Raw genomic sequence first — 71,621 nt, forward strand, 5'->3', positions numbered from 1 at the left:
CTCAGACATGGAACAGTCTCCACCTGCCTGCTTAGCTCCCCAGGAAGCTTCCTGATTGTCCAGGAGGGAGGCAGTCATGCAGGTTTTCTTCCAATCTCTTCTATGTGCTAAAAACCATACTTGCAGTTGAACTGTTTGTACAGTTTTATATCTCATGCCATGAAATGCTTTCTGTAAACACCATTTTGAATCATTACAAAAGCTACTGTCATATGGGCAGACCATAATTTCTTAAACCAACCCCCTCTTATTGGACATGTAAGTTATTTTCAGTTTTTCGTAAATCTTTATCCCTCTAACAGATGCTTTCCTTGGGCTGAGTTCCCAGGAGTCACACTGTCAAAGGGTAAAACTCCCCTCTTTCCCTGCCCCCATTTGAGATATAATTAACATGTAAAAGGTTGAGATATAATTAATATGTAAAAAGGTAAGTCTTTTTTAAAGGCCTTTGATTCATATTGCCAAATTTACTGAAATGATCGATTTACACGCCCACTAGCAGTTCCTTTGCCAAGCCTAGATACTCTTATTTTAAAAACTATTGATGAAGTCAATGTGCAAAACTGTTTTTATCATTCTTTTGATTTGCATTTGTGGATAAATAATGATTACAAACATCTTTACATGTTTGTTAGCTATTTATATTTTTGCTTTTTTTTCTATTTAAGTCCTTTTTACCTTTTATCTATTTTGCTCCTAGCTTTCTTTTTTTTTATATTGATTTCTAAGAACTCTTTATATAGTAAAGACATTAACTCTCTCTGTACCCGCCAAATTTGTTTCAAATATTGTTTCTACATTTCCTACCTGACTTTATATTCTGTTTAATTTTTTTGACATACAGAAAACTTACATTCTAAGCCATTGAATTTAAATTTTTTTCCTTCAGAACTGCTCCATTCACTCTTAAGAATGCGCTTGCGGGCCCTAGATGTTGAATATCGTGTGTGTGTGTATGCCTTCATTTTACAATTCTGCCCTGTAATCATGAAGGAAACAAGGAAGAGAAGACAATATCCCTGCCCTCAAGGAGCGTGCAGGGAACAGAACAGAAGGAGTACAGTGCCTACGTTATCACTGCTCTCATTGTGTGCCAGAGATAAGATATGCAGATAGGGATTCAGTGAAAGGAGATGTGCGTGAAAGAGATGGAGCTGAATGGAGTGCTCAAGCTTGCACTGAGCTGGGAGAGGCTTTATTTATTTATCAAACATGTACCTAGGCTCGTTATGTGCCAGGCATTGTTTTAGAGCTTCATAAATATTAACTGATTCAATCCTCATAATAACTCACTGAATTATTATCGTACTGCTATTATCCCTATTTTATAGATGTGGAAACCGAGGCCCGAGGAGTATAAATAACCTAGCCAAGATGGTACACAGAAGGGCCAGGATTTGAACTCAAGAAGTCTGGTTGGGTTGGCAGGAAGCAGGGGTGCTCACGGTTAAGGGACTTGAATGTTCAAAGAAAGGATTTAGACCAGCAGTAGACAAACTTTCCCTGTGAGGGTCCGATAGTAAATATTTTAGACTTTGCAGGCCAAGAGGACAAATGGAGGAAATCATAGGAGCTTAAAATAAAAAAAGAAAAAACAAATTGGCACCAATTGTTTTATTGATGAAATTTATTTTATTTTTTTAAAGATTTTATTTTTATTTATTTGACAGAGAGAGAGACAGCCAGCCAGAGAGGGAACACAAGCAGGGGGAGTGGGAGAGGGAGAAGCAGGCTTCCAGCCGGGGAGCCCGATGGGGGGCTCAATCCCAGAACGCTGGGATCACGCCCTGAGCTGAGGGCAGACGCTTAACGACTGAGCCACCCAGGCGCCCCTATTGATGAAATTTAAAATGTAATAATGAGTACAATTTTAAAAAATAGTATGGGTCTATAATGTAAAAAATGGACTTTTTTTTTAATTCTTTAGGAATCACCTCTTCTTTTTTTTTTTTTTTAAGATTTTATTTATTTACTCGACAGAGATAGAGACAGCCAGCAAGAGAGGGAACACAAGCAGGGGGAGTGGGAGAGGGAGAAGCAGGCTCATAGCGGAGGAGCCTGATGTGGGGCTCGATCTCATAACACCGGGATCACGCCCTGAGCCGAAGGCAGACGCTTAACTGCTGTGCCACCCAGGCGCCCCGGAAAATTTTTGAGGGATATGACATTTTGCTGAATTGGGGCTTAACCTTAGTGGTCCCTATCGTCTCACTGATGGCAAGTGTTCACCTGTAAAAACCACTCTCCGTCTGTGGGGCCGTAGGGACACAGACAGTGGGTGGGGTTTGGCTTGTGGCTGAATGTCGTGCGCCAGCCCTGGGTTAGCCCTGTGGTTGCAGGGCAGAGCTGTGCGAGGAGCTGTGCACTGACGGGAAGAGGGCGGAAGCTACCGCCCAGGTCCCAGGACAGATGAGTCCTCAGGGCCAGGGCGGTGTGGGTGGAGAGGCCGGGAAGATGCTCTGGGGTCTCGGGAAGTGGGCTCCCAGGGCCCGTGATTAGGTGTGAGGAGAGGGAGAGGGCCCCGCACACAGCGTGGTGGGCGGGAGGCATGCCCCGGCACAGGGAAGCACCATGCTGGCCCCCCCTTTCTCTGACACTTCAGGGGGAGCGCACTGGGAACACTTGGCTAGGGGCCTAGACCCTAAAGAAGGAAAGGATGTCGCTCCTGCCACAGTTCCGCAGGGCCTTACGGCTCCCGGACGCCGGGAAGACCCCGGGGCCAGAAAGGGCCTCCAAGTTGGCAGGTCACAGGGCCAGTGATCCCACCAGCAGGGGGTCGGTCCTCTTTTGGGCTTCAGCACTGCCTCTTCAGTTTCCTTTTATAGGGTGGCAGGGCACCCAGGCCTTCCCTTTTGGGGTGAAAGAAGGGAGAGGCTGTATGGTGGATGGGGAGGATATTGCTGAAATGGGGGAAGGAACCCAGACGGGGAATGAGACGCAATCTGAGAAAATGTCACCGCCATGGTCACAGTTTCTGCCCAGGCTGATCACGCTATTGGCAAAGGCTCCTTGATTCCTCTCGCTGATACCGCCTAGTGGAGCACAAACCTGCCCCCTCCCCTGCCCCGTGTGGGGGCGGAAGGTGGCCACTCACTGCGGCCGGGCTCTGTAATTAAGTCTGTAGCAATGGGCGGGGGATCGGACAGATCTTGTCCCAAAGCCGTTCTTGCTGTCAGTGAGCTGAGACGCAGGCAGGTGGCTTACGAAATGCCCCTGAGAAATCGTCCTGTGTGAGCCCAAGGTGCGACATATGCAAAAGAGCCTGAGGGACAAACGCAGGGCACTTCCGCTGTGGATGTGGTCACCCCTCCTGTCCATAAGTCCAGAGAGGCCGAGGAGAGCAGGGTTAGAAGGCTGAGGGCCAGGCCAGGCAGGGGTGATCCCCAACCACGGTGGTCAGCACCGAGCTCGCAGAGCCGTCCCTTCACCCTGACTCACAGTGACCCTGTTCTAGCCTCAGACTAACCCTCAACCCTGGCCTCAGACACAGCTTTAGCCTTCTCCCCCAGGCTCAGCTTTGAACCCTATCCATCTTACAAAGCCAGCATTCTTCGTTCCAAGAGATATTGGACACCGTGGTGTGGGCAGCTCTGTGTTGGTTCAGAGGAATCCGGCTCACAGCCTGAGTCTTCATGCTTGGAGGGTGGGCCACGGAAGGTCCGTGGAAGGCCACTGGACGGAGAATCAGGACCAGCCTTGCACGTTGGCCCCCACTCAGCAGGATGACTGTGGGCAGCTCCCCTGACCTAAGTGAGCTTTGGGTGTTCAGAGAGATTTACTCATCTGTCCAGTGGGCGTGACAATACCCCAGTGCCTGCCCTTGCCGTCTCTTGACTTAGACGTGAGGGTTCAAGGCGGAGGAGTGGAGGTGATTTGGAAACCATATTGCATTGGGACACAAACCCGCAGAATTAAAATGGGAAGGGTTGCTCCCTCGGACAACCCGCCATCCAGCAGTCCGTAGCGTACGCTCACTTGGTTATGCTCCCTCTCGCCTAGAATTTCTGGCTTTCTCCATTCTTTGGTCTTTTGAATATTCATTGAGAAAAGTTTCAAACCTAGTCAAACGTAGAGAGAATAGTTTAATGAATTATTAATGTGATAGCCACGAGAGCATGCTCGGAGGACGGCCCCTAACTGACACGGGGCCCTGCTACAGAGCTTCGAATCCCCATTCCGTTGGGGTAGAGCCCGCACCCCCCTAGGGCCGACCCCACCAGGGCGGCGGGGAAACTAAGGCAACCCCGTCCTGGGAGACGTGGGCTCCTCTGCTGGTGATTTAGAGAAAATCCGGGACACCAGGCCATTTCACTGTTAAAACAGTTGTTCCTCGTTACTCACGGATTCTGTATTTGCAAGTTCATCTATCGCTAAAATTTATAACTCCTAAATCAACCCTGGTGGTAGTTCCGCGGTCACTCATGGATATGGACGGTGGTGGAAATTCCAGTCGCCAGCTCTTCTCAGCTGAGGTCAAACAAGCCAATGTTCTGCATTTTTGGTTTTGGGTTTTTTAATTTTTTCGTTTTTTCTTTCTTTCCCCAGCTTTATTGAGATATAATTGACATATAACATTGTGTAAGTGTAAGGCGTACGGGGTGTTGATCTGATACGCTTATATACCGCAAAATGATTACCCCGTGGCGTGAGCGGACACCTTTATCACGTCACATAATTACTACCTCCTTTTTGTGGGGAGAACATGTAAGATCTACTCCCGTAACGACTTGGTTCTGCCTTTTTGTTTCAGCTTTCATACCGTAACCAGCGTCCTTCACACCGTCTATCTAGCGCCACGTTTTTTGCATTTTTCTGCTTTTCGCTGGTGGTTTCTCTAGTTACCGCAGGCCCCGAGTGTGGTGCTGAAGTGCTGGGTAGAGCTCCTGGGTTCAAGGGAGCTGCGAAGTGACCTTCTGGAGGAAAGACGTGTGTTAGACAGGCTTCATCTAGGCTTGTCTGGATTATTCACTTTCATGAATTATGGTGCTACTGGCCAGATTCAATGTTAATGAATCCACAATACATATGAAATAAGGGGTCTTTAAGCGGACACAGACACAAAACCAGGCTATGTATGCATCAGTTGATGAAAATGTGACCGGAACTTTGTAGGGACCTATCCCGTATTTCCCCTGGGAGCAATGGGTCAGTATCTGATAACTCAGTGTTGTGGTGACTTTATATAACGTAACTTCCAAGAAGAGGGAAAATCAACTGTACGTCAGTATAATGACTATTTCCTTACAGGACCACAACGTCATTATCACACCTAACAAAATTAACACGATTCCTTGGTATCATCTAATAACCTGTTATCAGATTATTTCAACTGTCTCAAAGATGTCTTTTTATGGTTGATTTATTCAAAACTGGGCAAGATGCAAATAGTCACATTTCGTATTGGGTTGTTATGATTCATAAGCTTCTGAATCTAGAGCATTTCTCCCTCCCCTTTTAATTTCTTTCATGCCATTGACATGTTGCAGATACCAGGTCAGTTGCTCTGTAAAATGTTCCACATTTTGTATTTTGTCTGTTTGCCTCCTTCTGGTATCATTTACTTTGTTCTTTTATTCCTTCTATTTTCTTGCAGTGGCATTTATTTCTAGAAGATTCTATTACTGGTGAGGTCAGGGTATAAAGAGTGAATGGGGCGGTGAGCGTTGGGGGTGGGGTTAGGGTAATATCAGGGAGGGTGATGTGAGGGTTGAGTTGGGTCCAGGTCTGAATTCAGAGCTGTGGGGTGGTCTAGTGGTTAAGAGCAAAGACTGGGGATCCAGGGTTTCTGGATTCAAATTGTGGCTCTACCATTTACTAGCTACCAACCACCTTAAACAGGTTATGTAACCTCATTTGTAAAATGAGGGTAACAAGAGCCCTTGCCTCACAGGGCTGTTATGGGGTTTAAATGAGTTAATACATGTAAAACACTTGGACAGGGGCCTGGCACATGGTGGTTGCTAGCTAGATGTTTGTTATTTAATGTTATTGGGGTTGGAGCTGGGTTAGTTTCGGGGCAAGAGTGACTCTGGTTCGTGATTCCACCCATTACTGGACAGTCTACCTCATGGTCAGAGGGGGCCTGGGGATGGGGAGTACCAGAATTGCCCCTCCTTTGGGATGCCTTTCCCTCACTCCATCTCTGGAGACCAGGTCAGGATTGAATGGGGGCAGGTGGGGCTCTGTCTTAATTTCTCTTGGAAGCCTCTCCATTCCTCAGCCAGTTCTGACTCTGACCCTTCTTCCCTGCCCATATGGCAATAGGACTGTGGAAATGCTCTGATACAACCCCAATCCTGAGTGGGGTTTTAGAGGAGTGGGAGGAAATAGGCCTTGGTGTCTAAACGAGATGGGAATTTTGCATGTGAGGACCCCTGTGTGGACGTTTGGATCGTGGAGCTAGATAGAATGGAGAAGGGCTGATAGGGCTCCAACCCAAGAATAAGCCAAAGCATACTGTGGCCACTAGGGGTGCTGGCGGGTGCGGGTTTAGTATTCATCTAGTCCATATGCCACCTGTCCATCCATCCATTCACGCATCTACATGCCACCCATCCATCTACCCACCCATCCATCTGCCCACCCATCCATCTACCCACCCATCCATCTGCCATCCATCCACCCATCTGCTTACTTCATCTATTCATCCATCCATCACTGCAACAAATACTGGGAACCCACACTCTGAGTCAGACACACCATCTCTACCCTCAAGCAGCTTGTTGTGTAGTGAAGAAGGTACGTGTTTAATTACTACACACTGTGCTAGCAGAAGAATGTACAGTATGTAAAGAGGGTTCTGGAGAGGGTGGGGCCGCTTATGGCTGGGCCCAGGGGGCTAGAAAGGAGGCCTCTTCCTTCTCTCCTTGGGCTGACCCTTCTGTCCTGGTGGCAAGCCCTATCTCAAGCCTGGGTCCAGTGGCAGGCTAATTTTTCAGCTCCCTGATTCTAAATCACTGGGTTCCAACTGGAGAAGAGACTTGTTCCTTCCGGGAAGGAATTCTGAAGTTACCAAATCAGTCCATCACCCTGCGGTCATAGCCGTGTACTCTGGAGACAGTCTCTCATAAAGACTCTCGGGGAGATAGGGACACAGCGTCCAATCCACTTCCAGCCACTGGGGGGGCAAGACCATGGGGACTGTACTGCTCTATCCGGTTTGGAGCTACCTCCACTCCCTCTTATTTACGGCAATGGACAGTGGCCCAGGAGTCCCTGTTGTACCCCTCTACTCTGCTACCCTCTGCCTCTACCCGCCCTTTGGCCCTTGGTTTAGGTCTCTTAGTAAAGGCTCTCAATCTTGGGGGTCCTCATGGGGAAAATTTTGCCTCTAACAAATTGTAGGCTCCAAGGGTCAGAGGGCAGGAAGTGTGATTCCCCCGAATAAGACGAGATTCCCCGAAGCTGTGGCATAGGGGCTGCTGTCTTTGGGCCGGCCTAGGGCTCAGATGGCAAGCCTAGGGCAGGGGCTAGGGCCTCGCCCTTCCTCTCTCCTCTGTTCCAGAGCAGGAACGAGCTCACCGAGCCTGGCAGGCTGGCCCATTTCTGGGGAGAACACGGCCAGGGCCTGCGGTGGTTTCAGCACCCTCTCCCTCCCTCTGTCTGACTAATGTTCCCATCTGCAGGCCCCAGGTGAGAGGCAGCAGTGCAGCGTCTCCCCGCCGCTGCTCCAACGAGCAGTTTGCGGTGTAACTGCCTGATGGTATCTCGGAGGCGGGTTGGGGTGAGCTGTCTCTTGGGAGTGTCTGTCTGCTGTTTGCTTCAACCCCCACCTGGCCCTCACCCCAGCCCCTGCCTGAGCTCATTTCATTATTCAGAGCACCCTGGGACCAGCACCCCTGCCCCCACATTGTAAAGACACCCGCCTGGCTGACCCTGACGGTGTGCGTGGGTGCGTGCGTTTCAGGAGCGAGGGGCTTTCTAGACCCTAGGATTTCTCCTCTGACGAGTTCCTAAGTGGAAGCCATGGGGACATCATGGCTGCCAGGGTGTCTCCAGAGACGGGAGGCCCCATTTCTATCTCCTGGCTCATAAAGAACCCCAGCATGGAACCTTGACGTCCAGCTTCCATCCCCGAACGGCCTCGAGACAGCCTCCTCTGCGCCAATGGGTTCCCCAGCCGACGGGAGATATCCTTTCTGCTCTCTCCCCTTCCTGGCCCCAAGTCCCTCCTGAGGTCCGAGAAGACTAGAAGCAATGCCCTCCCCGGAGCTTGTAGCCCAGCCTGGCACGACCTCCACCAGCAGCTGTGTGAACCACCACCGCCAGCCGCCCCTCACGTTGCGCCTCGGTTTCCTAAGCTGTAAGATGGGAATAAGAGTATGAAGAGTCCCTCTGGGGTTAAAAGAGATCACATATGCACAAGGGCTGGGATGCGGGTGCCCAAGGTCTTAGCATTCTTCCTCTTCCGGACTCTGTCCCCTCGATCCTGTATTCCCCAGGGGCTGTCTCCTGGGCAGCAACCACGTCCAGAGTGTACTGGAGGACAAACAAAAGTGCAAGATTTTTAATAAAGAAGAAGAGCCCTGCCTTTGTGGTCCTCTGGGCTGATGGGAAAGACGCATTCTCTGCCTGGGGAGCTCCTGGTATGTTGGGGGGGGGCGGTGGGGTTGGTGGGGGAGTGGCCCACGCAGGGGAGGGGAGCCCAGGTATGTGTATCCACGCTAGACTGAAGACTACTGTAATGTCTTTTTAGCAGGCAAGAGCAATCAACAAATTCATTAAGTTCCTGTTTACACATCTATTGTCAAAGCTAATAATTTGATTTAACTAAGCTGATTACCTTCATTAAAAACCATTAGTTCCCATAAGCAAATGTCCCTGTGTTTGCATTTTCATAATTATGTTGACATTTCACAACTTGCATTTCAAGGGAGGCCTGTGCCCAACCTCAGCCTCATCCACCCGGCCCACGGGCTTCCTCTCCCCAGCCTGGGCACCGCGCTAGGTACTAGGGACCGTGGGGAAGGCAGGCCTGGCCCCCCTTGGCTTTCAGCCCAGGCTTTGCTGCCTCCACTGTCCCGGTGGCCCCCGTGCTGGTGCCTGAGTGGCCCCACAGGCCATCCACGGCAGGGCCCAGGCCAGCCGGACAGCCTGACTCCCAAAGGTCTTGCACGGGGGACGGCCCTCAGCGCAGCCTCCCCAGGATGGACACACCCGCCACTACTTGGGCAAAGCGAGGCTGCCAGGGTACCCCTTCAGGGAAGGGAAGGAACTCGCCTTTGTGGGGCACCCACAGCTGCAAGATGCTGGCACTGAGGCTCCCTCCTGAGTCCCTCCAGGTACAAAACAACATCTCCATTTTACAGATGGTAAAGCTGAGACTCGGGGCAGTTAAGTTGCTTCCCCAAGTTCACCTGGTCAGGAAGAGGGTCAGCACTGGGTTTGCACCCCAAGCCTGTGCTGCTTCCAACACATCATGCCTTCCTTCCCAAGAGAAGGGTAAACAAGGCCCCGAGCCAGGTGATCCGTGCTCCCAGTGCCCTGGGGTCCGCGTGTTGGCTTTGCCAGTGTCCCTCAGGGAGGAATGGGACTGGAATGCATTGCACCCCGATGAGAGTGGGTCTTCAGGTCACTGGCCTTCCTCAAGCACCCTGTGATTTGCCCTTGTACCATGGGTCCTGGCCTGGCCCCAGGAGGCACCTGAGTGCCAAGGAGTATTGTGATATGTGCATTTCGGGGCCTGGGCAGAAGAGCATCCCATCCTCCTTCTCCCCTGTAGCCTGTATTTCCAGACCCCCCTGAAGCCTGGACTGAGACCCCACAGGTAGCCACGATTAGGGTAGCAGGAGCCCTCCATCTGTCCCCGTACCTCTCCGGCTGGTGCCCCAGTGGGTCTTCCTGGATACCCATTGCCCTGAAGTAAGAGCTGGGGGTTGGACAGGGAAGTGTGGAGATGGCACACTCTGGGACGGCTCCACACAAGACAGGGGTCTCCAGGCTTTGTGATAGCAACAACTGTAGTTGACATTAATTGAACACTGGCTGTATGCCTAGGCCCTGTCCTAAGCACTTTGTCACCAACAGGCAGTAATATGCACCTCTTTGAGCCTCAGTCTTCCCATCTATAGAATGGGCAGAAGAATCCTTAACGGGAATTGTGCCCTATGGGGCCCCAGGGAGGTGCTGCCACAGAGGGCATTGTGCTCGGATTTCTTGGCACTGTGGACACACCCTCTCTTTCTCTTGGACTGTGACAGAAAGAGGAGATGTGTTTGCCAGGATCTCCAGGGCTGGCCGTGGGGGTTGGGTGGAGCTTGAGCCTGGAGGAAGGAAGGGCCCACTCATAAAGATGGCACAAGGGGGCCACAGGGGCCACAGGAGCCACAGAAGCCAGCTGAGACGTGGCCTGACATGGCCTGCTTGTCCCTTCTCCCCGCCCCCCACCCCTGCTTCCTTCTCTTCCCGGGCCCGGGTTTCCTGTGGGGGCTCTCTGCCCACCTCTGTCTCTCCTCACCCACTCTGGGACTTGCTTCTCCCAGGCCACACTTAGGGGCAGCCCCAGGGTACAGGAAACCAGTCCCACCCCTGCCCCTTGCATAGCACCATCCCTTCCTGGGACCCTGTGGCCCTCCCCATCCATGTTCTTTACCTTCCCTTTCTGCTCTTTGCTCTGTCTCTCCTCCTCCCCTTCCTGCATGCCTTCCCTCGTAGACTGTCTTTCTGATTGTGAATGCCTCCCGCCCCTGTTCTGTGCCCTCCTCTGATGCTTAACTGTCCCGGACCCCCACTGCATCACTGTCCCTGAGGCAGGAGCAGCCTCTCCACCTGCAGGAGACAGAAGCTCCTAGACTGCACATGGGAGGAGGCTGAGGGCCTGGACTGAGCAGGCAGCAGCCGCTGGTCTTGGCCATTCAGAGGAGTCAGGCGAGCCCAGCAGAGGACACACATGTTGCTCAGAAACCCAGGAGACCTGTGGAACTTTCTTTGGCATGTGCTCTTAAGGTAAATCTCCTGCTGCTCTTTAAGGACAGAACTGACCGTCAGCAACCACAGCAACAACAAAATTCAGAGCTGTTGTGACCCAGAAGGTGAGTAAGATGAGTGAGAGAGGACAAGCTTGGCATGGAAAGAAATGAGGCGCGTGCTTTTCTGTGCCTTGTCAGTTCTGCTCCGTGAGCGTCACAAGGGACCGAGGCTTTGACAGGCTCAGGGAGGCTCAAGAACCACGGGCAGCCCTGTGCGTGCTCTAGAGCTCCCGTGCAGGGGACCAGTGCCTGTGGGCTGTGAAGAGTGCTGCTGGCGACGAGGAAGAATAATCCAGTTCCCACGAGGGGAAGGAGGCGTTGAAATGTGGGAAGTCTTCTTGAAAGGGTTGTTTGCCTCTGGAACATGAGGAATTGGGAGCCCTCATGCCAAGGTGCAAGGGGGGGGGCAGGCCCGGGACCCACCGGGTTCCAGCTCCATCCCTTCCCAGCTGTGTGACCCCGAACATGTGACTCACTGGGGCTTGGTTTTCTCATCTCTAAAATGGGAGTCATTTTCATACCAATCTCATAGTGTTCGTGAGGCTTTAGAACTAACTCTCAAAGGGCTCAATACATTTTGGCTTTAAAGAAAGCACATTTCTAAAAAGAAAGCAAGAAAGCAAGCAAGCAAGCACATTTCTAGTGTCCCGTTTCAAAATATTTGTAAGTGAAGCGTGAACAGCTCCCTAAGCAATGACACAGGAGTCCGGCTGTCCCTGTCCCTTGGCATCCCAGAATGGAAACGCGGGATCCCTTTGTCTCTGTCGCGTGCCCGCTGCGTGCCCATCTGTAGGCTGAGGGGCCTGTAATAGATGTTTCCGAAGTTCCTGCAGGTGTGACATTATTTCCTCAAGAATCCGGTGTCACTGTTTTTTTGTCGTTAGCCCGTGGCAGTGGGGACAGTCAATGAGGGTGAAGGGAACAGGGAGAAGGCCTCCACCTCCCGAGAGCCTGAATCCAGGAAAAAGACCCAGATAGGAGTCAACTTCTGGTCCTGAGTCAACTTCTAGATGCAAATGGGGTCTGTGCATGCCCGGAAGCCCCAAACCCAAACATTTGGAGGCTTTTGCAGCTCAGGTGCGGGAAGGGTAGCAGTGAGTTACCCAGTGGCGGCGGCTGGCGGGCTTGTGCTCCTGAGCAGGGCAGGGAGGCTGAGCTGAGCCGGTTCAAAGCTATGCACACGTCCGAGACAAGACTTCAGCACGTTCAGTCACCTGGGCCAGCTTGGGGGAGGCTGTCAGGAGTGTAACAAGGACAGCAGGCACACGCTCCCTCCCCACCACCTCACCGGGACTTTAATGAGCTCTTGGGAAGCTATGGCCCTTTAAACAGATCACGTCCATCCACGTCGGAAAGAAAGCATTATTAATCAGTTGCCTTGGGCACCCGGTAATGATCCTGAGCGGCTGTGAGCCAGGGTACACGAGGGCACTGCAACTTGAAAGGGAACATTTCCCAAAGGGAGGCGATAGGTCTTGATAATTGTTATAATAACAGCTCAGCGGGCCTGGGTTGGTTCCTTTCATCCTGTGAGGTCATAAATGGCTTTCTCCACCGGAGAAAGGACAGGGCCTCCACCCACCGCAAACACCCTCTCGGCGCACTCACCCAGCTGGGGATTTGCCCAGCTGTTATTTCGAGCTGGGGAAACTTCGGGATTGTTAAAACAAGGTGAGCTAACCATGCCCGTGTGCGCCATTCTCCTAGGACGGGAGTGGAAATTCCACTTGTCAAGTAGGTTCTCGAGGCCTCTGCCAGGAAGCCTGTTCCATTATCCTGGCCCACCCCCACCCCCGTCTCTCACACACACTGGCAGGGCGCAGTGGAGTTAACGCTTGGTTTGCCGCGTGAGTGACCAGAGTCCCTTTCCTCATCTCCCGTTCACACTGGAAAAGTTGACAGTTGGGTCGTGAGGGAGGAAGAGACAATTCTGACCCATTTCTTTGGTGGCCTCGGGACCTCTCTTTGGGGTTCTACGGGGAGGTGTGGGCTGGCTGCCACAGTGCCAGTGACAGGCCTCAGGGTGTCGTCCAGAGGGTGTGTGATTTAAGGCTCTTTGTCGTCTACCTGTCTGCTTTCTTTTACGTCGTCTGAGATGGCGAGATCACAGGAGCACGGGCTGGCGCATGCCCGTCTGAGCCCCACGAATTCTCCTGCAGAGGGGGAAGCCGCCTGCACGGCCACCTGGTTGGGAAGACAGCAATGCTCATCTCCACTCCTGCCTGAGCTGGGGTTTGGAGCTGCCGGCCCTACATCTAGTGTCTTCCTAGCACTTGGGTCTGGCCAGGCTCCCTCCTTCACTCTCGCTGGCCTTGCGGAACAGCCAGGGCCTTCTCTCTGCACCTGGTGGAAAACTCGCCAAGAAGCAGACCTGTGTTCTTGCCCTTGGGGAGCTCAGAGTTTTCCCCTGCACAAGGCTGAGAGGGAGCCCTGGCCACACCTGCCGCTGGAGGGAAAGGAAGAGTCATTGGACCTTGCTTTGAACTTGCCATGGGATGCTTAAAGGATTCGAAGTGAAAGGCTGGGACAGGAGAGGACAGGCTGGCCTCTCTCAGCATTGCATTTGGAAGTCAAGTGCCAAGAGAAAACTCTTTGGGAAAACCAGTGTTTCAGTCGAGCTGAATGTGCCCTGCCCTGCCTTCCTAACTCTCTTTGGATCTTTCTTTGTCCCTGCTTCTGTCTCTGGGTCTCTGTGCCACTGTTCCTTTGCTTCCGACTCAAGGCAGGCTCACAAAGGTGCCGGGATCGACAATTCTCCCACAACAACCGGATGAATGTGCAGACCCAGCCCTGACACAAAGAACCTTCTTCTACCCCCTGTGGCCAGACCCCCATGTAACAGCACATGGCCAGGGCAAAAGACTGGCCAGCTGATTCCCAGGGATCCATTTTCCAGGCTGACACTGGCAAATTCCTGTCAGCGTCGCCATTAGCTGAGCTGGGAATGCCAACTTGCCATCATTTCCCCACATTCTGGATTATGCTGGAATGAAGCACCCTTGGCTCCGAGGTTATTTTATTTTATTTTATTGTCTGGGATTATCTATAATCACAAAAAAAGACAGAAAATAATTGCCTCCCAGAAGAGGGAAATCGGGGATTCCAAGACAGAAAGTGACCATGACCCAGTGTCAGTCTCAGCCAGTGTGTCCTCTGACACCGGCCTCTCCCACCAAGACTCTGACTGAGTGAAGGAACCGGTGTAGGCGAGTGGGCAGGGTGGTGGGACCACGGACAGAAAGGGGCAACTCGACTGCTTATTCTTCTCCTGGGATCACCCAGGGTCTCAGGCCCAAGTCACCCAGAGGTCAAGGGTCAGGAGAGGCGTGTCCAGGACGAGACCCCGCAGCAGAGGGAGGACTCTTTTCCCAGATCCAGGCATCTTGTCTTTGCTTCCCGGCTGGACACACCTTGCCTCTCTCTCTGGGGATTGTCCTTCTGCCCGAGGAGTTTTCGCACACAATGGTTGGCAGACTTTGGCATTTATTTTCATCACCATTTAAAGGTGAATGGCATTTGTCACATTCCTTCCTGGCTGGCTTTGATGTGGGGCGATTTCCCACTCCCTAATGACAGGTGAGGAGCCGGCAGCTCACACCCAGCACCTCTGGGCGGCCTGGCTCTCCCCGCCAGATCTGGTTCCCACAGCCGCTGCTTGTTTTCGGTATCTATTTCGGGGACCTTAATTAAGATCCTCTTTAATGATGGAGAGGAACTTCTCCAGCGATTACCTCCTCACTTTTACAGCTCTCTCAGGCTCTTTCTCTTCCCTCCTCCTCTCGGCTCCCACAGTCTCCACTCCTCACCCCACAGACGCAACTGAGGACACAGCTTGTCCGCGGGGCTTTGGGGGTTCAGGGTCCCGGGTCTGGGGAGGGGAGCCCTTGCTCCCAGACATTCCGGCAGTGCTCCAGGGCCCCGTCACAATAACATGCAAGATCATTTTAAAGCCTGCGCCCTAAACAAACTGCAAAACTACCGTGGGCACGCGAAAGGTGAGTGGAATAAATGTCAAGATTAGCGGAAGGGCGAGTCTAGTACCGAACACAAAATATTGATATTTGCGGCTGGACACTTCTGATTTCCTGACTGGAAGCTGTTCTAGATTCCGAGCCTCTCTCCATGAGCTCAGTGTATTCAGAAGCTCGGAGATGCAGGGATCTGGTCACGAGCGGGGCTGGGTTGGGACGGAGGGGAGAGCGCTGGTCCGGCCGTGGCACCCCTGCTTCTTCTTTCAAAGTCTGTCCCCGTTCTGCCCTGGTTTCCCTGTTCCGGCCTCGGTTTGCTTGTCTGCAAGTGGAGGCTTTCAATCCCAATTGCACAGGTGGGTTATCCAGTGGTGACGAGACCCTGCATGTGAAAATGTCTGGCATGAGCCATTCCAGGTTGGTTCAAGTCAAAGGTGAGCCTCGGCTTTTCCATCTGGTGGAAGAAAGGACTGGAAATTCTAGGACTTTAGGGCCTTGGACTGGGCTGCAGCATCGTGGAGCGTCAGATGGGCCTCAACCTGCTCTCGGGCTTCTCCCTGGCCTGGTGGTCCTGCTTGTCGTCCTCCTCGGGGTCTTGCCTCATCCCGCCTTCTCTCAGGCAGCCTTCCTGCCCCCCCTTCCACCACACTCCAACATTTACCCCTTCCGCTCTGACCCTCCTCGGCGTCCACCCGCACACGGGCCACGTCTGATCCCTCCAAGGAGATTGCTACTTTCTTAAGGGGAATCCCAGGCTGAACCCTGAGACCAGAAGGAGCCAGGACTCATTCAGATCCTCTCCTTCGTGGGAAAAGCTGAGCACTGGCTCCCAAGGGCTAAGGGACAGGCCCAAGGCCACCCAGAGGTTCAGCCACCAACTGGAGCTGCTGATGCTCAGCTTCACACTCTTTCCAGAAGACTCAGTGGCCAGGACTTGTACAGGTGGCTTAGATGTGTGGGAGGTGAAGGGGAGATGTTTGCATGGGCGTGTGGGGGTGAGAATCTGACATCCCAGCCCTCAGCGAGGGGTGCTCAGCCATCTCCCACTCCTGACCGAGCCCTGCAGTTTGCCCAGCTCTGATCATGGAGTGGGCAAGCTGCATAGAAGCTGTGAGTTTGTCTCCCCACCCTCCCTCCGACCCTCCGTTTCCCTATCTGTGAAGGGAAGGGTTACAATGGGGAAACTCTTGGGTTCCCTCCAGCTGGGTCATTGCCTGGTACCATGAAAAGAAGCAAGAGATGTGGAGATCTTCACCCCCTTGCTTCACGCCTCCTTCACATGGACCTGTCCACTGTGCGCTCTGGTGGTCTTTCTGCTAGGCTGACCTGGCCCGATAAGATGGCTGACTTTGGGGACGGGGTGGGCATGGTGACTTACAGGCTGGGAGCCTGGAGTTTTGAGTTCTGCTGCCTTTGTAGATACTCACTAGCGAACTGTCTGTGGGGAAACCATGGAATGATTCTGATGTGGGAAACAGAGGCAGAAGGAAACGCAGATAAAATCCAAAGTCCTTATAACCTGCAGCCCATTGACAAACACTTGAGGCAGGCAGAGAATAACTCTTCCAGGAAACTCCCAACTGTCTTAATGTTAACGCCTTGCTAGAGGGGAAAACTACCTTAGCTGGTCCATAGGCAGGCCTCCAGCATCCTGTGAGTCTTCCTCAGCGTCTGAAAATCCTCTTGGAACTTCCCTTTGTCTTCACTTGCCCCACCCCGAAGTCGGTAATCAGTTGCGCTCCCAATCTCAGGGCAGCAGCTCTTCCTGCCCGTGGCTCCTGTCCCTCTGCTTTAATAAAACCACCTTTTTGCACCGAAGACGTTTTAAGAATTCTTTCTTGGTCATCGGCTCCAGACCCAACAACACTAATCCCAAAACGACATCAATTCTGAGCTTGTTTCTTTTTTTGTAAAATTGAAATAATTATAAACAAATAACCTTGTTGTGGTGGGGGGGCAGGTTGAAGGAGATCTCCTGCCCTGCTAACATGAAGGGTCACGATGACTAACCCCAAAGAGCCAGCAAGGGGGTGAGCAGAAGGAGAGAGTCCAGCCGGGTCAAAGGCCAGAGGACTGAGGAGGCTGGGGGGGGGGAGCACCGCTGAGGAGGGAAGCCTGAGTCTCTATAAGGCCAATTCTGCCACAGGGCCGGCTGGGAGAAGAGAGACACACAAGGGGTTGGTGGGGATGGGGGATGGGGTTTCCAGGAATTGCTCTGGCAGAGCCAGGAAGCTAAAAGGTGGCCATGAATGAGGCTGGGACTTCTTAGGCCTCTGGATATACTGGACTTTGGTTGTTCAGTGTGTTCGATATTCATGGATTTGACAGGGTGTTTTAATCCGCGTCAAGCAAAGCTCAGGGATGGTACCCAGAAGCACCACCAATCCATTTCTTTGACCTGGTCATGGGGCTGAGAACCTAGTTCTCAGGAGCTGGGGCTCTGAGGGGTGTGGAGGGGCTGGCAGGTCTGGAGCCCGCCTTGCAATTCAGGTCTTCCTGGTGCTCTTTGCCCAGGCTTTGGTTTTTATTTGCCTAGCACCTTCCTTCCCAGGAACTCAGAGGAGGGGCACTTCGTTATCTCAGAGCCTTTCAACACCCAAGGGAGGCAGGGAGGCAACTGGGATCCTTATCAGGGGTGGGGCACGGGGCTGGGTAGGGGCGCCTCCATCTCTGCTCTGCCTCCCAGCAGCCCGCCGTCTAGAGTTTCTGGGGCAGCTGGATTTTAACGTTTGGGCCCAGGAGACAGCTGGCGTGCTATCTAATTATTGCCGGAAAGAAAGACTTCAGATCAAATACTCTATCAGCAAAGTCATTATTTTAGGTGGCTGTCATTATTTTTGGTGGTAATGAATCATCCCACACAGGTCTTCTCACAACTATCTTGGGGTGCATTTCACAAACGGTTTATCTTGGAAGGGAGAGCAGGAAGGAGACTGCTCAGAGCCAGGCACCCCTGGAGACTTTATTGACGCTTAAATAAAAGTGGGTTGATGTTTGGCTGCCTCTGCTGTAAAAGTTCCCAGGCTCAAGCGGCTTGCCATAGGTTTCCCTGGGCCCATCATTATTTTGGGGAAGAATTACGGCCCTCGTCAGGCCTCTTCGATTTTCGCAAGAACAGGTCCAACCTCTCACCAGCTCGACCTTTGGTGGATCCTTGGGTCTCATACGCAACTTCACCACTTAGGAGGGCTTCAAGCACGGTGCCAGTCATGAACACCTGCAGTCCCCCAGCATTTGCCTGAACCTGGCCTTGAGATGCTTGCTTTCGACGGCATGACTTCAGAGATCAGCAGACAACACCTTCCACCATGTGTTCTAACATCTCCCGCCGGACCACATTAGGCCAGCGGAACCCCTGTAGCTGCACTGAACCTCGCGTGCCTGGCCGTCCGTTAAACGCACTTCCCATCAGGCAAGACTCCCTTAACACCTCGCTGGCAAATGCAAGAAACAGAGCTCGTGGCCTGCTGCAAAGACACGCCTGAGCCCGGGGCTCACGGTCTTATCTGCTGTCCTCTCTGGGAGGGGGTGAGGAGACATTTCTTTGCTTTCTCTGGGACATCAGGAATGCTGGTGCTTCTCCTAGGCAAGTGGTTTGCTTTAATCTTGAGGGTCCTGGGAGCCATGCAGCCGATCGGGTTTCATCTTGGCGCTGACTGTTAGAGGTTTCAGAGCCAAATTTGTGGCCCACCCCCAGCAAATGGATCAAAGTTTACGGTATGTTTATTTTGTATTAGTCCCATCCTTGGCTCCATTTTATGGTTTTACCCATGCTTTTTATTTTTTTCTTTCTCACCTGCTTCTAATTTATGTCATCTTGCTGCATTTGATACCTCTTTGTAAGCTGCCTTAAATCCTTTTGTGAAACAAAGAGGCATATATGCAAACAGATAAACAAACAAATGCATATTCTGTCTCATCACTAGACAACATACGGCAATTTTTGACATGGGGAATAGGGTCTGTCTAGCTCCTGCTGTCCCCAGGGCCATCATTCCTCTACAAGACCAACCAGATAAACTGAACAAAGCCAGTCTCTGCTCTCCGAGGGGTGGGGACACAAAAGCAAATAACTACCTACACAAGAAGTCAGGAGACGTTAAGGTCTGTGGTGAAGACAAAGCAGGGTAGCGGGAGGAGGGCACAGACAGCCTGGCCAGGAGCGATCTCATCGAGAGGGGGTATTTGAGTGGAGCCCGAGGGAGAGGGGCAGGTATAGGGGCATGCACGGTGAAAGAGAATTCCAGGCAGATGGCTGGCTAGTGCAAATCTCAGAATGGTGGAGGAGCTCACCAAGGCAGGCACGGCCAGGGCATGCTGAATGTGGAGACTGGTAGCAGACCCGGAGCTGGGACTCCGTCCCGCAAGCAGGGCTTTGCCCTCTACAGTAAAAACTTGATGTTCTGCTGAGATGAGAAGCCTTGGCGGGTCTGGGCACAGGCATGACATGATCTGACTTAAGCTTCGGCACGATCGCCATGACCATCATGGGCAAGGACGACGGAGCAGGGAGATGAGTGAGGAAGATATTGCTGACATCGCCCACCCTTTTCAGCTTAGTGCTTCAGAGCGTTTGGTTTTTGTCCTTCTCGCCCTCAAAAATTGCCGCACAATTTGCGGGGCTCAGTGTGAATGAAAATGTGAGAGGCCCGGTTAAAGGTTACTGAGAGATTCAAGATGGTGACCGTAGAGCCTTAAGCCAAACACAGGGCCCTTCTGAGCCCAAGGCCCTGCGTGGTCCCACACCCACGAGGCCGGCCTTGCCCGTTCTACACGCTCTCAGGACAATCTCGTGCACCCTGGCACTAACTACCACACACACTAGTGACCTCACATGCATCTTCTTTCTTGAGCCCCAGACCCAAGTGTTGGCCCAACCTGTTGACATCAACACTTTGTCACTTTGCAGACACCTTAAAAGCAGTAAGTTTAAGACTGAACTCATTCTCTTTCCCCCCAAACCTGCTTCTCCTCCTTCATTCTCTATCTTGATGAATAGCAACGTAATCCTCTGAGTTGCCCAAACCAGAAACCTCTGAGTCATCCCTGCCTCTGCCTCTGCCTTACCCCCATATCCCATAGGTCGCTAGGTTTGAGTGACTAGAGCTCCCTTTTATCTCTGCTATCCATCTGTTCCTTGGTGCTCCAGGCCATTGCCCCAGTTCCGGTGCTCACAGCTCCTGCCCCCTCTGGCGCAGTTGTCTCCCTCTCCCCGCCTCTCGTTTCCTAGCACCATCCATCTTTCTCCACCCCGTCACCACAGTGAGGTTTCTAAAACACAAAAATCAATTGCTTCACTCCCATTTCTACAACTGCCAGCGTCTGTAGAACGAAGTTCAAACGCCGGCATTGCATGCTGGCTCTCCGTGATGTATTCTCTGCCTACCACCGGCATCTCCCAACGCTGACCCTGGCCACACCCCTCCAACCTGCAAATGATGCCAGTGGTCCGGCTGCCCCTGTCCACCCCCGTGACAGGCTGTGTCCCTTCACACCACTTACCTTTGCACATCCTGTTCTCCCAGCCTGGTGCCCACTCCAAGCTCCCTCTGACTGCCACGCTCCTTCTGGACCTTCATGATATGGCTCTAGGCTGGCAGGGTGAGCCTTCCACCTCCCAAAGATGCACTAAAAACACCAGTGAGAAGAAGAGTTAGGAAAAGTCCAGACCGGAACTGACAAACAGAGAAGGCTGTCATGAAAATGGAAGGCATCTATAGGAATTTCTAGAAGAAATGAAGTAGACAGGATCATATTGAAGGGACAGCTGATGATACACAGGTGAGCAGGTGTTACAGGTGAAAAGGATACCCCCTGGAAGGAAGGGCAGGGGTCTTCCCTAGAGAACTTCAAAGGACCTAATGCTTGCAGCCACAGGGACAGCTAATGGGTATGTGGTGGGACAGTCTCACTTGGCAAGTTGAATAGACACGAACTGGAAGCTGGGTCACTCCCCACCTTCCCACCCCCACCCCCACCATGTTGTGTGTGTTCCTTACCATGTCTCAGTGGGGACCGAAGAATGAAGAGGGTGTGGCAGGCCCCAGTTAACTCTGAGCAGTACCACAAATATGGAGAATTGAAAGGAATCTGAATGATGGTGAAATCCCCTAAGGCCTCAGCACCCACACAGGCAACTCCTTTCCTTCTTCCTGATGACACTGTCTTGTTGACATCAATGGCTTTGCTAGAGGCCAGGAAGCCATTGGCAGGGAGCAACCTAGTGGTCTCCAGGGCTTGCCCAGAGCTCCCACTCCAGCTGTTGGCCAGTGTTTTCCAACCCACCAAGCTACCTCTAGGAGCAGAATGCATAGAACTTGAGCATGAAGATGGGAGCCCTTATGGTCATGAGTTTTTTACTGAGAACTCTGGCCTGCTGCTCTGCTCCCCACCCACCTGCCCTGAAAGGAAGCCACCAAGGGCATGGTGGCTCAGTTCCCACCTCAGGCAGCCTGGAAGCTAGTGCGCACCTATCTTTTCTAGGGGAAATGATGGGGACCTGGAAATCTATTCCTGCCCAACTGTTGTTTTTATGTGAGAGACAGAGAAAGGCATTTCCTTGAACACAGAGGTCAAAATACCTGTATGACCTTTCTGGAAGGGTAGGGTGGAAGGATTGGAGAGAAACAAAATGAAAATCAATCAGAGGAAAATAAACCCAGGCAGAGGGAAGATCCAGGATATAAGAAACAGTTTAACCCAAATAAATGTGTTAGTAATAGGGTTTGGAAACTTAATGCAAGTATCATGGAAGGATCATTAAAAAAAAAAAAACATAACGGTAAAAGTCAAGGGAATAGGAAGACAGGGGAAGAAGACAATTAAAAAGCATATTAAAATTTTCATTTTGTTCTTTGAGATACTGGTTATTTATTTATATACATATTTAATTCAGATTTCTTTGTTAAAATTTAGAGATAACAAATAGTAGGCTCGAACTAGGATATAGGACTTTGAAACTACTAGAGAATAAAAGGGACAAAAAACTTATCCAATAAAACTTAGAAAAGTTCTAAGTTTTCTAGTAGTAAATAGAAACCAGAAGATAAAATGTCAGGGATGAGATCAAACATAAAAGTAACAATAGTAAGTGTGACTAAGTTAAATTTTCTATTTAAAAAAAAACACAAAAAAACAAAAAACCCCTCAGATTTGCTATAAAAGCCAGATCCAGTATTGTCCTGTCTATAAGAGAAAACACGTAAGCCAAACTGATACAAAAGGTGGAAAATAACGGCATGAACAAAGATATCATGGGAAATGCATGTGTGAGAGAGAGAGAGACAGGAAGAGGAGGATGAATGAGAATTAGGAAAATAGAAGCAGGGATGGCAATATGGATATCAGAATAAGTAGAATTCAAGGCAAAAATGAGATTGGAAAAATGGGGTAATTTATATTTATAAAAGTTATAATCAATGAAAATATGCAATATTCATGAAGCTTTATGTATTGAAAGGTAGTTATAGAAAGACACAAACTGCTAGAAATCCAAGAACTTAATGAAACCACAACCATAGTGGGAGACTCTAGCACATTGTCAGAACTGGACAGGCACTCAGAAGGATTTAGATAACACAATTATTAAGTTTGATTTCATGACTGCAACAGAACTTTATACCCAATACATAGAAAAATATCTTCTTTTCAAATATCTGTGCGTCATTTACAAAAATTGGCCATGTACAAATACCTAAACAGATTCCCAATGAATTTCCAAAACCGGCCATAGTGCAATAATGGTAGCAATAATAAACAAAATCAAAAAGTTTTCAAAAAATGGGATCACTAGAAATAATTTTTAAGAATTATTTTTTAGCAAAAAATGAATAGCAAAGGAAGCAGAATACGTCGAAACTTACGAGAGGAAGCCAAAGCTGCACTCAGAGTAGAATTCATTGCTTTAACTATTTTGTTAAAAATAAAAGATTGAAAGGGACTGACTGCGAGTTGTTTCAGAAACTAGAAGAGAAACAATAAAACATCAAAAGAAAGTGGAGGGAAGAAATTGATGCGTTAGAAAGAAAAAAAAGAATTGATACAGAAAGTCAAAATAAGGCTCTCTCAATTACCCTGTCAGTAAATACTTAGCGTGTGCCAAGCGTGTGCCAGGTACTACACATAACCAGTGGGGATCCTGCGATGAGCACAGCAGATAGGATCGCTGTTCTTGTGGCGTTCCTTTGAAATGATTTTTAAAGAGAGACAAACCTCTTCCAAGACTGGCAAAGCAAAAAGAAAAGAGTTGTGAAAGAATATAAACGTAGAATTTTATAAATAGGAAAGTGGACATAATCATATGTCTGGAGAAACATTTTAAAAATTCAAAATCATATACGATTTATGTCTATAATTTAAAATTCTAAATAAAATGGACTCTTTTCATGACAAATATAAATAGTAAAATTGGCTCAAGAGAAGTTAGAAGACCTAAAGAGATCAATAACCGCAGAAGAAAGTATAAATGTAATAAAATATTTAACACCCTAAAGATCTCAGGGTAGATGGTTTTACAAGTGAGTGCTACCGGCTCTCCAAAAGACATATGCTTCTTATCTATACTTAGCAATAAAGTCCTTCCAGAAAAATTTTATGAGACTCATTTAGTGCTGATACTAAAATCTAACAAAGATAGCACCAAAATATGGACCCATATCCCGAAGTGTAAAAGCCAGGGGCGCCTGGGTCGCTCAGTCAGTTGAGCATCTGTTTTTGGTTCAGGTCATGATCCCAGGGTCCTAGGATTGAGACCCGAGTCAGGCTGTCTGCTCAGCGGGAGCCTACTTCTCCCTCTCCCTGCTGCTCCCCCCTGCTTGTGCTCTCTCTCTTTCACTGTCAAATAAATAAATATAATCTTAAAAAAAAAAGGGTAAAAACCCTATGTAAATCATTGGAAATTTCCATGTAAGCAATGTATTAAAATATAAAAATATTATGATTAAACATTCCAGAAATTCAAACCTAGTTCAATATCAGACAGTTCATTAATTTAATTAGTAGATTAGAGAAAAAATTGTGATCATCTCAATCAATGCCAGAATGTCATTTGACAACATTTAAATTCTGTCCTTGATAAAAAAAAAGAAAAGAAAAGAAAACTCCTAGTAAGCCAGGAAAATAAGGCAAGTTTATTAACTTGACAAAAATGTGTCATTCTAAAACTACTGCAACCATTATCCTTAACGGTGAAACACTAGTAACACTGTTAAAGTCAAGAACAAGACAAGGATGTGAACCATCACTGCTATTATTTATCATTGTGTTGAAGGTTCTAGCCCAAACAGTGAGATAAGAAAACCAAATAAAGAATTACATACAGTAAATAGAAAGGGAACACTTTTTATTACTCATTATTACGGATGATATGAGTAACTGAGATACCCAAGAGCATTAGCCATCAAGTATGTAGACAGTAAGTGAGTTCTGGAAGCAGCCGGATTAAATCTATGTAAAAAACTAAATATCTATAGGCTTCCTAAATACCACCCACAACCTGTTAGGAAATAAAATGTAAAAAAAACAAAAAAGTAATTCAGAGAGTATGCTTAAATATAATATACCTAGTAGCAAATTTAACAAGTAATGTATAAGATATATGTGAAAAAATATATATATTTTCAAATACAGAGCAATGTTTGAATTAATAAATGGGGAGACACAAGAAGTTCTCGGATGGGTAGATTAAATTGTGTAAAAATATCAGTTCTTCCCAAATTGCTCTGTCAATTGAATGTAATTCCAATGGAAAGCCCCATGGGACTTTAACATGTGAACATAGAAAATCAATGATAATTTTGCAAAATAAGAAAAGGGAATTTGTTTTATGAACTATAAAAAAAGGACTATGTCACAAAGATGAAAAGTATAGCATAGGGAATATAGCTGCTAATACTGTAATAATGTTGTGTGCTGACAGTTGTAACTACACTCACAGTAAGCATTGCACAATGCATAGAATTGTCAGATTCCCTCTTTTGTGCACCTGAAACTAATAGAGCATTGTATATCAACTATACAAAAAAAAAGGTACTCTAAAGATACAGTAATGGAAAATGTGTGACAGATACAAAAAAAGAAAACTTGACTAATGGAAGAGAATACAGTGTAATAATAAACAAATGTACATACCCTTAAAAAACTAAGCATGTAAAGTATATAAATAAAGTTTGCAATCGTATTAGCATGGGAAGGATTTTTGAAAACAAATGGAGTCTGAATATGGGGATATCCATTTGAAAACAAATATGGTGTCTCCAGCTCCTTGCCACCATATACAGAAATAAATTTCAGACTAATTAAGTAATTAAATGTAAAACATCTTGCCATAAAAGTATTGGGGAATACCTGCGTAATCTCCCCATATGAAACACCTTTCTAATCGTAACTTAAAACCTGAAAGTCATAAAACAATGTCAGATTGCATTAAATTTGATTTTATTAATGATTTCCGTCAAGTGGAAGACCTAAATAGACTTAAAAAGACAAATGCAAAACTGGGCATAATATCCACAATACATAAAAATCCTATATAATGCCCATAACTCAGAAAAAGAGGCAAAGATTATGAAAAATGCTTCATAGAAATCAACAAACATAAGAAAATATGTTCTACCTTCCTAAAAGTCAAAGAAATTCCAATTCCAATTCCAATTTATCAGTTTGACGGATAAGATTTAGTGTAATTGTCCAGTGTGGGTGCAAGTATAAATGGAAGCGAATCATTAAGGAGGACTAACTCTGCAGTGTCTGTCCCTTATACTCAGCAATTCCATTCCTGGGAACTTAACCTATAAAAATATTTACATCAGCACCCAAAAGTTATATATAAGGTTGTTTGTTGCAGTAAGGTTTATAATCATGAAAAATTGGAAACAACCTGAAGGTTTATCAGTTGGGGACTGATTAAATTCATTACAGTAAATCCAAGCACCAAATTATGCCAAGGAACTGGGAGGAAAAACTTGGCAGCCACGCAGTGAGCTCTATGTTTGCACACCACACTCCCAATTTTGTAGCCCCGAGGCCATGCTCCACTCGGACACCAGAAAAGAACCTGGAGATCTAGATGAAGGCTTTCATTTTATCGCCGAGAAACCTGATCACTGACAAATGTTGGTCCATCTTCTATCGGAAGCCCCTGAGTGGAAACCCTGGTTGCAAAAACTGCCTTATGTAAAGCAAACCCGACTCTCTGAAACCCACCTGTCATCAGAGAGCAGCTGAGGAGACCAGGGATAATGGGTGGGAGTCAAAGGAGACAGAGTTCAGGGCAACGAAAAAGCCTTTCGAATTGACTGAAGTCATCCTGGCAGGATGACCGCTGGAAGCACTGGGGCAGGAACGAAGACGTTGCTTGTGGGGTTCATTAATTAACCATCAAGGTCACTTCCATCCTTGAGATCTCGTTATTCTCTGGTTCCACTCATTGGACTCAGGTTTGCCTTGTGGAGAAACACAGCTTCAGACCGATCTCCCTCCCCTTGACACCCTTCGGAACTCTACTGGTATTCCCGACGGCTCCATTTCCTTTTTCATTTTTTAAATCACTTCTCATATATTATGACTTCTTGACTCTTCTAATCCAATTTCCTTTAGTCACTTTTTGAGCTATGGAACCAAAAATTTAACTTAAGCGTTCTAGCTGTGGTCTGATGACTGTAGAATACAGTTCAGATTTTTTTGCTTTTTTTTACATGGGACATACAGTTCTGTTTATAAAATCCTAAGCTACCCCTTTGACTGCCATTGCACGTAGCTGGATTATGAGACTCAGAAGAGATGCTCTAAGCTATTGTGAGTTTATGCACTGCACAACTCTAGGGGGCTCTAGTCACAACAGATTGTAGATTTGTATATTTCTTATAATAATTTTCCAGTAGATGGCAGTAAAATGTCTGAGGAAGGGGGTGCCTTTTTAAATTCATATAAAGACCTTCCGCGCGCTAACAATGACCCTGGTTCATAGTCATCAAAAGCAATAGAGATTTTTAATGTGGGTGCCTTGTCTTTACGGTGAACTACCCAAGGCACTTCTTCCCTTCTTTCTTCCTAACAAACCCCAGCTTTGTTCAGCTAGCCACCCTTCTCCCATGTGACTCTGAGGAAGACAACCCATCACACCGCCATCCCCAAGGGTAGATTTGAGTTACTCTAAATCAGGGTGTCTTAGCACTATTGACATTTTGAGCCAGCTGGTTCTCTATTGTGGAGGTCCTGCTATACTCTGTAGGAGCTCAGCAGCGTCCCTGACTTTTCTCTATTCGCCAGGTGCCAGGAACACCCCCACCCCAGTTGTGATAACCAAAGATGTCTTCAGATATTGCCAAGCATCCCAGGGAGGAAATCTGTCCCTCATCCTTCCACCATGGTTGAGAACCACTGGCCTAGAGTGTCTCAAAGGAGTAAAGCTTTCACCCCTGAAGCTACTTTTCCTCAGTTTCTTTGTTATAGGAGATGATAAACTGCCTTATCCATCTCGAATCAGGTATTTTTGTTACTTGTAGTCAAAAGCATCCCCCTCTAATACAGGAATTACTGCTAACTCATATCTACTCTTTCCTGTGCTTGTATTATTACTTTTTTTTTTTTTTGTACCTCAATGAAAAACTTTACATTACCCCCATTCACATTGTTATTGCTAGCTAGCTTTAGCCCAAGTTCTGGTCTCTCTGGTTCTTTTTTTTTTTTTTTTTTAAGATTTTATTTATTTATTCGACAGAGAGAGAGACAGCCAGCGAGACAGGGAACACAAGCAGGGGGAGTGGGAGAGGAAGAAGCAGGCTCATAGTGGAGGAGCCCGATGTGGGGCTCGATCCCAGAACGCCGGGATCACGCCCTGAGCCGAAGGCAGACGCTTAACTGCTGTGCCACCCAGGTGCCCCCAAGTTCTGGTCTCTCAAGAGCCTTTAGAACCCAAATTTCATCATTCAAATTATTAGTTACCTCTCCCAGTTTGGCGTTGTTTGCCAATCTAATAAGCATGTCATAAATACTCCTGTCTGAGTTGATTAAAAATATTTTATCAACATCCTTTAGGTATAGTTCTTCAGCCAGTTACAAATTCACCTCATTTGTCAGCAGCCAATTCACGTTTCTTCATCTTACCTTTTAGGACTTCCAGAGAGACTTTGTCAAATGGTCCAAAGTGACTAACCCACCATGGTCCTTGATCCATTCGTCAAATAAGCAAGTAGAAATAGAGTAGGTTACTTGGCGTAAGCTCTTCGCTGAGAGCCCGTGTTGGTGCCTGGTGATTTAGTGTGCTTACTAGTCCACTCTAGTGTTCTGGTCCGAGGCGTCGCGCTCATCAGTCTGCAATTCCCACATGCCTTCCATTCTGGTTGACGAATATCTTGTTGAAAGATATTCAACACTTGTCGGTCTCCTCTTTTGTGGCCCATCTCTAGTTCTCTACGAGTTCTCAAACGTTGTCCGCAATGGTTCAGTAGTTCCATTTGCAACGATATTTGGTGCTCTGAGGCTTCATTCATCCAGGACATGAAATGCACTTAAAAGTCTCCCTTTGTGTAGAAGAATTTAAATAAAGGAGCCTATGCACTTACTCAACCAAATACCACAGATGCAAAGGAGTGTCTGTTAAACACAGGGCCTGATTAAGAAACACCGCGAAGAGTTGTCAGTCCCCACCTGGGCAGCCAAACAAATAGCTGGCATGTTTGGTAAACGAAGGGGGCAAAGAGCCCTCGGAGCTCTCACTGGGCATGAGAAGGACTCTGCGCAGAAAGGAAAACAGAGAGGAACGAGTGAAGCTGGTGACCTCTCCTGAGTTAGATTGAGTTCCAGTTTCCCCTTCCCCCTTAGCAATCCCTTCCCCCAACGGACCCCTGCAGCCCCCCGGCAGAGAGAGCTTGTTGATAAGGAACCACAGTGACTACAGCGGCCAGTGAGCTTCTGCAGCAGGTGTCAGCCCTGGAGAATGAGTCAGCGCTAAAGGAAATAACGATGTTGAGAAGAGAACCAAAGGGACCGGACTCAGTGTTCTCCTTGGTAGTGGAAAAACGGAAGTTGCATCGCAGAGATGGATATGAGCACTGTGGAGGGGCATTGACTTCTCCGTGTGTACCAAGAGCACGTCATGGTACCCACGTTCTGCTGTGGAAGGGGAAGTAACTCCAGTGGCTCTCCTCCCTCGGTGGGGCTCTTGTTCCCCATCTGAAAGTCACAGTTCAGAGGGCTGGAGCCAGACTGATGGGGTTCAAATGGTGGCTCTCCCAGTTATTAGTTATGGGACCTTGGGCCAACCATTTATCCTTTCTGAGTTTCACTGTCCTTGTTGGAAAACGAGAAAGGGTGCTCAGTGCGGTGGTGTGGGATGCACACAGCACACAGGGATGTCAGCTACTCTTACTCTCAGACCATCTGCTTTGGAAACTTCCTCCGTGCAGAGGCCGTTGAGGGAAGAGAAAGCCAAGACGTTCTGAGTTTGGTCCTCAAGCCAAAAACGGGTCCTGGGGTTTATATAGTCCTGATAAGGAGGGTCAAAGCTGGAATAGAACTGTGATTTCAAAAGTTCAAGTGATTTTCTTTGTTGCTAGAGGGAGGTTCTTGAGTTCCTTCTTGGGCAATGGCCCTTCTGGTTAAGCAAAGCAAATGCGACGGATTTCCAAAGACCAAAGTTTGTATGCATAACACTGCTAACAGGTCCCCTTGAGTAAGAGTGAGTGAGGTGGGGAGGGGAGCCTGAGTACTACTTCCTCAGAAACCCTTCCTTCCTTTAAAGAAATACCTCTTTCACAACTACTGGATTAGGCTGGCTTTCTCCGTATAATATGGCTTGTTCTTGGGGGGTGTTTCTATGTCACTCTTCAAACATTTGGTTGCAGGTTTTGGAAGAGATTCTGAGGGTGACAGAAAGGCCGTGGAGTCTGGTCAACACTGATGCTGGAGGAAAGAGGAGAAAGGAATGGTTTTGGCGTGGCTTGGACTGTTGCTAGCTCACACATGGTATTTGTCAAGACTAAGTAAGCTCGAGTTTGGGAAATGTCTTGATTTGTAACTTGCATTTGAATATATTTGAAGGACCAAAGGGCAAGACTGTATTCCTGTGGGTAGAGTTGGGGTTTTCTTGAAGGAAGCTGATTTCTCATTGTCGTTCATACTTGCAAGAGTTTAATCATAGGACTGGAAAATCAGTACTTGGAAGGTGGGCCTAGAATTAAGTAAGAGAAAACTGGCTCCTGTCTGTGGGCGTTGGGGTATGATTCAGCCAGATTTTAGGCTGAGCCGTTATGCTCAAGGACACGTCTTTTGGAGGAGACCTAGGGACAGATAGATGGGGTAAGGCAGGGAGGCCAGCCTATTGCCCAGTGAGGTGAGCAAGCATCAAGGGAAAGGTGAGGGCAGTAGCGGGTCCCCGTGCAGGGGCCCGAGCCTGTGGACTCAGGGCGGCCGTCGCTAACAGGCAGTATAACCCTCTATGTGGTAATCCATCTTCGGTGCCGACCCATTGGCCAGCTTGTGTTAAATTCCAATCAGCAGAGGAAAGGCAGGAGGGGCTGTTCCCACACTTGGGGAAGAGCTGGTTCAAGGAGAGCAGGAACATGTCGGGGGAAACTGATCCCGCACCGACAAAGGCAACCTTCAGAAGAGTAAGCCGTGTTTCAGAGCCAGATGACGCCCTGAGGTGGAAGAATGTAGGAGGCATCTGGTGAACACACCAATATTCCCCAGGAAGCCCAGACAGAGCTGGGAAGGGACCGAAGCTCAGTCTTCTGTGAATCGGGGGTTATGGGGAAGCATGGCTTCCTAAGTTGATAAAGGCTGGGATGTCGGGGCGTGCAACTGGGTCGCCTGCTTCAAGGCTTTGTGCAAGTGACTTATCCTTGCAAGTCTGTGTCTCCATCTGGGCAATGGGGTTAATAATAGTGACGGCCTCATCGGATTCTTGTGAAGATTAAATGGGCCATGGTAATAATCCAATTCATAGTAACTTCTGATGTTATCATTACTCACCCTAGGGGTGTCGGGAAAGGGGAATTGGTGCACTGAGCAAAAAACAGTACAACTAATTGCCATGGGAATTCACACCAAGTGCATAGATAGAACTGCTGCATAGAGAAGAGGAATTCTTAGCTCATCACTGAGTCAGGGAGGAGAAAGTAATCTGATCTAGGAATCGGGCGAAGCAATGGGCTCCAGGAAGCTCTCAGACTGCCTCTTGCTCTGCAAACCAACCAGACTGGAGAACTGGGTCCCACAGCAGCATCTCAAAGCCTTGAATCCCACCTTCCCTAAGCAGAGTCACAGTGACAGAAGTCCACTTGCAGAGGCCCGGAGACGAGCCTAAGGAGAGTGTTAACCCAGCAAATTCCACCAGAAAAGGCACTGAGACTTTAGTACCAAGCTGCCTTGATCCATTCCCCTTTAGCTCAACGCTGGTAGAGGCGACAGGACAAGATTTATACTGTGATTCTATTTGGATCCCTCAGTAGACAGTCATGCCTGGACCAGGAGGACTTGATCCCAAGCTTCAGAGTATCCAGAAACCCTTCCCAGCCCTTTGTCGCCTGGCCCCTCCTGCCCCTTCCAACCAGGCTTCCTGTGGTATTCTCCTGGACACTCTGGCTCCTGCCATATGGTCTCTTCCTTGCCCTCAGAGTGGTTTCCTCCCCAGCCTTGGTGCCTTCCCTCATGAGATTACTGCTTTCTGGAAGCTTCCCTACCCTTGCACCCCCAAGTGGACTGAATTAGGAGTGAAGTCCCAGTACTCGACACCCCATTAACACATCATGCTTACCTCTGTCTTTGCATGCTGTACAGTCCCCGACCTTCTGGCCTTTTCTCCCACTGGAATGTATGTTGTGGGGAGGAATGGGTCATATCGTCTTCCTTTGTTTGTTCCTATTTTGGGCACGGTAAGTGTGCTTTAAACACGCGCTAAGGAAATTCATGAGTAAGTGAAACGGACTCAAGTAGAGCGAAGTCCAAATAGAAAAGGTATTCATTCAGAAATCCACTCAAGCCTTGATAGGGCACCTGCTGTCTGCGAGACACCCCTCTACACCCTGGTGACACAGCGGCCAACAGCGGAGCCCGGCCCTGCCTCAGCGCGTGCGCATTCCAGTGTGGAGGACCGGAGGCAAATGAACAGATGGTATGCTGTCAGTCGGCTCTGGGTGTTATAAAAAAAAAAATAAAGCAAGGAAAGGTAGGGCGAGCCATAATTATTGCACTGAGCATTTTTAAGACAAAGATTTTAAGTAAAAATATTTTAAGTATTTAATAAAATACAAAAGGAAGAAAAACAGGTCAGTCCTATTTTAGAAGCAAATAATAGGGTTCCTAACTGTGGATGAAGTTTTTCGTATGACTGAAATGACTTGAAAGATGGAAGAGGCAAAAGAACTCATTTATTTCCTCTTTCATAAAATGACTACAAAGTTATTATTTGGTCTTTGTCTTTTAAAGTTATTTAGTTTCTTTACGCACACATGCAGGTAATTCACACCGATGCCTTGCTTTGCTCTCCCCTTTTTTCTTTTTGGAATCTCTTTCCCCCCTCTCATCTCCCATCCTTCTATAAAGCCACATGCCAGCCCATGTTAGTGGACTAGTATGGAACCTTCCATATTTTTCTCTATGTTAATGTGATCATTTCATATGCAGGCACACATACACACACACTCATATACATAAGGGGTTTTCTTTCTCCGTCCTTTTTTATCAAAATATAAAGACGAGATATTATTTGCCTTTCTCTACATCTTGCTTCATAAAACCTCACGTAAATCCCTCTAGGGCAAAAAAGTACATTTTGCATTTTTACAAAACAGCCGCATAATATTCCATGGTATGGCCAAACCATATTTCCTCAGCCATTCCTCTATCTACAGGCATTAATTTTGCTTCCAGTTTTTCCCACAATAACAATGCAGCAATAAATGTCCTTGAATATATGTCCTTATATATCCTAGTTCTCTTAATGTTCTGGCTAGGTGTATACATATATCTAGATAGTTTAGTTTTATAGGTGTTTACAGGTTGCTTTTCAAAACAGCTAGAACATTTCATATTGCCATCAACAATATGTTCGAGTTCCTTTCCCTCCACACATCCTCTAGGAATGGATGTTGTTGAATGAAGCGACATTTCATTATTACTTTAATCTGTATTTCTCTGTCTACAAGTGATATAGATTTTGTATTTGGGTGTTAGTAATTCAGTGAATATAATTTTAAAGTCAACTTTTTCTAGAAGCATGGCATGCACACAGTAAAGTGCGCAAACTGTAAGTGTGCAGCTCAGGGAAGAAATCGTTATAGCCAGCATCCACGTGGAGAAAGAATACTACCCGCTCCCCAGAAGTCCCTCCGTGACCCTTGCCAGTCATGGCCCCTCTGCCCGCAGGGAAGTCTCTATTCTGACTTCTGTCATCGTGGATTAGCTTTTCCTACTTTTGAAATTTATGGGAACAAATCACACCTTCTGTCCCCTTGCCCAGTATTATTTTACGAGAGTCGTCGATGTTGTTGCGTGAAGCAGAAAGTCTTGTCCTCTCTTCGCTATCTAGATTTACACTAGGTAAATATACCACCATCTATCTATTCAGTCGTTGAGGGGCATTTGGGTTGTTTTGAATTTTGACTACTAAGGAACAGGGCTGCTGAGAGCGTGTTGGTACACGTCACTCCTGTTGAGTACGTCACTCCCCTTAGCCGTGGGATCGCCAGACCACAGGGTATCTGTGTGTTCATTTTCACTGAATGTTGGCAAAGAGCCACTGCCAAAAAGGATTTTTACCGATTCACACCAGCCCAGCAATGATGGAGAGTTCTAGTTGCTCTATATTTGGGGTATTTTTGTCTTTATAGTTTTAGCCTTTTGGGTGTGTTTTTAATTTGCATTTCCCTGATGATTAATGAGAGAGCACACCTTTTCATCTGTCTATCGAGCATTAAATACCCTCTCTTGAGACATACCTATTCAAGTCTTTCACCCATTTCTCTAGTGGCATATCTGTCTTTCATGACTTACAAGAGTTCTGGATACATCTTTGTCAGACATGTGTATTTAAATGTCTCCTCCCACTTTGTTGCTTGTCTTTTCTTTCTCCTGATGGTGTTTTTTGATGAACAGAAGTTATTCGCGTAAACGTAGTCTTCTGTATCATTTTGTCCCATTGTGCTTAGTGCTTTTTGTGTGCTGCTTGGGAAATCTTTGCCTACCTTCAGATTATGAAGACATTCTCCTGTGTTATCATCTAGAACAAGGTATCTTAACCTTCCCCATGATCACCTGTGATGGACAGGTAGTTCCCATCATCCCCCCCACTCCCCTCCCGTGGTATTTATGCCCTTGTGTAATCCCCCTCCCCTTGAGTGTGGAGGCTACCTGCAATTTACTTCTTGCTAATAGAACACAGCAAAGGTGATGCGTTGTCACTTCTGCCATTATGTTACCTAAAATTGTAACAGCTGTCTTGCTCGGGGACACTGTCCTTTGCTAGTTTTGAAGAAGCAAGATTCCATATTTCGAGCTTCCCAATGAGAACAGCCATGTAGCAAGGCTCTGGGGGTGACCTCTGGATGACAGCCTGAAGAAACTGTAGTCCTCAGTCCCAAAGCCTGCAAGAAACAGAGTGCTGCCAATAACCAGGTGAGCTTGGAAGCGGATCTTTCCTCTGGCAAATTTTCAGATGACCCAGCCCTAGCTGATACCTTGATAATAGTCTCTTGGGACCCGGCTAAGCTGTGCCCAGAAGCTGTGATGTAATAGATGGGTTGCTTTACGTCACTAAGTTTGTAGTAATATTGTTTTTGCAGCAATAGATAACTAAAAATCATACCCCCACAGGAGACTTCTTTAATATTTTTTCCCTAATCACTACTGCCTCCACTTAAAACTTTAATACAGTGTATATACTATCTGTTTATGTGCTGTCCATATATCTATGTTTTATACATAAAAATAATAAGATGTCTTCACTCTCCCCCCAAGAAAGAATTTTCACTCCCTGGGGGGAAATTCTGGCTCCTTTGAGAATGCACACAATGGCATTGGCAAATTAAAGCCTGCCACCTATTTTTGTAAATAAAGCTTTATTGGGACACAGCCATGCTTGTTTATTGAGACATGGTTTATGGCTGCTTTTGTGTCCTGTGATAGCAGAGCTGAGCAGCTGCGACAGGGACCACATAGCACACGAGCATTCAGTGCTTACTATCTGGCCCTTTACAGAAAATATGTGCCCAACCACTGCTCTAGACGCTTTGTCTTTCACAGTTAGATCCACAATACCCCTGGGATTTAATTTTTGCCTGTGATGTTAAGTAAAAGTCAAGACTTTTCACCCTACCTGTGGAATTCCAACTTCCCGGCATCATCTACTGAAAAGGCCATCCTTTCCCCACTGCATTGCAGTGTCACCTTTGTTTAAATTGACGTGTATGTGTGAGTCTCTCTGTGTGGACAGTTTGGACAGATATCTTTCTAATACTGAGCTTTCTAATTCTTGACAGGATATATACCTCCATCTATTTAAATATTTCAAAGTTCTCCCAATGATATTTGTATTTTTCTTATAAAGCTCTTACACATAGTTTATTAGATTAAGTGCTAGGTATTTGGGGTTTTTTTTTTGATAGATCGTAAGTAGTATCCTATAATCATTTCTATTCTTTAATTGTATGATGCTAGTATATAGGGGCAGAATTGTTTTTCCTATATTAATTTTATTCCCAGTGCCTTTGTTAAATCCATTAACTGTAAAAATTTATCTGCAATTGTTCTCAGTTTTCTATGAGCACTATTATATCACCTGTGAATAATGGCATTTTTATTTCTTTATTTCTAATGTCTGTACCTTTTTATTAATTTTTATTTTCTGGCCTTAACACATGGAGTGAAATCTTCAATAAACATTGAAGAGAAGTAATAGTAGATAGCTTTGTCTTATTCCTGAATTCAGAGGGAAAGGTTTCAAAACTTCATCATTAAGTACAATGTTAGCTAAAGTTTTTTGCAGATATAATGTATCAAATTCAACAAGTTTCCTTTTACTCCTAGTTGTTAACAGTTTTTATTTATTTATCATATATAATGGATATATATATAGGGAGAGAGCGCTTTATATGTTTTTTTCTACATCTACTGAGATCATTATTTGATTTTTCTTCTCAATTATAATTACTATAGTCAGTTATGTTGCTTGAGTTTTTGAATGTTAAACTAACCTTTCACCGTGCATTTTTGGAATAAACCCCACTTGGTGTTTTAAGCACATTACTAGATTTGCTTTGCTTACAATGTGTTTATGTTTTTGCATCTATCTTCATAAAATAAATTGGGAAGTGCTTACTTTTTGTTCCTTCTTTGGAACAGTTTGGATAAGACTGGCATTATTTCTGGGGCGCCTGGGTGGCACAGCAGTTAAGCGTCTGCCTTCGGCTCAGGGCGTGATCCCGGCGTTATGGGATCGAGCCCCACATCAGGCTCTTCTGCTATGAGCCTGCTTCTTCCTCTCCCACTCCCCCTGCTTGTGTTCCCTCTCTCGCTGGCTGTCTCTATCTCTGTTGAATAAATAAATAAATCTTAAAAAAAAAAAAAAGACTGGCATTATTTCTTCCTTAAGTATTTGGTGAAAACGTCTGGGCCAGAACTTTCTTTGTGGGGAGGTTTCAAATTACAGACTCAATGTCTAAAATACAGGTAGCGCAGGGGGGTGGTGTGGGAAGACCCTGAGCTCACCTCCTCCCACAGACAACCCAATCCTCAGCTGCGCAGATCCGTCCCCTCTGAGGAAGGGCAGACCAGCTAGTGCAACAGCCACTCCATAGCAGAGGAGGAAAGGGCCACATCAAGACCAGTGAGAGAGGCAGAACTACTCAAACAACTCAATAGCGAAAAAATATCTGCTTTTATAAAATGGGCAGGGGATCTAAATAGACATTTCTTCCAAAGAAGACATCCAGATGGCCAACAGACACATGAAAGGACGCTCGACAGCACTCGTGGTCAGGGACATGCACACCAAACCACGATGAGAGAGCACTTCACACCTGCTAGGATGGCTGTTGTCAAAAAGACAAGAAACAAGTGTTAAAGAGGATGTGGAGAAAGGGAACCCTCATGCACTGTTGGTGGGATGTAAGTTGGTGCAGCCACTCTGGAAACAGTTTGGAGGTTCCTCAAAAAATTAAACTACCCCATGATCCAGCTATTGCTCTTACAGGCATTTATCTGAAGAAAATAAAAAACACTAATTCAAAAAGATACATGCACCCCTATGTTCATTGCAGCATTATTTACAATAGCCAAGATATGGAAGTGACCCAAGTGTCCATCGATGGATGAATAGATAATGAAGATATGGTATATACACACTACGGAATGTTACTCGGCAAAAAAAGATAAAAGAAAAAAAGAAAAAGAAAAGAAAAGAAGGCATCTTGCCCTCTGTGACAACATGAATGAATAATACCCTGAGGGTACTATGCCAAGTAAAAGAACTCAGGCAGAAAAAGACAAATACCATATGATTCCACTTTTATGTGAAATCTACATACAAACAAACAAAACTCATCCCGAAAAGAAACACTGTCCCCATCAAACAATCACGTCCCTTTCCCCTCTGTCCCCAGCCCCTGGCAACCCCTAATCTGATTTCAGTCTCAAAGGGTTTGTCTCTTCTGGGTATTTTATATAAATGGAATCATACAATATACAGCTTTTTGTGTCTGGCTGCATTGACTCAGCATAACGTGGTCAAGGTTTATCCATGTTTCAATCCTTCGTCCCTTTTTGTGCCTGAATCATGCCGCATTGGATGGATATATCACATCGTGTTGATCTTTTCATCAGCTAATGGATATTTCGGTTGCGTCTATCTTTTCGCTATTATGAGTAGTGCTGCTATGAATCTTTCTGTACAGGTGTGTGTTTGAACACCTGTTTTCAAGCCTTTCGGGTATACATCTAGAAATGGAATTGCTGGGTCACATGATAAATCTTTGCTTCACTTACTGAGAAAGAGCCAACCCATTTCCCACAGCTGCTGCGTCATTTCACACCCGCACCACCAGCAGCGTGTGAGTATTTCGTTTCCGCGCATCGTCAGCACACTTGCTATTTGCCTCGTCTTGTTTTGGTTTATTGTGACCATCCTAGTGAGTGTGAGGTGAGCACTCACTGTGGTTTCGATGGTTTCCCCGATGACTCGTGAGGTGCAGCCCCTTTTCATGAACCAGCTGGTCGTTTGTACATCTTTGGAGAAATGTCACGTCTCTTACCTGCTTTTTAATTAAGTTGCTGTCTTTTTGTTGTTAAGTGGTAAGGGTTTTAAAATATTCTGGATACTAGACTCTTACCAGATAGACAATTTGCACATATTTTCTCCCATTCTGTGGATTGTCTTGTGACTTTTGGACACTGTCCTTTGATGCACACAAGTTTTTAATTTTGTTGCAGTCCAGTTTATCTATTTTTTTCCATTGTTCATGTTTTTGTTGTCATATCTACAAAACAAAGACCATGGACGTTCATACCCATCTTCTTCTAAGAACTCTATAGTTTTAGTTCTTGCATATTTATATTTAGGTCTTCTGTCCATTTTAATTTAATTTTGTATATGGTGTGAGGTTGGTAAGTTGATTTTTTACAAAGATGCAAAAACCCTTCAATGAAGAAAGGATAGTCTTTTCAACAAATGGCCTTGTAACTACTGGACATTCGTGTGCCAATATGAATCTCAATTTGCGGCTTAGAAGAGAGCAAGAAGTCCGTAAGTTAGTTTAAAGAGAAACTTGAAGAGAACGCCAGCATCCAGAGTGTTTTGGGTCAAAAAGTCAAGCAATGGAGCAGGGGTCATTCTTTTCCTTCGTACGTAGGACCCAGGCCAGATTTGTCACCCCGACGGCTGGAAGCTTTAGTAACGCATGGAATACACACCTGGGTGTGGGTAAGGGGAGCTCATGTGCGCCACAGCAGGGACAACTTGACTATTTTTAGAGATGAGCTAACTTCACAGTGCGCCCCACAATGACCTGGCCCAAAGCAGCTCTCTGAAAGAGAGCCCAGGAAAGTACAACGGTGGAGTCTTTGTTAAGTTATGATAACAGCTCAGTAAGACCCCGAGACTGGGCACATTCCCTAACCCAATTCATTTTCTTCCTACCCTTGAGAAGTATAAAAATGACCCAAAGCTCCCATAATTCTTTTTCTCCTGGTGCCCGCCTTCGGTAACTGAATAAGAGAAATGGGAATCTCACTGGGGAAAGTGATTTTCTTTGAACCAAGAGAGTTTTTAGGACAATGCTGGTGGTGGCATGTGAGTCACGAATCCTTGACGTTGCGCAGTATGCACCTTCGTCTTCCAAGGCCTCTCTCTTTGACAGCAGAAGGCCAGAGATCTCGCATTTCCTATTACTCATAAATCCCCGCAGCTGAGGGCTCCTGGCCATCGTTCCGAGCTGCAGAATGAATTCCAGTTGTAAACCACGGTTGCTATGATGACAAGGTGTTATGGTTTATCTATTTGGTTCCCAGAAGCACACAAGAGGCTATGAGGCAATTAAAGCTCGTACATGAGCTCGCTCTTGGCCCGGTTGGGAATCTTTTTTTTGTTCACTCATCTATAGGAGATTGACATGAAGGGAACTAGGGCTTTGGGGTCAGATAGCCACACCTTGGTTGGAAGTCCTACCTAGTCAGGGTATTAGCTGTGTGACTGTGGGCAAGTTTCTTAAGCAAACTGAGCCTCAGTCTCCTCATGAGTGAAAATGGTGATAATAGCAGGATTATTGGAAGGATTAAGTGCAGTAACATAGATGAAATCATACAGTGGGTGTGCAGAAAATGTTAATCTCTATTCTCTTTCCCCCTTTGAATGGATGCCTGAAATTCTGCTCCTTGGGATCTGTGGCAGTTAGGAATTAGGCTTGTCATACCCAAAACAACAGTAACTTAAACGAAAAGTCTATGTCTTTCTCATCTAGCATCTAAAGATAAGCAATCCAGGTGGTCCAGGGACCCTACCGCTCCAGCAGGCCTTATCGTCCTGGTGACCTTCCACCATATCCGTGCTGCAAGCAGCAGCGTGCAGGAGATGGAGAAAGCCTCGCGCTCCATCCTCAGGGAAATGACCAGTACTGACTACATCAAACCTCCGTACATCCTATTGGCCAGGTCTTAGTCCCATGCCGCCCGAGCTCTAAGGAAGGCTGGGAAATGAAGGCTTTGTTCTGAGTAGCCATGTGCCCAGATGCCTACTGAGAGCTTTAGTACTCCTGCGGAGAGGGAAATGGATATTAGAGGATAGCCTGCAGCCTCCGTCCAGCGTCTGTGCGTTTTCCCCTTTCTCTTAGCTCAGTGCAAGCTATGCAGATCGTAAATCAAATCAAATTAATCTTACACCATTAGAAAATGCACAGGCTAAATTATATTAGAAAAACACGTCCACAGGATATTAGAAAAAGCAGAATTAAGACAAAAAGTATCATAAAAGGTCAGTTTCTGTGGATAAAAGTTGAAAGTCGTAGGGACATTTTAACAGTAAGAGGTCGTCGTGCTGGACACTTTTCATGTTGCCTACCAGGTCTGCCCTTCCTTCACCTCCTTGGGTACTGTGAGCCCCCAGTGGGGAACCTGCAGGGGTCACATGGACAGCTCCCTTGTTCTCTGCTTCCACTTGGGTTTGGCCAATAGAGAACACCAGCAGGAGACTGAGGGAAAGTTGAAGAGTGGAGTTAGGGTGTTGAGTTCCCCAGTAGCCTTCCTGTAATAGTGTCACGGGTTGGCTCTGCCCCTCCCCTGAGGTCATAGTTCTCATTGGAGAGAGCCCTTTCTACGTGGCCCTCCTTGATTGCCCGTTCCTAGATCTGCTCTCACCCTTGCTCCTTCCAACCTAAGGAGGATGATGGAGCCCTGCTAATCCAGCCCTAGGGTACCACGCTGCCACCGTGGTGTCACTGAACCGGAAGCACACCTTTGCATTTTGTCTCTTTATTAGACCCTCCTCAAATTACCCGCTTATGGTGCGCCATCTGTTTCCTTTCAGAACCTGATCGATGCTTAATGCTCCAACACTGTAACATCAAAAGGCAAAAACAAAACCTATTGGAGTGGTAGAAAGAGATTTATGAAAGCAAGATTTCTTGAGACATTTTCAAGCAACCACATCCCTCTAATTAATCTAAGCAGTAACGTAAAATTTGCAACCTAGCTAAAAAGAATTTGTACAATTTTCAAGTGACCGTTGACAGTTTAGAACATTGAACAATACCTTGAATATCTCCAGCAAATATGGCAGGAAGATAATGGTCTTAAAATGTAAAGAGCTTTGAAACAAAATTATGAAAGGTTAATGAACACATACAAAATTTCTTAACATGGCTGGTAATCAAAATATGCAAATTAGAGCAACACAATGTCTTTTTTTAGCCTATCAAATTAACAAAGATTGAAAAAAAAATAGTGGTCGCCAGAGTGTGTTGTAACACTGTTATTCACAGCTGGTGGGAGTATGACTGATAAAAATTGTCTAGAAAGAAATTTGTCCTCTATGTATCAAGAGCCTTATAAAGATTTATGCTCTTTCAGCCAGTAATTCTACTTCTAGGAATTTATTATAAAGAAATAATAAATAATGCAGATGTGTTTAAGGATGCGTAGCACATGTTATTTATAAGAGCAAAATGGGAATAGTCTAGATAATCAACAATGGTTGATGGTTACATTATGATATATTTATGGAAAAACACACTGACATTAAAGTAGGGTTTTCAAAAAAATTAAACAGGACAATAATCCCCAAATAATATTAACTTATCATGGCAGGATATGAAACTGTAGAAACAGTTGGAGTCTTAATTAGGTTAAAAATACACATAGAAAGATACAAACAGCGTTCACACAAGTGGTGAATTACAGATGATTTTTGTCCTTCTCTACTTCTCTGTGTCCCAGATCTTCCACACTGAGTATATATTACTTTTATAACACTGTGTATTTTTAAAGGAACAGCAAAATTGTGAAAGGCTTAAGCTGGCTAAGAAGTAAGCCATTTCACAAAACTGTACAGTATTTCAGGAGCCCGAGTGATCCTGATTAGGACCTCACCCACCCACCTACCCAGCGTACCATCCTGGGAAGGAGCATTCTTCTCACCCGGGAAAAGATTTTGAGCTATCTCAGCATAGTTCGTACTGAGCCTGTTAGTTGCCAGGGTGAATCCTCACGGAAAAGTCCTTGGGGGAAGGGAAGACTGGAAAGGAGACCAGTCCGGAATCACTGGTGTCACTGGTGGCGTGTATCAAAGCAGTCGGGGCAGCGTCAGCAGTGTGGCTTGGTGGGGACCCGGGGGGGGGGGCAGTGCAAGGTGGTGGAAGCCATGGTAGCCGTGTCTTTTAGAGCAACCGAGCCCAGCAGTGACCAGCAGCCTGAAGAGATTCATGGGAACATATCCAGTGCTGCTGGTGGTGGGGCTGGGCTGTCTCTTAGCAATGGCCTGACGGGTGGGGCTGGTGCCTTTAACCTGAAGGTCTGGGACTTTTACACTGAAGTTATTGTTCTTTTACTACTTTTCTTCAATCGGCCACTTTCTAAACTCTTTTTCAGACTCAAATATGCTTTTTGTGTATGTTCCATTAACATAAGTTTTAATTATCTCAGCTATTTCTTTTTTAAAGATTTTATTTATTCATTTGAGAGAGAGAGAGCACAAGCAGGTGGAGAGGCAGAGGGAGAGGGAGAAGCAGGCTCCCCACTGAGCTGGGAGCCGGATGGGGGCTCGAGCCCAGGACCCTGGGATCATGACCTGAGCTGAAGGCAGATGCCCAACCATCTGAGCCATCCAGGCACCCCTATCTTAGCTTTAAAATATGTTTTAATACGTGGTCGTACAAGTTCATTCTATATAGCAAAGATGACCGAAAGTGTTATTCAGAGGCAATTTGGTATTCCTAAATGTTTTCATTGTTAAACAAGTAAAATTAAAAATAAAAATGTAAAGGGGTGCCTGGGTGGCACAGCGGTTAAGCGTCTGCCTTCAGCTCAGGGCGTGATCCCAGCGTTGTGGGATCGAGCCCCTGTACATCAGGCTCCTCCGCTATAAGCCTGCTTCTTCCTCTCCCACTCCCCCTGCTTGTGTTCCCTCTCTCGCTGGCTGTCTCTATCTCTGTCGAATAAATAAATAAAATCTTTAAAAAAAAATAAAAATAAAAATGTAAAAAGCCATTAATTCAAGAAGTTAAAAAACTAGTAGTGATTTCAAGTCTGACGATAAAGTCACAGTAAGTAAGCCAACGTCCTATTAGTACCAGGGTAGACATGTAGATCAATGGAACACAACAAGGAGTTCAGTAATAGACCCAAACATGTATGACCAATGGCTTTCCAAGAAAGGGCGCAAGCTCATTCAATGAGGAAAGGATAACGTTTTCAACAAATGATGCCCGAGCAGATGGAGATTCCTGTGGAAAACAAGAACCCTAGCCCTTACCTCATGCTAAAAAATTACTTTAAATGGATCAGGTACCTAAATGTAAAAGCTAAAACTGGAAACATCTTAGGAGAAATCATAGGAGATAATCTTTCTGACTTTGGGGTGGGCGAGTATTTCTTAGTATGGACGCAAAAAGCATGAGCCATAGAAAAAAAATTTTGAAAAATGAAAAACTTCTGCTATTTAAAAAACTCCATTAAGAAAATAAGAAGAGAAGCCAAGACTGGGAAAAATATTTGCAATACACTATCTGACAAAGTACTTTTATGTCAAGGATATATAAAGAACTCTCAGAATCTATTGATTAGAAGAAAAACAACTGAATAAAAACCTACAGAATATCATCTTGTTCCTTTATCTCATCTGGCTCCCAAATATTTGAACAGGGACCCAACACTAGACATGCGTATTATTCTTACCAGTAATAGCTGGAAAAGAATACTACTAGCAAAAGAAGAAAGAAAATAGGCCACTTATTTACCATCAGTAAGAAGGAGAGAAATAGGTACAATCTTTCTGAAGGGTAATTTTGGTTTTTATAGCGTGCACACTCTTTTTGAAGAAATTATATTTCCAGGAATTTGTTCTAAGTTGTAAGTTAAAGGTCATGTACATAAAGGTTTAGCTATAGAAAATTATAAGGAATTGGAGATTGCTGGGGCTCCTGGTTGGCTCAGTCACAAGAGCATGTGATCTTGATCTCGGGGTCATGAGTTCGAGCCCCACATTGGGTGTAGAAGTGATTTAGATAAATAAAGTGTAAAAAAAAAAAAAGAAATAGGATATTGCCTAAGTGGCCCCAGTAGGGAGTTAAATAAATGATGATATATGCAAACATTAGAATTATATGGGGTCAATAAAAATATTGTGGAAATATATGTGCTGACATGAAAAGATGTTTGCATTATATTGTTAAGTGAAAAGGTAAGTTTGAAAAGAATATGTGCCGTAAGATTCAATTTTTGTAAAAAAGAAAAGCATTTCTATAAAGTAACATGAAATTCAACAGTGTTACTTTTGGAAATTGTGATTAGAGCTTATTTTTCTTTTTGCACCTCTGTGTTTTCTTCATGCTTCTAATCTACTGGCCTGGAAAACCTATCAGAGAATGGTCCATGTTTTTATGGGTTGTAATCATTAATCCTTATTTCCTAGAGAACATAATCTAGGGGATCTGTCTTCTGGCTCCTCTCGGCGCATCTAGCCTTTCTGACTGCCTATCTAGCGAGCCATGTTTCCCTCTGGGTGTCCTCCTCCCCTCGAGGCAAGAGCCCTTTGAGGCTCTTCTCTAGGCACTGCTCCGGGATTTAGCGCGACCTCAAGTCCAAGGGGTGTGTGACACACGAATTGCCTGTTTTCTTATTTCTCTACCCTGCTCTGCTCACCTACCCCTTTCCCAGCTGCCCTCCCTTGCACCTGTCATCCCTTGCAGACAGACATCTCCTTTGGTTCCCAGACCCTCAACCCACAGATTATCTGATTTGTGCCCTGAGGCTTCCCTCTTTCATCTCTCTCATGTGGCTGATCCCCTGATGCTCAGGTTTTCTGGTCTGTGGTCAAAGCTTTTGTCGAGTAAACTAGAGGAGCTGTTGATTCCTTGTTCCCAGAATCCCTCCCCCACCTCCTCTCTTCCAATTAGAAACAATTTCCCAATCATAGTCATGTGATGTCTTGTGGATCGTGGCATTCTGGTCAGATACTGGCATGATGTAAACTGAACAATCAAAGCCCCTCCCTGGGTAAGCCCTTTTCCCTCTGCGGCCAAAGGCTAGAAGAGTCTGGGGTACACCAGTGGCCATGTCCCCTATGATGAGGGAAAGCCAATCGGAGAGCGTCAAGGTTATACAGAGAAGAGAGATGCATGAGAGAAACAGTCCAGATGGCATTTGGTCCCTTGATCCAGCTCTCCTTGAAGGCCCTTCCTAGCCTCACTGTGAGTGGGTACAACACATTTCTGTCCCTTCCAGGCATGCCCATGTTCTAATGTAACCATTTCAGAGCTCTCGGGGTCGCCATGACCTAACACCGAAGTAGCCCTTGGCAGTCCTCTCTCAGAAAGCTGTCTTCTCCAGCTCCACGTTCTCAAAAGTTCTGGCCTGGGAATGGAGAGACTAGGCTTCTACTTCCGGTTCTGTCAGCAGAAGCTGTGTAAGCTTGAGTAGAGCCTTTGATTCACCTCGGTTTCCTTGTGTATAAAAGGAAGGCATCAGCTGAGACGGAGTCTAAAATCCCTTCCAGCACTACTGTCTTAGGATTTTTCTCGAATTCTGCACCTCCAGGCTGGCCCCACCTGAGCTCTGGTCCTATACCTGCCTGGTTCGCCCTGCCAGCTGCATGTCCCGTATTATCTTCAACTCAGTGGCTCTGACAGCGGGCATCATTTCCTCCTATCCCCTGTCCCTGTTGTTTCTGCACATGGGAGCACTGTCCTTCCAGACAGACTCAGATGCTTGGGGTCACTTTTCACTGCTTACATGCTTTTATCACATATGCTTAAGTGGTTCCCAACTACCATTATTTCTTCCTTGAAAAATTCTTGGAGTCCTCCTGGTTTGGACTCTAGACATACCTAGATGTACCGCAGTCTGTCTGTGTCTCTCACACATATCTACCTGGTATCTGTAACTGCACGTCTGTAACTATTATCTCTACCAGGTCTATACTCCCAATCTCTATCACAAGTTCCGGGCCTGTATCTTTGAATATATAGTGAAAATTTCTGCCTAGATATCTGTCAGGCATCCCTTACTCATTATCCCCTCCTCAAAGGCCTAATTCTCCCTCTGCGTTACATGTCTGGACAGCTGTCACCATGCCCTTTGTTTCCCAAGCTATAACCTTGGACATGACCTTCACTCCTCCTCTAATCCCATCAGCTCTTCCTGGAATGGCTCTCAAACCTTCCCCTCCTCCCTCAGACCCACCCCCTCAGATGCCACGGTTCAGGCTTTTATTAACTCTTACTAGCACCAAGCCCATCTACTGCTTGGCAATTTTCACGGGCTCACCCTCTTCCTACCACATCAAATCCGAACACTTTAACATGGCCCGAAATGACAAAATTGATCAAAAAGAGTCTTCAGGGGAAATTATTCTAAATGGGTGCATATAAAGCTCCCAAGGGAATTCTCTCACGAATTCATTCATGAACACAGATGCAACACACGAGCAAAGATGGAGTGGTACATCTAAAGAAAACCAAATTTCAGACCGCAAATGGCAACTTACCTATTGCTCTCAAGTTGGACCAGACTCCTTCCTGATTTTCTCCTCCCCTTTCCTGCCTATAACGAGGATGCGTAGAGTCAAAGACTGGTCTACGGTGTACGGGTGTGACCTGTTTTCTCTCCTGGATTTAGTAGTTACTTACTTACACTGGGCCGGTGATGTTCCCACTGCTGGGTGGGCCTCCCAGATCACTGTTGCTCTGGGTCCCAGGGCCAGCATACTCCTCATTGAGCACCCTTCCACCCACCCCCCCCCCCGAGCAGGAGTGCCCAGGATCGCCCTTCCTCACGTGGCGGCAGCTCTAGGATCTGAGGCTGGGTTTACCTGGAGAGGAGAAGGTCACCCAACAAAACCAAGGCAGACCTGCCTCAGCTCTGCAATGGGGTTTGGGCAAAGCCTCCACCAGGAACAAGGGCTCCTTGGCCTTACTTTGTCTTCTGTGCTTATATTCCCTTTGGGCAATCTCGGGGAAAGCTTGCCCTTGAAAGTCAGATTTGGGACCCCACGCCTGGGCCATTTATGTACCTAAAAGTGTCCATCAGCATGCGGATACAACTCAAAGTTCTCATAGTCACTTTTTGTCTCACAAAGCAAGACGAGTAAGAGAGGGACGGGAACACGTTTTCTGGCAGATGGTATCTGCGAACAGATGACGGGGACAAGACAGGTCCGTTAACTCCTACTGAAAGGAAAAATGTGGCTTTCTCTGCGCAAGACAGACATCTTCATTCTTGGAAGTATAAAACAAATGTGGTTAGGAAGGAATGTGAATATAAAAATAGAAGGAGGTGGTAAGAGAGCAGTTTATTGCTTTTGAAAAATATTTAATGGCAATTTTTTTTTTTTTACTTTACAGAACAGTTTGAAACGAAATGTAGAAAAGTCATCCACAGTCTCACCAGCCAGAGGTAAGCCTTTTCCACAACCGTAGCTTTTTTTGTCGTTTCGGGCCATGTTAAACTACTTGGATTCGATATGGTAGGAAGAGGGTGAGCCTGTGAAAATCGCCCAGCAGTAGATGGGCTTGGTGGGTTTAGTGCCCTAAACTGTATCTCACGCCTTCAACACCCCGCCTTTAAGTGTGCACACATTTTCCTTCTATTTATTTTACAAATCATAATCTTAACATACACAAAGTTTTGTGTTCTGCTTTTTACAAGAACGTTACAGAATAAATCATATTTATGTTTGTAAACCTCTGTTAATTTAACTAACACCTTATCACGCAGCCACAGTGCCCAGGCCTGCACTAGTCAGAGCGAGGCCTCTTTCCTCTTGGTGTTCACGGCAGAGTGGGGCACAAGGACAAACTAGCCTGCAGGAACCTGACCATGAGACAAGGGCAGAGACAGAGAAATACAGAATCTGGAGGATCCCTTGGGAAGGGAAGATGTCTGCGGGGTGGGTATCATGGAAGCTTCCTGGAGGAGGAGGTGTGTAAGCTGAGTCCTGCGGGGTGAGTAAGAGTTGGCAGGAAAAGAATGTGAGGGAAGAAAAAAGAGTGTTCTGAAGTCTGGAAGAGAGTGGGGGCATGAGAACGTGCAGGAAGTTTTATCTGGCGAGGATCTGGAGAGCGGGGCTGAGCCTGGAGCGGGGCACGCTCTTGAAGTGGAGAAGCATGAGAGGGGGGCCGGAGTCGCAGGCAGGGTCAGCCCGAAAGGGATCTGGAAGGTAATGGGAAGCAGGAGGCGTTGGAAGAAAGGGAGCGGCAGGTTAGGACGGCACGTCGGGAAGGCTGCTTGGGCTGTGCTGTGAGGGACACGCTGGAAGGAGAGAAGAGCCTCAGGGAGCCCGACGGGGAGGCATGATCCAGGTGCGAGCGGATGGCTCTCGGAATGAGTTGCCTGCTTCCAGCCCCGCTCACCTCTGGCGGCAGAGGAAACAGCCTCCCGCTGACTTTGCTTAGGGCCCTCTCGGGTTGGGCACTGGCTCAGCGCTGGATCATGCCTTTCTTCGGCTCTTCCAACTCCCCCGTTAGGACTTCGGCTTCCCCTAGTTTTCCCCACAGCTTCAACATGTCTTATTCCTATAATAGGTCCCCCATTTCTTCATCCTCACTGCATCTCTGCTTCCTGACCTAACCCTGACGGATGTCACCCCCAGGCCACCCCATCACACTGGCCTGTTCCTCTGTTAGCATTTATCCTGCTTGGGGTGACCCCGTCTCCTTGTCTAGTGCTTGTCTCCGCTACACTGGTAAGCCCCGAAAGAGCAAGGGCTTGTTCTGTTTTGTTACTGCGAACAGTGCCTGGCTCACGGCAGAGGCTTCATCTGTTGAGTGAATGAATGAATGAATGAATGAATGAATGAATGAATGAATGAATATATTGGTCCAAAGCTCGGAAGAGAGCTTTGGGCTGAATTTAAAGATTCTAGAGTCATTGCAGCTATCGAAGTAGATGAGATCACCTGGGCAGTGTGGAGAGAAGATACAACAAGGAACAGGAGAAACAGAATTCTGAGGAGGGGCCACCATTTAGACTTAGAAGGTGCGACCAGAGGGCAGGAGCCCTTCAAGATGGAGAGACATATGCTGCTGAGCGAGAAGGAGGCCTTCGGGGTCCTGGCGGAGAGCAGTTTCGGGAAGGCGGTGAGGACCCAAGCCACAGTACTGTGCACTGAGGAGAAAGCAGGGGCGAGGAAGGAGAGACAGCAAGTGTGGGCCCCTCCAGGACGGTGGGCCGTGAAGGGCGGAAGGAGCTAGGGTCGAGGCTGGAGCCGCGCAGTTGAAACGTGGCCAACTCCTGAGCATCAGAGATGGCTGCGGGAGGGGCGAGTAGAGAGGAAGAGACTAAATCCTAGGCAGGCAGGGCTGTCGGCTGCAGGACCGTGTCTCTGAGAAGGCCGGAGGGGATGCCGGTGTGACTCATGGCCCATGCAGTTCAGGGCGGTGGAGGCTTGGAGCCGACAGCTTCCCCACGTTACCTGAGGCGAGGGGACCGAGATCAGAATGGTCTGGGTGCAGGGAGCCCTTTACGTCTGAGGACCGGACACTCAGGGACTCCCATCACTGAGAGGCGGGGAGCGAAGCCACCTGCTCCGAGGGCTGGCAACGGAGGGATGAAGGTTTCGTCTTGGACAGGGTCAGTCCCTCTAGTGCACCGGATTCCTACAAACGAGAGGGCGGCCTGAGGCCAGAACACTGTGGGTCCTTCAACTGGGCCCTGAAAGCGTTAATTCCCATCTGGAGTCTTTGGCCAGGAGGAGTTTCCCTCTCTTTAGGAAAAGACCATTTCTTAAGCTCTTCTGAACCCCCTCCCCACCCTTCCTCTGGGAGCAGCTGAGGGGCCTGGCGTTTGCCCTTCCCTGCTCAGCTCAATCCCTGAAGAGGGCAGTATTTTCACAGGTGGGCCCTGCTCTAAGGAGCCCCATTATAAGAAGACTCTGGCTTTTTAAACTGGGGCCAATAAAGGAATTTGCCAAGACGGTCTTTGAAGTAATGACCTCCCCAGTTAGTGGCTTGAAACGTATTTTTACATCTTGGAGGAGAGATTATGATCTGGGGGGCCCAAGAGCTGTGGGAGGCAGGAGACCTAGAGGGTGGCAGGGTCCTGGCTTCTATCCAGAGGCCGGCCAGGGAGCAGAGGCTTCTGCTCTGGGAGGGGCCTGGGCTCTGGGGAAATCAGAGTCACAGAATCCTATGTGTCTAAGCCCAGTTCCTGGGCAAAGCAAGGCCCTTCTGGATTAGAACTGTTTATTCTCCACAAGCGCAGGCCCAGCCAGGCTCAGTGTGAGGTCCAAGCCAGCTGAAGCCGTGTGGAGCGGCCCCTTCCCCTGTCCAGTGAGGACGGGCGGGGTGAAGGCAGGAGTGTAGAGGCGATGATGGGGAGATGGGCCTGGAGGGCGGTGTCCCTGCAGTGCTAAGAGCCTTCTGCATGATTCTCATCCATTCATTCATTCACTAATGCAGTCCCCACGCCTTTACTGAGCACCTACTATATGCCAGGTTTATTGCTGGGCATTCAGTGGGAAGTTCGATAGGCCTGGTCCCCGCCCTAAGGAGCTTACATTCTGGCAGGGGAGAGAGACGTTAAAGAAGCCCGTGTGCCCCGCTCTAGTTACGAACTGTGAAGGAGCTACGGAGAGAGAAGGGCTGTGAGTCTAGAGAACATGGCAGTGTGGTGGTTAGGGGCCTGGGGAAGCCACTTTGAGCTGGGACCTGCAGCCTAGGTGCCCGTTAAGCAAGGTGGTGTCGGATTTGACGGGAAGGGCCCTCGGGGGCAGTCAGAAGACTGCCAGCAGCGCAGAACTGAGAGGGAGGGAGGGATGTGGAGTATGAGGCTGGGGAGGCTGGCCGGGGCCAGATCACACGTAGCCTTGCTGGTCACAGCAAAGAGTTCAGCTTTTATTGTCAATAGGAAGCTCTTGGCTGCCGTGGCCCAGGTTTGGGTACCGGGCCCCTGCCAGCAACGATAAGAGGGCACTTGTAGTGAGGAAGTGGAAACAGAAGTCCGTGCCATCTCATCTCATTGCACTTGACCTTCCTCTAGCCAGAAATGCTTTCCAGGGAACAGCTGGGGACAGGGCAAGTCTTCACGGGGCCGGAGGGGTCTCCCAGAGCAAAGGGCAGAGGCAGCAACACGGGGATCTGCGTGGGCCAGTAGGCTTTGTGCAAAAGGAACGCTAAGAATCATGCCGAATGGGCGTTAGGGTCAGCAAGCGGAAGATTTTGAATGGCCGGCAGGGGAGGTTTATTTCTTTGGAGATCCCTGAAGGCTTTTGAGCAGAGGCGCGACCCAGGTCCATACTGGAAATCCTGTTCGGTGCTGGAACGCAGGGTGGCTTGGAGGGAGCAGAGACACAAGGGGTAGGGCCCGCAGTCCCGAGGCGGCTGTGGCCTAGAACAGTCAGGTGTGACTGTGGCGGAGGCAGAGGCGTTGGGGCGGGAGTAGAGGCTGGGGCATGGCTGGCAGAGTCCCGGGCAGGACTTATTGAGGGATGAGCCCTGCGTGTGCGCGCGTGCGCCGTGTGTGTGCGTGGGCGGTGGTAGTGATAGTGGTGTGAATTCCAGAGAATTCCAAGACCACGGCCCTGCACTTAGATTACCACGGCGCTTGGTGCCAGCTGGGGGGGTGTGGTGTGGGTCACTTTGGCCAGGCTGAGGGTGACGTGCTGAGTGGACTCTCGGCTGGGGAAGCCCAGGGGAGTGTTGGAAAGTCGAGCCTGGAACTCAGAGGGGAGGAGGAGCTCTGGAATTAGCTAGCTCCTGGTGTGAATTAATCACCAATTAACCGATTATTCCGTAAACAAAACGCCGCCTCTGTGAATTCCCATACTTTCCAGTCAAACTCTGCAACCCCCGTGGTAGAATTCCAGCCTGACATTCCTGAGGTCACCCCCACCCTTGACTATCAATAATGATGGCCACACACCATGCTCCCTTGGCCACCTCTAGGTGAAAACACACAGACACTCACCTCACAATTCCCTCCTGGCTTGCCTCCTGAATTCCCCAAAGGCCCCCTGGCAACCCCAAGGAAAACTGCACGGCCCACGACTTTCGTGTTCTCACCACTTCCACTCACGTGTTTTGCGCCTCCCGGCGCTCCCAGCGGAGTGCCTGCCCTTCCTTCCGCTTCTCTCTGCCTTCCCAGGTGCCCGCCCAAACGTTCGTGTAGATTGAAGACTACAGGCCTGCGTGAAGCCTGCCCACTCTCTAAGGCCCATCCCTGGTCTCACCTCTTCCAGAAGCTCTCCCATGACTATGCCTCAGCCGGTTCCCCCGGCAAGGCCAGCGAAGCGTCGGCTCCGTGTCGCAGATGGTTTGGATTGCATATGGCACTGGCCCAGCAAGCTAGAACTTGGTCCTCTTTTGCCTGATTTTGCGGTTCCCCGTTCATTTCGCACAGTTCGGCCATGCCGGTCAGGGGAGGCTGAGCTCTGTGGGAGCGATCGCTCACTCTGAAACCCCAGTGGCTTCACCTGGGGACAAGCTGATTTCTTGCTCGTGCTCCGTGTCTACCGTGGNGCGGGGGGGGGGGGGGGGGGCCTGCTCCCTTCTCGCTTGAGGACCTGGGCCGATGGTGACCTGACAGCTTGTAGCGTCGGCATCTGGAATGGTGCTGACCGGTAGAACTCTGGGCAGTGACGGAATGTCTTACGTGTGCTATGCCGGGCAAGCTCTGCTGGCCACATGTGGCTATCACGGACTCGAAATATGCTAGTGTGACTAAGAAACAGAATTTTGAATTTCACTGCATTTTAACGACTTTCAATCACCATATGCAGCTATGGCCACGACACCCGGCTGTGCAGACGGCTAACATGAGGTCTCCACATCCATCTCCCAGGTACCGGCCGAGGAGGGTGTGTGGAGAAACTTGCCTGCTTTTCTGAGCTCAACCAAGAAGCCATCACTGGTCAGAGCTGGTCAGCAGGCCCCACGTAACATCAAGGCAACTGGAAAGTGTGGGGGACCCACGAACATTTAGAGAGCGAGAAAGAGCTTTGCCACAGGGCTCATCTTAAACCTTCCTGGGGCTGAGATGCATGGGACTTGGGGGCACAGATTCAGAAGGTCTGCTTGGAGAGGAAGGGCAGGGATGGACTGAGATAGAGCAGGGAGATGGTAGCTTCGAGATGCTGAGACAGGCCCAGAGAGGGCAAAGAGTATAATTACCACCACACAGACAGGCTGGGCCTAGAGTCCTGAGGTCCTGGCTCAGAAAAGAGAGAACGGGGAAGGCAGTATGCTCTAGGTCCCCGCGGGGAACAACAGTCCTGGCTGGGACATATCTAGTCTTTTCGTTCTGGGTCTCTGGGAAGGGAAGAGTGTAGGAGCTGCCAGAGGCCTGTTCTTGGAGCCCTTGGAAGGGAAGGGCCCCACAAGGGCTTTCAGTTTTCAAATGGCTTTGGCTCATCCCCCCTGAGGTGAGTCACTGAGCTGCCTGCAAGGGATGAACTGCGGGGCAAGAGCCGAGCATGAGGTCATCTGGGCCATACTTCCCGCCTGACCCCAGCCATGGGGCCAAGTTCAGGGAGTTTCCCAAGGCCAGTGAGAAAGGGGGTCATGCCCCGACTGCTGCAGAGCCCCAGCCATTGCGAAGGGGGTGGAGGAGGGTGGGGTGGGGTGCCGTTAGGGTCAGGGCCCGAGAGCTGTGGAATGGCGCTCAGGAGCGACGCAGGAGACCGAGGCGCAGAGAGAGGCCCCAAGCCCACTCAGGGAGTTAGCAGCCGAACCCGGGCTCCTACACAAGGCCCTCTGGCCTCCCTCCTGAAGGGGTCCCGGAGGCAGCGCTGTCCCCATTCAGCCTCACAGTCTCCAGGTTGGTGCACGCTCCAGCTGTTTTTATTTTTCCCAGAGACCCACATAACTCAGGCTCTGTCCACTTCTGATTTAAATCCTTGCTGCTGTTGGAACCCGTTTCTTTTCCTCTCGCCCCCCAGGACAGACGACAAAGCTCCAGATGGCAAAGCGAGACCTGTGTGAACAAAGGAAAGGTTTTATTTGAGTCTGGAGCCTGGGAGGGGAGCCTCTGCTTTCTCCCACCAGGTCAACACGAATCTGTATTTAAAAAGAAAAAAAAGAAAAAAAAGAAAAAAAAAAAACTAAAGTGGGAGAGATTCTTCACTTTACAAACTATTCTTCCTTTTAGAGAAAAATTTACCATAGGGTTCCACTAAGACAAGGCGTTCCCTGGTGTATTTCATATGGAATTTGATTCACAAAACTTCTAATTTCAACAAAATGTTATTAACAGTTACCATCTGTAAGGCACCAAAGGTTTTTAAAATATGGCGCACAATCAAAGTTAGGCTCGCCTGTAGGTTCCTCAAGCGTCAGGGAACCCAAAATCGGTTTGGACTATGCCAGCCTCCAATCTGCCTGCGCCAGGAGAATTTAACCCCATTTTAAAAGGAAAAATGGATGCAGCAGGAAGGAATGAAAGCCAAGACCTGGAAACTGTCTGCTCTCCCTCCTGTGCCGGCGAGCGTGTGTTTGGAGCCCGGTCCGCTGCTGAGCGTCTTCAACCGTGAAGCCTCCCAGCGACCCCCAGGCTTGGGGCTGCCGAGCCAAGTGATGAGCTCCCACTCTGTCAGAGGCCCATATGCATTCCAGAAGCACATTCTCTTTCCCTCTTGCTGCTGCTGTTCAGAGATGGACTCCTCACTACAGTGCAAATTGACCTGCCCTCTGCTGGTATCTGAGGCAGGTGGTGTTTTCCAGAGATTTCCAAGTCTCTGCAATCCGTGTGCTCTACTCACCCATTGGCGGGAAGAGTCTATGTCCCCTTCCCTTGTTTCTTGGTGGGCACCGATTGTTGAACAATGGAGCACAGTGGAAGGGATGCGGCGTGGCTTCTGAGTCCGGGTCCTAGAAGGTGAGGCAGTTTCTGCCTTTCCCCCGTAACAGCTGCGCTTGTGTAAGACGCCCAGATACCTTGAGGCCGCCATGTTCTAAGGAAGCCAAGCCACACAAGCAGGCCACATGTAGCTCTTCCGGTCATCTGTCTTGGCCCAGGGGTCAGATGTGTGAATGAGGAGACTTCAGATGACTCTGGTCCCCAGCTATCAAGCCATTCCCAGCCCTCAGGTCCTCCCAGCTGAAGCTCAGACGGCACAGAACAGAGACAAGCCATCCCTACCACGCCCTTTCCGATTCCTGACCCATGAAGTCGGTGAGCAGAGCAAATGGCTGTTTCATGCGGTGACATCGTGGGATCATTTGCTCCGTGGCTGTAGTAACCGGAACGGAGGCCCTGAGGTCTCAGGCACCTAAAGTTCTCCTCCATAGAACTTATTGCAATGGTAATTAATGAACTAACTATTCAGGAAATTCTTTCATTAATGACCGTCTTTCCCATTCAACTCTAAGTTCCAGGAAGGCAAGGAATACAGTCCGGCTGTCACTATATTCTTAGGGAGTCAACCAGGGAGATGTTCAGTGAATATTTAATGAATGACTGATCCTAACACTGTCCTCAGATTGACCCCTAAACTTGACCTCAGAATGATTCTGGCCCTGGATTCAGACTGACTCTAACCCTGGCCACAGACCAACCCCTAATTCTGGCATCAAAGGCCTAACCCTGGCCACAGCCCGAGCACAGCCTCTCTGCTAATGCCTGAGACTCAGCCCTGCTTCAAACTGACCCTTAAACTTGACCTCAGAATGACCCCGGATCCTGACTTCCGGCTGAGTCCTGGCCTCACCGTGGCCTGAGTGACCTGGCCCCTGCCTACCTCCCCTGGATCATCTTTTGCTCCCCTCGACCCACCCCCATGTTCCCACCACATTGCTTGTCTTTCAGTTGCTTGAGGGAGTAAAGATCTTTCGGGCGTCAGCTCCTCCGGCTCCTGGCTCCCGGCTCCCAGTCAGGCATGCACTTGCCCCCCGCCAGGAACACTCTTTCTCTACCAACTCCTACTCTTTCTTTCAATCTTGCTTAAATGTCACTTCGTTAAGGATCGGCTCTTTCCACTGAGCCCCGCTTTATAATTGCTGTCAGCATTTTCACACTTTACATATATGTACATATCCATATATGTGTGTGTGTGTATAGATGTATGCTTGCTGCTATCTGTTTGACGTCTTTCTCTTCCTGGAGCCTGGAAGCTCCTTCTCTGAGCACAGGGACCACGTTCGTTGTATTCGCCACTCTAGACACAGGACACACAGCGTGGGGCCTGGCACCTGCCGGGGGCTGAGAAGTAATTGCAGAATGCGAGAATGAACCATTGACGGGGCACGGTCGCTTCCAGGGAGCCTCCACTGTGCCCGTCCCCTGCCAGGTGGAGCTCCTGGTCTCGCCCGGTTCTCCGGCGGGGGTCTCCGAGCAGCGGGTGGGCACCCTCGGCCCCCAGCCAGGGGATTTGCGTGCCTGCGGGCTCCCACCGCCCGCGAGCGCGCGGCTTCCTGCAGCCCCGAGCCCGGCCTCTCCCCTCTGCAGCTCCGGCACGCGCAGGCCCGGGCAGCTCCGTCAACGTGGTTGAACTGTTGAACCGAACCAGTGCCTCTCTCCAGCCTCCTCTCTGGCCTCGGCGCTCGGCTGATTCATGTGAGGGGCCATCAGGAGCCGTGCTTCAAACGGAGGAGGAGAAACAAAGGAAGAAGCCGAGAGATCGGCAGTAGGAGACAGGCAGAGACATCCATCTCCTCGTGCCCTCTGTCCTCATCACCATTCCCCTGGGGGTTGCAGGCAGTCAAAAGTTCAGGCTCCATGTTTTCTGGAAGAGGGAGGGAAATCTGTGTGTGGGGGATAAAAAAGTCCCCAAACTCAAATCACGCACACGGAACAACAAGCCATAAAACGGAACACCATTGGGAGAAGATGGGGTCACATGGTGGGGATCTGGATTGCAGGGGGGGGCAGCACTTGAGAAAACGCAGCCTCCTCAATGGGAACCAGATGGGCTACGTGCTCTTAAATAGAATCCCAGACTCGCCGCGCTGGGCGGGAGCCGGGCCCCGAGTGCTCTCCCCTTGGCCCCTTCCTGGGCACGGGGACATGGAGGCAGAGGGGGGCGATGGCAGGCCCCGGGGCTGCGACCGAGCGGCTTCTAGACCCCAGGCTCCTGGCTCCGGGTCCGTGTTCCGCTCAGCCTGCCACGCCGTCTCCCAGCCCTTTGCCAGAATCTCCAAATTAGAAGCATATCGAGAAGCAGTCCTGTCATCCCCCTTTCTGTTCTTCTAATTCTTTCTCTTTGCAGTATGATTTTGTAGGTGCCAGGTAGGACTCCTTGTTTGCAGGTCTCTCTCCCCATCCCCATCCACGTCCCTGCCCCCTGCCCCACGGAGAGAACACACGACCCGCCTATGACGGGCACGGGGCCTGGCGCTTTAGGTCTGCTTGCATATGTAATTGTCCCAGGGCCCCGGCAGGGAGCCTCGGTCTCCCATAGGAGGGGATGGAGGCCTGCTGGAGGTGAGGCCGGGAAGGCAGGGATCAGATATCGGCATTTTGCTTCTACTGACCACGCAGGATTTCGTATCTTAACCAGAGACCCTGTAGCCACAAACGCAGGACCTAAAGTGGACCTGCAGGGTATCAGGGGGACCACTTGAGCTAGTGAAATCCAAACAGTGGCCATCACCCACCCCACAGAGACCACCATGTGAAAACATGCAGGAGGACACGCGTTCCCTTTTCTCACTCACCTCTCCTCCCAGAAAAAAGGCATCACTCACCAGTCTCTTTCCCGGCTCCCCGGAGAAACAGGTTCTAGCCATCACTTCTTAGGGGCGCGACATATGGCCCTGCAGACTACACTGAACCATTCATAGGGACCAGGACGTGAGTGACAGCCCTGGCCTCCCCCTGGAGTTTCCCGAGGCTAACCCGAGCAGAAGGTGGGACCTCTGGGCTCCTTGGGCCTCAGAGTTGTCCGTGTCTCATACTAGGCATTGGGAGGGAAGTTGGGCATCCACTTTGAGTTCTGTCCTCTTCTGGGTTGCCATGGGGCTGGAGACCCCTCCTTGCTGATCCCTCCTGGGGTTAGAGTTGTCTAACTAGGGTAGCATCGTCTCCAACAACTGCCAGTACCTCGCTACATGAGTGTGAATTGTAGGTGAGCAAGTGCCAAGTGAGAGTCCCAGGCCGGGTGTCCTGCCAGGAGGAGCAGAGAGGTCAGAGGCGGAAGTGCCTGGAATGCTCGGGCTCTGAGATGGGCCACAGGGAGGGGTGAGGAGTGAAGGGAGCAGGAGACTTGAGAGGAATGAGGTTGGAGCAGCCATCAGCTCTGGATGGGTCTGGAAGACCGTGGCCATGAGTCAGGATGTATTCAAAGAGCGGTAGGGATGCATTTGAAAGACTTTAAGCAGGGAAGCACTGAGAGGAGTTGACATTTTGCAGCGTCGCTGGCTGGAGTGGATTGGAGGGGCAGAGGGAGAACACGGCCGCACAAGGCGAGACTCTTTTGGAGTCCGGGGAGTGAGGAAGGACCTGGGCGGCATCAGTCAGGTGGAGACAAGTGGATGGATTTGAGTGCATGTTGGAAAGAGACCTGCCCTGACTTCCTGAGGACTGGGTGTGGGGGTGAGGGGCAGGGAGCGTCCTGAGTTTGGGGTCTGGATAAGCAGGGTAGCTAGAGGGGCCGCTTGCTGCTGCGGGGACGGCGGCCTCCTTCCCTAACCTCCGTCCCTGACTGCCTCCACCCGTGACTCCTGCGAGTGAGTAACATGTGCGGTGGCCTCTCCCTGCTCCCTTCCTTGCAGAGCAGATGGTGAGGGAAGGAAGAAGGCCAAGCCTCCGCGGCTGCGACTGTACTTTCCACTTTTAGCTCAGCAGTTGGGAGCCCATGGCCTTGCCATTCCTTGCCTCCCACTCCTGGTTGTCTTAGGTCTGCTCCAAATCAAATCCAGCCCCGTACTGTTTACCGAGCACCTGCTCTGGCCCAGCCACGTGAAGGCCACCATGGGAGGAACAGGAGGAGCCCGCGTGGTCCTGCCTGTGCAACATGAGGACAGCTGGGGCAGCGGGAAGGGCCCGCGCAGCCAGGGAGCGTGGTGGAAAGAGAGTCCTAGAAAGCTGTGGTCACTTACTTGAGGTCACAGCATGGGAGCTGGAGGCAGAGTCAGCAGCTCTGATGAACTCCCGAGGCAGGGCAGGGCCAGCTCTCCCTCCCCAACGCACACAAGCACGCGTGCGCACACATGCGTGCACACCTGGAGGTTGCCCTCCTGGAGGGGAGGCCCCACCTGGCCGCTCCTGATCTCCACCCTCAGCCTTCGTATCTCCCTCTCCCCTGACGAGGTGGAAAGCAGACTGAGTGGTCGCCTGTCCCCTTCCCTGCCCCACCATCCCAGACTGCCCCCGATAAGCGGCCTTCTAAGACAGCCAATGGCCACCCTCTGTTAGAACTTCCCCACAGAGCAGGTCCACTCGTCTGTTTCTCTAGGAAGTTCCAGTGGTTCTCGAGGTGTGGACCCCAGATCAAAGCATCAGTATCACGCGGGACCTTGACAGAAATGCACATTCTTGGGGCACCTGGGGGCTCCGTCGGTTAAGCATCTGACTGGATTTCAGCTCGGGTCATGATCTCAGGGTTGTGGGATGGAGCCTCGCGTCCAGCTCCGTGCTCAGTGTGGAGCCTGTTTAGAATTCTCTCTCTCCCTCTCCCTCTGCCCCCCCTTCACGTGCTCTCTCTTTCTAAGAAAGAAAGAAAGAAAGAAAGAAAGAAAGAAAGAAAGAAAGAAAGAAAGAAAGACAGGCACATTCTTGGGCCCCGCCCCAGAATAACTAAATCAGAAGGTCCGAGGGTGGGCCCTCCGAATCCGTGTTTTCGTGAGCAACCCACCCGCACCCCCAGACCAGGGGGCTCAGATGCACACTCAAGCTGTAGGGCCTTGGCTGTCCTGGCACAAATCTTCCCCGGAAAAGGGAGCCGTTTCTCTTCTGCTGCTCTCCCTGAGAGGAAGCCCCAGTGGCCCCTCCGGGGCGGAGCCCTGCCTCCCCCCACAAGTCCTTTCTGTCCATATGGACTCTAGCTCTTCAAGCTTATTGCTGCTCCCATCACCCCCGGGGGGCTGTGGGAGGGAAGGCCAGGTGGCCGCATCTGCCGCCACCGCACCCGCCCTCCCGCCCCCAGCTTGGCCTGTCACAGTCATGCGGTGTCCTCGGAGGGGCCAGTGTCATCCACGGAGAGCATTCTGGGCAGCAATAAATGGGTGGGCTTGTGACAAGGGCTGGGCAATACCCCAATTCAGTTCACCGGGCTCCCCTTTCCGCCCTAGAACCCTGTCGCTACCGGTAGAGAGAAGCAACACCAAGCCGTTGGCCTTGCCGTTGACTCCCTGAGGGGAGAGATGAGAGGCTGTGGGGCCTGCACATGGACTACGGACTCCATTGTCTGCTGGCTGCCCCCGGGGAGGGCATGGCTTGGCTGCCCCTAGGGAGCTCATTTGATAAAGTTCTCTTTAACCAGGGGCCCCTGTTTTCTCGAAAACTCCAGGCAAGAACCATCCACCCAACAGACCCTCCTTCAAGGAGTTCCTGCTTCTCGGGACCCTTGGCAGTGCCTGGGGGAGGGACAGAGTGGGGCGCAGGGCTACTCCCCGCCAGTGAGGCCCCTCCTGTCTCAGGAGCATTTGGCCAAATAGCAAATTTTTTCATGGCAGTTTTTTCATTGCCTTTTATCATTTTCTGGTTTTCGTCTCCAGTGACTTATAAAGCTATGTGTGCTTAAACTGTGCGTACTGGGTGGGAGTGGGGTGTGCGGCGCTAGGCTGGGCGGGGCCAGAAGAAGGGGGGCAGCTGCAACCCACTCAGAGAGCGGACAGCAGAGGCCGTGTGTGTGAGCGCGCAGGCCTCACCGCCCACTCGCAGGAACAGGGACCTGGCAGCAAGCTCCGTCCCCCACAGACTGTGGCTCCGAGGCAGTCAGGGCCTCCGTTTACTTGTCTGACAAACAGGAGCAATACCAGCTCTGCCTCCCCCCCAGGAGCATGGCGGGTAATCCAAGGGAGCGCGTGTCTGAAGATCTCGAGGGCTTCACAAGCAAGGCAATGTAGCCCCAACAGGGTCGGCTCGCCTTCCTTGACGGTGGGGACTGCGCTTTCCCGTGTTTTGTGTCCCCAAGGCACCTGGTGCAGCCCGTGACAGGTGGCCGATCAGCACTTGCTGAACGCAGGAAACAGAACGCACGGTCCCCGTCCCCACGGAATTGCAGGCCTCGCTGGGGCTGCTGGCGGGGATGAGGAACGCACAATGGAAGAAACGTAAGGAGAGCAGAGAGAGGCCCTTGTGAGCTCAGACACCTCTAATTTAGGATTTGTGATGCTTTCACAAAGCCAGAGGGGAATTGGACCCTGCTGATGAGAACGCGTGCTGAGCAAACTCCTAATGGGAACAAGATAATAATAACAGGAGCTCCCGGTCTGCAGGCGAGGGGTGTGCTCCAGATGGCAGAGAGAGTGCTGGATGCTTCGGCGATACCCGGAGCAGTTAGCGTGCCAATCACAAGTGAACTCTGACCTCAGCTCTGAAGCAGCCAGTACCTTCCCTTGACCACACTTTGTTGAGGGCCGTTCAGGGTGACTTCATGTATTTAAGGGACATAAAATTTTATTTTGTTAAGACTAGGCCATCACTAGCCCCCCTCTGCCTCCTCCCAAGCGGCTCATTTCCATTCTGCTTTTGAGTAGGTTGGGTGACAAAGAGCGCAAACCAAGCCCACTGTATAGGCTCCCTTGGCAGCAGTCCAGGGGGGGCCTTGGGCCTGGCAGAGAGCCGCTGGCTGTGGGGGACCCTGGCCAGCCATTGGCCCTTCCTGGGCCACAGTTGCTTCCACAAAATGAGCAGGTGGGCCAATGAACCTCGAGGTAGGTGCCTCCCATGTGGGACTCTCCTGGATCTTGGCTGAAAAGCGCCTCAGCCCAGAGCAATGTGACAATAGGACGCCCCTCTCCCCCCCCTGCTGGACCCAGCCTCCTCCTGCCCGCTGGCCCGGGTTGTTTTGTCCATCCTTCCTGGTCTCAGGTACTTGGGCCAGGCTCCGAGTGGGGAATGGCCTCACACGGAAGGGGTATCCAGGGAAGCACTGTCAGCTGAGCTGGGAGAGAGCATTCCAGGCCGAGGAAAACCATGGGCATTAGTGTGGCAGTGGGAAGGCGAGCGCCCAGGTCCCTGCTGGGGAGAAGGGCAGTGGGCAGTGTGGAGATGTGCTGGAGGGACGGGGTACGAAGGCTTGTGGTCCAGGAAGAGGAGTTCCATCATAATTGGTAAGAGGGAGCCCTTGCGAGCCGTGAGTGAGGGTGGGCCGTGATAGAGGTCCCGTTCCCTGACCTGCAGCCCCTCACATGAGATGCGCTGGGGTCGGCAAGGTCGTTAGGTGGGAGGCCTAGGAGAGCAGTGGTTCTGCCCCCACAGGCTGACGGGAGGAGGGTAGGTAAAAGGCCAGTGCTGGAAATCCCTCTAAAGGCCAGAATGCTGTCGAGGGGCAGCAAGAGGGGCTCTGGGGAGACCCTTCTGCCCAGAAACATCCTAGGTAATTGTGATTCAACAACCCTCCTCTTTGGGTTCCTGCAAAGCCCAGGGGACTGTGTGAAACATGGCATCGAGTTTCCTTCCATAATCCTCACAGTCAAGCAACGTTGGTGTTACCATCCTCCTCTCCTGGGTGAGGGGACCCAGAGCAGAACCAGCAGCGCAGCTGGAGGCCACACGCTGGGAAGACTCCCGGGCGCCTGACTCCAGAGGCCCTGCCCTTGCCACTGCCCGCCCCCCTTCCCTGAAATGACCCCATCTCCAGGCCAGAGCTGGCATGGGGGTCGGGCTCTGGGGTGGGGGGTGCGGGCACATGCTGGGCAGAGGGTTTTGTCCCAGACCCCAGCCCTAGAGGGATCAGGGGAGGAGGCGGGTCTGGTTTCTGAGTTTCAGCAGGAGGGCCGGGTGGCGTCTGCCCTAAACACAGCCAAGCTTTCTTCTCTCCACATCTTTGCTCAGCCTCGTCCTTCTGCCCATTCTGCCCCTTTCCGGCTGAGCTCCCGGGCAGTCTCCTCACATATCTTCACACCTCAGTCTTCTCATCAGCAAAGTGGGGCTAATAACAACATAGGGTAGTTATGAGCCATTAAATGAGATAACAGATGCTAAGTGCATTCGGACGTGGATGGCTTGGTTCCACGGATCATCATCTGTGGAGTTCCCGCCATGTCTCCTTGTCCACCTGTTACACATTCCATTCATCTTTTAAAGCCTGGTGTGAATGCCTTCTCATGCCTCTTGGCAGAATCCATTTCCCCTGATTTCTGCCCTGCTAGAAGCGTGGTAACAGCTTTATTGAGTGATTTATCATGGTCTGGCTGTAATCAGTTGAGGATACGTCTGTCCTTACAGACGGTGAGCCCCTGAGGGCTCTCACCTCATCTATTTGCTCCTTCCTGGCTCAGGAGGGGACAGCTGCTGGGACAACTCCCGGCAGTCCCCAGACACCTGCCCTCTGGCCATGCCCACCCTAGTCCCCTCCTCTTGAAGGAGAGGCCTCCCATCTCAATGCTCCACTTCCTCAAGGCCTCCCCAACCCCAGTCCTTAAGACCTGCTTCCTCACCTCTGAGGGGAGCCACCCATGACCCCGATTGTTAGTCTTGATTTTGCTGGCTCTCTCCCTCTGTCTGTGTGACTATGCAGACCCCTCTTTTTTTTCTAGAAATCATTTTTACCTTTTGTGTGTGTCGTTGCGTTCTCGTTTTATCCATGCTCTGGCCACGCTCTTTCTCAAGTCCTCATAGCAAAGTTGAGTATTGATAATACTTCAAGATGATTCCAACTCAGGAGAGTTCTGAGAAAGGTCCCCCCGACATGGGTCTGAGCTCTTCCTCCCCAGAGTTCCACGTGGCCCTCCTTACGCCTTGTTTACCCGTACTTAGGCTTTGCTGCTGCCAAAGAAACCGATCTAGATGGCCGGAAAAAACAAGCACAATCTTAGTGAGCCATCAACGCGAAGTGAAAGACAAAGTCAGGATGTGTTTATATCCACAGAATGAGAGAGATGGTGGTTACGTTCTCCAACACTCACTTTCTCTGCCTCCTGGGCCTAGCATTCCCCACCTCCTTTGTCATGACTGAGTTCTGGCCGATGGGATACGAGCAGAAGTGATGGAGGGTACTCTATGCCGAGCCCTGAGACCCCCCGCCACACACACACACACACACACAGACACACACACACACACACACACACACAGACACACACACGATCTCTGATCCTGGATGGGTGTGGAGAGTCCAGCAGACAGTTCTAGAACCAGGGAGTTTGCAGATTCCAGGAGGAGAGTCACCCCACCAGCAATGCTTGCACTGGATTGCTGTAATACAGAGAAATAAACTCTTATCCTGTGAAGCCATTTCAATTTGGGGCTTGTGTATCAACATGGTTACTTGACCCTGATTACTACAATAACCCCGAGAGTACTTAATGCCGCCGACATATCTATATTGCAAGAATAAAGATCTAGATAGCTAAGGAAATCAAGATGGGGGCAAACAGATTAGGGACATAGGATGAAGTCAGGGGTAAAAGGAAGTCTGCAGGTCTTGCAAATCTTACAGAAGTCAGTAAGAGAAAGAATAGTATTTTAATGGGAAAAAAGAGATTAAAGGCTTTCAACGGGTAGCTTGCAAAGTGAATTAACCTCAAGGCTGATAAATACACGAAAAGATGCTTCTGAGGAACTAGGGAAATGCAGTGTAAAGAGACAACCACTTCAAACTCCTTATCTTGGCAAAAATTAAACATCGTGATCATATCCAGTGTCGATGAGGAGAGGGAGAAATAGGAATTCTGGGTCACTTGGTGACAGCCTCCTTGGACAATAATTTGATAAGATCTAGTGAAGTCGAAGATGAGCATTCCCTCCACCCAGCTGTTCTATAGAAAGTCTTGCACGTACGTACGACTGATACAGATGAGATGTTAATTTGGCTCTGAGCTTCCCAGCAGCCAAGCAAAGAGGAGCAGATGATTAATGCCCATAGAATACAAGATTCCCAATGCCCATATAATAAAAGAGTAGATCCGTGGCTCTGGCTTTTTAGCCATGAGGTCAGAGAAAATTTTCTCCTGTGGATTTCTCCTGGTAGTAATGTGTACTTTAATAGGCAAGATCTTAGGCAACATCCCCATAATAAATAGTAAATTGCATACAACTTTCTAAGTTTCAAAACACATATACTGTTATATGAAACTTACTTTTGATTCTAAGGATGAAATGCAAGTTGAGAACCAAAAGGAAATTTAGTAATAGCAATTACAGGAGAGTTCAAAGCTGTGTAGTCCAAGAATGAGCTCTCAGATGGGGAAGAATAGCCTGGTTTGATTCAGGAATGGGATTTTTTTTATTTTAATGTTTTTTTTATTATATTATGTTAGTCACCATACAGTACATCCCTGGTTTCTGATGTAAAGTTCGATGATTCATTAGTTGCGTATAACACCCAGTGCACCATGCAATACGTGCCCTCCTTACTACCCATCACCAGTCGATCCCATTCTCCCCCCTGCCCTGAAGCCCTCAGTTTGTTTCTCATAGTCCATAGGAATGGGATTTTTAATATCACCAGGAGCCCTCCCCACCCATCTCACCCCCCTAACCCCCATGATGACTATTTCTCCAAACCAAGCTTTTGAATACAGCTGAGTGGCACAGAGTTCAGGTTACAATTTCAGGCAAACAACCAGAGTGAAAATATCCTCTGCTGTTGATTTCAGACGTGACCATGAGCTTTGCTCATGGCCAAGAAAATTGCTATCTTTTCATGAGAATTAAGGCGTCCTTACCAGGAACAGTGTCTAGATAGATAGTTACCCCAATCCAGAGGCGTGTAGAGGAAGTATAGGTAAATAAGGGAAAATAAGATTAAAAAAAATACACGTAAATGCAAGCTATGGCTCATTTCTAATTACAGAATTTTGAGAGCTTCCTTGTAGCCAAAAGGAAAATGGACAAGGAGCACATGCAGTTCCAATATTGCTTCTTTGTAGATGTTTGCTGACTTAAGTTCTGAAATGTTCAGATCACGAGCCAAGTGTAAAGCTTTGGTGGTTCACGAGTCTAAAGCTTTCAGCTCCCAGAAGAGCTTAGCCCCTTGTCTTGTCCCTTAGCCCCGTCGTTCTGGTGGTCATGACATAAGCTGTATGCCTGAACCAAGTGCTTCCTGTCCCAGAGAGGGTCCCCAGAGGGGCCTTGAAACCAGTCCTTTTTTATTCCATTTCAAAAAGAGACCTGTCAAATGGTTACTCCTATGATTCCCAGACTGGCATGGTGGTCATTGAGGTTCTCAAGACACACCAGAGCCATACTAAAACCACGCAATTGGCCCCATGATGGTTCCTGCCTGGGAGTCAGAGGCCAGGACAGTGGAACCCATCTTGGGAAGAGGGTGGATGGTTTTCAATTGCTGCCTTTGTTGGGTTGGAATGGCGTGACAGGCATCAAGGCAGGGAATAACTGTCATCCCCAAGTTGAAGATTACCAAAGAGGAACGATGCTGCGGGCCTCCTCCCAGGCTCCTCCCAGATGCCAGTTCTGTGTGTCCATCTCATAGCTCTTGTGAGCTTTGCTCTGGAAGAGTTTTCCCCTTTAAAGGCTACTGTTAGGTCACTGCAGCCACTTTACCCAGACTCCTGGAGCTCTGGAAATGCTGAGTTTCTGTCCCCCTGGGGCAGACCAAGCTACTGCCTGATTGGTGAAGGGATATGGCCCCAGTTTCCTTGCCTCCAGGGGGATAAGCTCTGCTGCGTTATCTATGCCCCCGAGCTCCCTGCAGGATCAAACAGACACTGGAACTCCATCTGAAATCACAGGGTGACTTGGATTCTCCCCATCCCTGTCCCACTTTCCCCATCCCCCCTCCCCGACTGGTTTCTCCTGGGAGCACTTCGTTGATGAATCACTTGCGCATGAACCCCCTTCCCAGGGTCTGCTTCTGGGAGAAAGCAGGTCTGCTAAGGGGGCTTTCCGGGGCCTGAGGCAGCATGGAGGAGGAGTCTTGGGCTTGCACTGACACCTCCTCCACTCCCTGCACCTCTCACTGTGTTTGGGTCAAGGACAGCAGGACTCTGGGATCTTAGTTCATAGTCCGCCCTTCCTGATGGACCCAGAGATCTCCTCCAAGACCTGCGACAGGTGGCTGGATGTTTGGGCTTTCGAGAAATAAATAGCTCCTAGAGCGAGGGAGACGCAATGCATCTTGGCAATAGGGCTTCCTTTGCTGCGTTCCTCCGGGGCTGCCTGGTAGGCTTGCCAGGGGAGTTCTGGCTTCCCAGAGAACCTCGTAAAACAAGAATTTTATAGCCAGAGTCCCTGCTGCCCAGATCAGGGAAATCAGACCACGATTAGGTGGTCATCATCCATGGTGCGTGGCTGCAAGGAAAGCACCCTCAGAGGCGCACGGCAGTGACAGTCTGGCCACCCCTCGGGCCATAGGATGGTCTTAACGCCCTCTGTTATCTTCAAAATCACCTGCCAGACCTGCTCAGGTTGCCCAGAGTTAATCTGAGGCTGCCTGTGGGCAGAGGGGGTTTGAGGGTGGAAGGGCTCCCTTTCTGAACTTTCTAGAATGCCCATTTCACAGATACAGCCATTGTTGCATCACCCTTTGGCTGAACTGCAGGCCCATTTCCCATCAATGTATGCCATGGGCTGCTGTTGAGCAATAGTGTGTCAGTGGGATCAGATGGCCCCCTTCAGTCATGATGACTTTCCCAGAGGTGTGGCCCAAGGGGAAGCAGTCCCTGAAGGCAGCTGGCCCATGGACAGGGCCCAGCCTGGGTCTTTTTGAGAAAGGCATCAGCATTCCCAGCATCTAAGTCACTTCCAATTAGCATGGCAATCAGGGACGTGCTGGATAGGGAAGCTCGAAGGGCTCTCTAGCTGGGACCCTGCCCTCCAGGAGCACCCCTTTACCAGAAACAAAGGAAAGTAGGCTCGGAAACTGGTCCCGTCAGGTTCAGTCAGGTCCCTGACGTTCTCCAGGGGTAGGGCGCCCTGTCAGCCAGTGGCCAGCCAAAGCTGAAAACAAAGGGTCTTCGAAGGAGCATTGCCTTGAAAGGAAGAGGTTGGGCCTAGGGCTCCACATGAAGTGCCCACCCCACCTTCTCACTGGGCCCTTCCCTGCCCCTCTGCGAGCTGGGCGCAGCCTCCATCTCATGCCCAGAGTCACCTTCTCTCCCATCTTGGAGGGAAAAGTGCCCCGCACGCTCTCCGAGGGTGAGGGGCCTTCTGCTCTGGGAACCAGCCTCCTAGTGTCTCTTCCGACACGCTCGCCCAGCACTAGGTTTCGTGATGCCATGCCAGCCATCCTGTAGGGTTAATCCCATCCTCAGAGCAACACACAGGCCGGGGCGCCCTGCCTCCACCTGCTGAGGTCTGGCCTCTGCTCTGTCCCCTCAGTCCACCAGACGGGCTCTCACTGAGGTCATCTGCGTTCTCTGCTACCAGTGATGGAGGCATCTCCGTCTTTCGTGCATTGACCTCTCTCAGCCTTGGAGGCTGTTGGGGGTGTCCCCCTTCTTCACACCCCCTTCTCTGTCTCCTCCCGCCTCCCTCTGGCTGTGCCTTCCCAGGTCCTTTGCAGGCCCTTCCTCCTGTGCTCTTGGCCTCAGCCCCTCTCTCACTCCTCACCCTGTCACTGGACAAGTGCAACTCCCTGGTCAGAGACCACCTGTGTGCCAGAGGCTTCCGTGCTCACTCCTGAACGCTCGATTGTGTCTCCACAGACATCTCTCTGGGGATGGCAAAGTCTCGGCCAACTCACTTGTTCCAACCTGAATTCATCTAATCCCCGCTTTTCCCCCAAACCCACTCTTCTCCAGGTAAACTCGTCATCTTTTGTACCCACCTCGTCCTTCTCCCCTGACCCTCCTCACCAGAGCCAACAGCATCACCTGTTGGTCACACAGGTGCTCCTACCGCAAGCCCGGGAATTGCCCCCACTCTGTCACCCTGCACAAAGTCCTGTTGATCTTTTCTACCCGTTACTTGCTCTGTCTGTCCTTTCTCTCTCTGTGGCCAAGGACTGGGCTCTGCTCGGTCCCCAGCCTCACTTTCCAGCACCCTCCCAAGTGTGTTTGCCTGATTGCCAGAAGCAAGATGGCCTGTTTCTTGGGGGAACATGGCAAGGCTCGGGATGGGCCATGAGCCTAGCTCCTCACTGGGGGACCTAGGTTAAGTTCCCACAGTCTCTCTGGAGCAACGGGAGCCTTCACTTGTTGGGTGTGAGTGCCCAGAAGCCTCTCGGCCAGGCAGAATCAGTCCTAGGGCCATCCCGATTCTTGTGGCTGCACAAAGCCACATTCCCAGGGACTCCTCTGGTGGATGGGGGAAGGGAATGGAAGTTTCCCAACTGTAACCCTCCTACGGATGTGCCCTCCCCACGCAGAGCTCTAGGCAGCCCCTGTGCTTCCCCATGGGGCCTGAAGCTCTGCTCTGCCCCCTCCCCACTGGCAGGCTCCCCCCTCAGGAAAACACCCCCCACCAGATCATTGTCCTCCCGCAGCCACCCTGGATTCTTCAAATTGATGGCCTTAAAAACCTGAACCACCCTGGCCCAAATACCAAATACCCAACCTCCTGGGGAAAAGGGCACGCCATCTCTTTACCTCCCTCCTGAAAAGGAAGCTGGGGCCTCGGGAGTGAAGTGAGACCCCTGGACCTGGAGAGGGGCTGCCTGTGGGGTTTCTGTCAGGGAAACCGCCTCACTCCAGGAAGAGCCTCTGACTTGGTGTGGAGACACAGGCAGCCCCGTAAGCCTTCGTTTCTCTCGGGCAAATGCGCTGACAAGCTAAGGAGTCCCTCAGGCCTATAACTGTCCTGACTACGGAGGGAAGGGCCAGTGGTCTGAGGGGTGTGGATGTGTCAAGGGGGGATGGACAGGCAGGGTGAGCATCTCTGGGGACCTGCAGGATGAGGGGAGCGCCTGTGGACATGTTGGGCCCTGTGGGCAGTGGGGGCGCTGGAGAGAACCCCTGGGGCCTGGCGGGCTTTGGGAACTAGGAACCAAGCACGGTGGCCTGGGGGAGGGGCGGGAGGCCGGTGGGAGAGAGGCTTTCAGACTTTCAGGGAACGTAAATTTTACCCCCGGCTACTTTCTCTGGGATTTATTTCTCGGTGAACTTGAGACTTGGCCTAATTACGTTTGGGTCTCTTTCAAAGCACATAAATTGCATCCAGTTCTTCTGTCTTCTTCTTAGGAATAAATTGTCCCTGTGCAAGGAGGGATCTGGGGGAGAGAGTGAGACTTTATTAATTCGACACAGAACTCTGTTCCCCTGCCCTCCCCTCTGCCCCCCGTTGAATAATAAAATAATGAAGATTTGACTTGGACCAGGATGTGTGGATAAATATATTGGTGACATGAATGGAAATGGATTTATTACATAAACAGGAGACTTCATCAATTTAAACCTGGCCTCCTTTCAATAGGCATAAATTACATTTTCTTTTCCTACCAGTTGCTGGTTGTTTTTTTTTTTTTAAGAAACTGGATTTATCGGAATTGAGATTTCACTAATTTATTTCATGGAGCCTTGTGCTTCCTCTTTCTGCTCTTTCTGCCCGACTCATTAAAGACTGATCCTTGGTGAATCTCCCCCACCTCAGTCCTCCTCGGAGCCCTGTGGCCTGCCGGGAGGGTGGTCGGGTGAGGGGTGGCAGGAACGTGGCACGGGCAGAGAGGCAGACACTCAGGCCTCTACTCCCTCTAGGACAAACCGCTTGACCTCAGCAAGGATGCCTCCACCGGGTGTCCAGCCCCAGAAGTTGTAACAAACTATAGAAATGATCCCTGAAAGTATAGTCTTTCCAGCCCCAGAATTAGAAGATCCTTTTCCAGGCCCCCACAAGGGCCAAGGGGCGGCCCAGAGCAGGGTCTGGCCTCAGCTGGTCCCAGGATGTGTCCATAGACAAGTGGCGAGAGAATGTGTGACCCGGATTGCAGGAAGTGCTTGGCCGGGAGTCCCAGGTGCGGTGGGAGGGGGAGGATGCAGGGAGTGCTGGAGGGTCCCATCACAGACCCATGTTCATGGTACAAGAACTGATTTCTTAGGAGTTCAGGGCCCAATTTATATAATCCCTCTTCCTCCACCTCCTTCCCTCTCCTGCTGCTTTTTCTTAGCAAAATGGGGATTTGGATCACCACCTGCCAAAATGTTTGGTGGGAGCGAGGGCGATGGCTTAAAACTACCTTACAGTGGAAGATGTGGCCTTTGGACTCTGGTTTTGCTTTTTCTGTATTTTTGCTGGCGTGTCAAGGTTACTTCCAGCCTGGGAATTCCGTGTAGGGAAACTTCTATCTGCCTCTCTCTGCTCAAACTTGGACAGCGCTGAAAGTTTTAAATAGTCTCATTCATTTCAAGTGGTAAGTCACTCCACGTGTTAACACTTCTGGGGGGGTGTGGGGGACAAAGAAGTGTGGCTGCCATCTTGTTCAGAGAACCTGAAGAGGGCGATGACTAAGTCGGAGATCCGAGAGGTGACGCATGGGGGCGGTTCGGTGCCTTCACGCCGCCGTGGGAAGGGCACTGTCTCAGCAATACTGGCCCTCTGGGGGGTTAGAGAGCAGGGG

General features: G+C 49.3%; 1 pseudogene; it reads right to left on the reverse strand.

The window, feature by feature from the left end:
- Positions 1 to 70,753: 70,753 nt before the first annotated feature.
- LOC121101108 lies at positions 70,754 to 70,857 on the reverse strand (annotated as a pseudogene).
- Positions 70,858 to 71,621: the final 764 nt, after the last annotated feature.

The sequence above is a fragment of the Ursus maritimus genome, unplaced genomic scaffold (genome assembly GCF_017311325.1).
Source record: "Ursus maritimus isolate PB19 unplaced genomic scaffold, ASM1731132v1 scaffold_6, whole genome shotgun sequence".
Classification (NCBI taxonomy): domain Eukaryota; kingdom Metazoa; phylum Chordata; class Mammalia; order Carnivora; family Ursidae; genus Ursus; species Ursus maritimus.